General features: G+C 37.3%; 1 protein-coding gene across 1 annotated transcript; it reads right to left on the bottom strand.

Moving 5' to 3' along the window:
* Nucleotides 1–42,189: 42,189 nt before the first annotated feature.
* LOC129950673 (uncharacterized) lies at nt 42,190–47,421 on the bottom strand. The gene has a single exon (XM_056062598.1). The coding sequence runs from the start codon at nt 47,419–47,421 to the stop codon at nt 42,190–42,192; it is 5,232 nt and encodes a 1,743-aa protein (XP_055918573.1).
* Between the last annotated feature and the right edge of the window lie 24,668 nt (nt 47,422–72,089).

Raw genomic sequence — 72,089 nt, 5'->3', positions numbered from 1 at the left:
TGGGTAAGTTAAAATGAAGAATTATTAGTTAAATTGAAGAATTATTATTCACTAAACTTCAAGAAACAATGATGGATATTAGTCAATTTGACAAAGTTTTGTAGATTTTATCATTTCTTCAAAATGACGGAAATTCTTGAATCTAAGAATATATTCGTCAAATTGACGCATAGGAGGTGTTGACCGTATATTGATATAACTACCAAATTTGCTTCAGTGCATCCTCAACAATTTGAGAGCTTGATCTCATGCAATCGAGCGTATGCTCTTCTTTTTGCAGATCAAAAATAGAACTGTTTCACATAGAGCTTTCCTCGAGAGATAGATCTCAACACTTTGAGTTCGAACTCACAGCTTGAGGTCGATCTCGGTCTCTGTATTTGTTTTGCATACCACTCTAAGAAAGTTCTCAGAAAACTGAATTAAGAGCTTGAACTCATCTTTTTGTATATGACCCATTGTCTTTAACATTTAGTTAATTTTTTATAAAAATCCAACAATCATTTTTTTCAATAAACTCTCAACCAAATTAACTACTTAACGATCAATGCCGACACTTCTCCAGTATACAAGATATCCGATCGTTCGTAGGGACCACTACCTCCTTGCAGCTAAGGTGCGGCTACGGATATCCCGATCCAAGCCAAAACAAAGAAGTACTATGAGAAGTTTCTGAAGACTGCCATATCCCTTCCCGATCGAGTCTCTAACAACCTCTTACGAAGTCGAGAGATGACATCTTTGAAGTGCTAGGTTTCACACTGCTAAAACGGCAAAGCCCCTAGTGCCGGCAAGTGAACGCACCTAAGCAACAGGACCAGAGCTGCTTACGAGATCTACGAGCAGAAGAGTAGAGAAGAACACCGACTTCTTTGATGGAAAAAAGGGTGCATGGGAAGTGCGCGATGGAGGAGAAAGAGGGTTGTCACAACAGAATACTCAGAATATTAAAAGACCACTTCAACTACTCAAAATAGGCGATGAAGAACAACAATTCCTCCTACCCGACCTTGAGAAATTTAAGATAGCTATATTGAAAGTCTAACAAAGCTGCTGTAGCTAAAGTAGCAGGCGCTGTTTTGGTTTGGAGCATGCATCAACTCATCTGCAAAACATGGTCGAAAGAAAGCATACATGATGAGTGGAATATAAGCATAGTTTGCCCAATATTCAAGAAAGGAGACCCTCTGAATTGTGCTAACTGCAGAGGCATCAGTCCCCCGAACATAGCATATGAGATCCTTTCTGCCGCATTATGTGAAAGTCTGAAGCCCTTCTCCAACAACCAGATAGGTATTTTTCAGTCTAGTTTCAGACCAGGAAAGTCCACTATCGACCAATTATTCACATTACGGTAGATCTTGGATAAAACCCAGGAGTTTCAAATCGATATCCACCATCTCTTTATCGATTTTTAAGCCTCGTATGACAGCATCTATAGTGAAGAGCTCTACAGAGGAATGTTTAGTTTTGGCATCCCTGTCAAACTTATCCGTTTGTGCAGAATGACGATGGAGAATGCACGCTGCTCTATCAAGGTCTGAAAAGATCTCACCGATCAAAAAAGGTTTTAGACAAGGCGATGCACCATCATGCGACTTCTTCAACATCGTTCTGGAAAGATTTGTGCAAAACTCAACCGTCAACAATAGAGGCACAATCTTCCAAAGGTCCATCCATTTACTCGGATATGCAGATGATATTGACTTAGTTGGAAGATCAAAGCGTGATGTCAGTGGAGCATTTTTGAGCATTGTGACGAAAGTGGAGTGGGTTTATTAATCAATGAGGGCAAGGCCAAGTATATGCTGTCATCAAAAAAGGACATTAAACGACGAAGTCTTAGACAAAATGTCACCATGGACAGCAAAAAGTTTGAGGTAGTTAAGGACTTTTTCTACCTAGGTACCGCTATAAATTCAAACAACGGCAGCAGCACTAAAATCAAACGAAGAACAACTCTTGCAAATTGCTGCTTCTTTGGACTTGAAGGCAATTGGGAGGTAAAGTCCTCTCTCGAGCATCTAAAATCACCATATAGGTATAAGGCACCCATCAGCCTGGTTCTTATTTATGACGCTGAGACCTGGACCCTGCTAAGAAAGATGAGTCAGTCTTAAGACGCTTCGAGAGAAAAATTTTTCGGGTGATTTTTGGTCCCGTAGGCATAGATGGAGAATGGAGGAGAAGATATAACGAACGGGCTGTACAGCGACACTGACCTAGTTAGCAGAATTAAAGTCCAACGGCTTAGATGGCTAAGTCATGTAGACCAAATGAACATTAACGCTCCAGCCCGGAAGTTCTTTGAAACCAATCCCGAGGGACGGCGCAGTAGTGGAAGACCGCGACTCAGTTGGCGCACGCAGCTAGGTGAAGACCTCAACCAACTTGGCGTGCGAAACTGGAGATAGCTCACTAGGGACCGAACTGGCTGAAGACGCATGTTGGTTGAGGCCCAGGTCCGCCCGGACTGTAGCGCCACCTTAAATAAGTACATAAGTACTGTGCACAATAAGAACTGTGTTTTGAATCAGTCAAGTGATGTTTATTGACTGGCTTCGAATAATTCGCACTTTTATTAGTTCATAAAATATTAACAACCCGTTTATTTAATCCAGCCCTGTGCTGGAACACGCAGTGAACTCTAAAAGACATATATTGTGGGCCTGTAAATTGGGTCCTCCGGGCCTTTATATGGGACGAATGGGTGGTGGGCGGTCTATTGACTACAATACAAATATTTGCGTAAGCTCTATCTGAGTCTGAGGGGCGGCATGGGCAGGGCATTGCCAGGCCATCCCAACGGGCAACGGGGAGTTATCAATCCGTTTAAATCGAACAAATTCCGTTATTAATTCACTAGAGATTCAATGACACGAAAATATTCGCATTGAATTTTTTATGCGGATCATTAGACTTGAATTGACAAGTGGTGTTTTCTGATGTGGTATCGGTACGAGTTTGGTGAATGCTTACACAAACAGAGAGAACCAAAAGTCCCGAAAGGCGGCGGCGGCCGCGGCGGCACCATGGAGGATTACATTTTAGAGAAACATAGACGCACAATTTGCTATATTCTCGTAGATACTATGGGTATACATAAACCTACTAATGTGTGTCCTATAAGGACTTACAAAAAAGTAAGGTTGATGTGGCACGGTGGCCATGCGATGCGATGGGGGCTTTTAACTCTTTGAATTACGCTTGCATATTTGATGGAACTAATTGAGGGTAAACTTTTGTGTGTGGATATTGATTTGTAATTTAAAATTTATTTGCGTAAATGCATATTTAAAAACGAATTCAAACTTTATAAACTATATTGTTGTGCAAATATACACAACTCGGTCCAACTTGAAATAGAAACCTTTTTACTTCTCATATAATAACATTTATTATAGTAGTTATACGAGTAGAAGGGTCATTGCTACACTATATCAAGAGGAGTCTATGATACGCAAATAAATCTCATGTAGGTACTCGGTATCGGTCTCGGCCTCGGGCTCGGTATCGGTATCGGGACTTCTTAATGCATTTCAAAGTGCTATTTATTCATTCGAAATATGGTGTTGTCGCCTTTCCAACGTATGCAAATATATATGTATTATAAATTGATATGAAGTTCGCCATTAAGTAAAATTGACTGAAAACAAAGAAGTGTGATACTTAAAGTGCCCTAGAACTTATGGCTGACGACGTTAAATGGTATGGTTACAGAAACCATATAATGGGAGGCATTGGTTCGATATCGATTGCTTATATGCATCAGTTTGCAAAAAGATGGCCATAATGCATCAGATGAAGGACACTATTTGGCACTATATACTGGTAGGAACGATTTTAAGGCAGACACATTAACATGGCCAACGACTTGTGTTTTCTATTGACATTGTGTGAGAATATGGTGCAAGGGGCAAGGCTTTTAGACTTGTGTGCTAATAGTTTGTCATAAATCATTCACAAACAAATATATTATAGGCTGTTTGAGTTATAGCTTGCGGGCTTTTTGGGCCTTGAGCTACTTTATATTAGTAGATAAAGCAGAAGTTTTTGGGTTTAGTAAATTTTAGTTGAAGACTAATTTAAGAGTCTGAATCTCATATGTGTGGATTTTAAATATTTAGATTTTTGTTTATTCATTTTTCAAAAGTTTTGTAATATTAATTGGGTTACCAATGAATCTTTTGCTTACCTGCAGGTGGTTGAAAAATCATAGCATTTGAATTGATTGGATTTCAATATAAAACAGTTAAAATAAAAATTAAGTTTTGAATAGTTTAAGAAAAAAACAGATAAGTTAAAAGTTTTTAATTTACTTTCAATTGTGCATGGTGCTTAAAATTTAATTTAGTATTTTTAGTATTTACGTATTTATTTTATAAATAAATACTAAAATTAAATAAAATCACAGTTAAAGTTTACTGAAGTGCCAATCGATGAACAATATTTTTGGTCAGCCTGTCTTTTGTCAACACAAATAAACTCGATGGTCTCCCTACACGTGAACAGGCCATGCATATTTGCCCATGAGAGAAACATGGATTCTCTAAGTCTAGGCCGCAAATAGACATTGTTTGTCCTTGTGATTTGTTAATAGTCATCGCGAAAGCTAAACGGATAGGAAATTGCAGTCTTTTGAAAGGTATTAGAGAATCTGACGGTATCATTGGAATGCGTGGTAACAGAACGATTTCTCCTTTAAACTTTCCTGCCAAAATAGTTGCTTCGAGAACATTTCCGGTGATTTTTTTGATTACCAAACGTGTACCGTTGCATAGTTTAGGGGGGTTCAAATTACGCAGAAGAATAATCGGTGATCCAATTTTTAACCGAAAAAATAGGAAAATTCACTGCCTAGTCTTCATCGACAGTAGCGTCGATTGACTTAAACGACATCATATCGCTTGGAAATAATTGTTGTATCTCTTAGTTAATTAGATCTACATCAACATTTTTTGCTGCCAAAATAGCACGATTACTGAGACAATTGTAATTTAGATAGTTATTTATTATATCTGGGAAGACACTCTCGATCAGATCATTTTTAGTTTCAACAACAGGACATAAATTGTCTGGCAATCTTATGCACTGGGTATCTTGATTAAATTCCACTTCACCGTTTCCAATATCTAATAGTTGCTGAGAAAATACTCGTGCTGTGGGATCATTTTGGAGTTGTACTAGCATGTTTTTTGTTAACCTTAGTGTTTCGACGTTTCTCCAAAAAAATGATTGTTTTAAACAGACATTGATTTCATCAGCAAAAGTAGAGCTAGAAATCACTGGCAATGTTTGCCGAAAATCACCAGATAATAGTAAAATAGCTCCACCAAAAAGTCTGTATTTAATGCTTCGAGTGAATGTTTATGAGCCATGGTACACTCATCCCAAATTATGATTGAACTCCTTTGTAACACTGTAGCCATTCCACTCCTTTTCTTAATGTTACACAAAGCATTTGGATTTTTATGGACATCTAGTGGTAACTTAAAAGCAGAATGTGCTGTTTGACCACCATCTAACAAAGTAGCAGCTATGCCTGATGATGCAATTGCTAATGTGACCGTACTTTCGCACGGATCAACGATATCAAAAATGTTTTAACGGTTCCACCTGGTGCATCCAAGAAAAAGAAACCACTTTGTTTAGCTTCAGCAGCCAACATATTCCGACTGTATACATTTTTTTGTATGTCAGTTAATAATGGTTCATTATTAGCAACAATTGTAGCTAAATCAAGATTATTAAATTGTTCTTCTCGCTGCAAATCGCTATTCACTAGGTCTATAGCTAGACGATTAGGTGATAGCATACCATAATGACTAAGTGATGAATTTGAGATCATAATACATAAGTTTTCAATTAATATCAATGCTTCATTATACATATCTGGTGAGGAATCTAGATTTGGACATTGGTTTGTTTGTTTAAGTCGGTATAGTATATCTTCAGTCATGTAGTGTGTATATTTTTCCCACAGTATAGATGACTGTGTTGGAAAACATGTCGTCAATATGATGGCATATAGTTGACGAATACAACTTGTCGAGGACGTTAAAGCTGCATCAGCAAGTGTCAGATCCCAATGATTGTCATCGTCTGCAAGTTGCAACTCACGACATGCATCTTGATACGTACTGAACACTTGACCATTAACTTCTCGTAAAAATTGTAAAGAGATTGGTTCAGGAACATTTACCAACAACAAACGCAAAAAGAAGCATTCGCGTTGTTTTGGATGTACTGTATAAAGTCGCCCCAGTGTCTTAGCTTTAAATATACCTGCTATAGAAGGATGTGGTTCTACTTTTTTACGTGGCTCCCATTTTTTTGTTGACATGTTCCATGTAAAATAGCATGGAATATCGGTATACAGTAATGTTCTTCCGAATTGGCCAAAGACATCAGTTTTTTGACAAAGTGAGAAAAATCCAGTTAACGTCGTTTTTGGTGGTTCAAATGCTCTTTGAAAAACATTCTCTTCAGTGAAATATACACGTTGACCATTTTCAACATGCACTGCAAGTTGTTGGATAGATGGTTCTCCGTGGTGTATGGGAGAACTAAGTATACGCCAGATAGCTTCGTTGCTGCTAATGTATCTGCCCATTTGGTATCGTGCTATTTCGTCATTTTCCTTTATGTTTTGTACTCAAAACATGGCTAAATCACTACCCTCATTGACGTACTTGCAAATGTACTTAATGCATTTAATTGAACTACAAAGCTCAACATTAATATGAGCCTTGTACGAGTATGTTTTTGAGAGCAGTGGTGAGTACGGTAAAACCCATTGATTGTCAATTTCTAATTGGTTAGAATTTGACGTTCTTATTTTAAATGTGTGACCAACGTTATCGGCGTTTCTACGGCGATACAACGGATAACCATCGATATCAGTAATAATATCATTCGTGAATTTCTTAGGAATTTTTTTTTTACATTTCCCATTTATTTTAATGTTTGTTTAAACACTCGTGCAGTAATGCTGTGACGATGTATCGACTGTTGACCTGGTAAAAATAACGTTTGTACCTCCTCCCAATTTGGATTGCACGTAAATTTTATAAACAAATCTGGATGTCCGTAATGACGGACATAAGTCATCGCGTCCTGAATGTATTCTTGCATGTTTCGTGGACTATCGATGTAGTTTGAAGGTAATAAAAAATTGTATTTCAAAGTCAAAATATATTTCAGAAAACATAATGATCATATATAATAGTAGATTTTATATATAATAAGTATTTTTCATTTGCAACACATATGTAAACAATTTAGATCATTACTCGAAATATAAACTATCCTATATCTTAAGTTAGACCAAATTACACATAAAATGCCAACTTTCACCGAAATCGGTTGACTTGGTGAAGAGTTCACTGGGAACATACATATGACACTGGATTTTTATATATTAAGATAAATCATGATTGGCTAATATTGTAAGAACATAAATTCTTATTTATAATATAGCTTTAAAGTGTACAGCAGCTACGGCATTTTGTATCACAATAAATATAAGTTAAAATGTTAAAACATCAAATTATAAAAAGAAAGAAAGAGAATAATAATAACAAAAATATTAATAAGAATAGGTACTTATACAATTTTATAAAAAGACTAGCTTTTTACCCGCGGCTTCGCCAGCAGAGTGGAGAAATTAAATAAGTATGAGAGATAAAGGGTAAGGGTATAATAATAGAAATGAGTCAATATAATAACTAAATTTTATTGCTTGGCTGAGATCACCAATTTTTAAAAATTACTACAGACAATGAAGTTTCAACACCTTAATATATGCTTATTGAAATGCAACAACAAATGTTAAAATATATTTCACCGTATTAAAAATAAATAATTCTGAATTCTAACAATTTAAAAAAATAAAATACAAAGTATTAATCTAAGATATTTTTATAGACAATGTTATAAGTTTTCCCGTCGGGTGCAAATATGTGTAAATTCCGGGCATTAGATACACGTGAACAGGCTAAATAAAGTTGACCATGAGAGAAGCATGGGTTTTCTAAATGCACTCCTGCTACCTGTAATGTTTGTCCTTGTGCGTTGTTTATATTAACAGCAAAGCTAAGCTTGACGGGAAACCCTTTTAAATTGGAATGGAAGGTCAGTGAGAATAATTGGTATCCGAGGTATTATAATACTATTTCCCTTACCGACACCTGTTAAAATAGTAGCACCAAGTATGTTCTGTCCCAATTTTGTTATCCGAAGCTTTGTTCCATTACATAGCCGAGGAGCATCTAGATTTCGCATAAGCATTACTGGTACATTTAGTTTCAATTGAAGTTTATGTGACGGTACACCCGATAGTTCAAGTGAATTTAAAAACTCCACAGGATATGAAGTACTTAGTTCCGTATCCATAATTGTATCCATTGACAAATATTCCTTCATTTCTCCTTGAACCTCGTTTAAAATGTCAGTGTTGATCCTATTTACAATTTCATTTTTTGGTGCTAATATTGCTCTTGCACACAACCACTGATCACTTCACAAATTTTGTTGCACTTCCGGAAAAACATTAGCAATGAGATCCACATCACTTTCTACTAAATTACAAAATTCTCTTCACAGTGATATGTAGCCTTCATCGTCAACGTCTAAACAACCATCACCAATTTTTAACAACATTTCTGCGTAAGGTCCTGAATCCACGTCGTTATGAAGATGCACTCTCATATTCGTTTTCAGGCGGAGTTTTTCAACTGTCGGCCATAAGCTTGATGATTTAATGCACGCTTGAATTTCATCTGCTGGTCTCCCCCTTTAAATCACTGGGAGGGTTTGATGGAAATTACCGGCCAATAAAACTACCATGCCTCCCATTATATCTGTACTATCTCGCAAGTCCTGGAGGGTCCGGTTTAAAGCTTCTATAGCCTTCTTGTGAGACATTGTACTTTCATCCCACACTAAAAGCTTGCACGTGTACTATTTTTACTAAAATTACAGATGGGCGAATCTTCCTGTGCCAAATCAATGGTAATTTTAAAACGGAATGTGCCGTACGACCGCCATTTAATAGCGCCAATACCTGACGAAGCTACAGCAACTGCTATTTTTTGGTCTTTTCTGACGGACATCTATACTAATATTATAAATGCGAATGTAAGTTTGTTTGTTAGAGTAAGAATTAACATCAGCAAGGAAGATCTAAAATAATAAAGTAACAGCTAACCACAAAAATTGCGGATAACCTCAAAAATGTGAATAGTATTATACTGCAAGTAACGACAGAAGAAAATAACAATAAATATTGAAAAATTAGAAACAGTTGAAACTATATTTAATTCAATTAGATATTGTCGTCACCGTCGGTAATACAGTGGGTTGGTATTACAGTATTCAGGGTTTAAATTCATTACTATGATGCTAGATGATGCTAGATGGCATTGAAATAATTAAATTTGACGATATTTTGACAAACAATTTTCTTATTTTTCGTAAATTTTTTTTATTTTTTTTAATAAAAAGTATCATGATTATCGGTTAGCGTAACAAACAAACTTACATTCGCATTTATAATATTGGTATAGAGTATAGAAGTATAGATATAGATGAATTTAAAAAAATTATTATTAATTGTTTTAATTGTAATCAATTGCTAAGGTACAGTGTTAATTCATTTTTTTAATTTCTTTGCGAAATTTAAACTTCTTATTTCACGTGGTTACAAATTCCACATTCGTGAGGAGTTTACAAACGTTCGTGTTGGCGTTCAGATGTCGCACAACAAAAACGCAGGACCAAAACTTCAGGGGAACGATTTGAGTTTAGGAATCTTATCTCATTATAAAGGCATTTAGGTTTATTTATTTATTTATTCATCAAGCAGAGACACAGCTCTTAAAGACTACTTAGAACAATAGTAAGTTTATATAAATAATAATAAATAAAACAAAAAACAAAGAATGTACAATTAACATTATCCACCGAAGTTTATTATTAATAACAATTTTTTTTTAGAACAGTACCTACTTAAATAAAAATTAAAACAGAATAAGCCTGTCTTAAACAGCGAGTTAAGGGTTCATTGATTCTATAATTGACCCTATGAAAGGGCACACAAAATAAACGATTATTGCGTAATTCACGACAAGGAACATGAAATCCAATCAACGAAAGCAAATGAGGGCAATTGATTTTATAATTTATTAAATCTGTGACAAGCATTACATCGAAATAAATACGTCGTGGTTCTAGGGATAGAATACCCAACAACAAACACCTGGTGTTATATGAAGGCATATCCGTGTTCCAACGCGTTATCCGAATTGCAATTCTAGTAAAGCGTTTCTGAATTCGTTCAATTTCGCCGAATAAGTTTTATACATAGGATTCCAGGTAGATGAGCAGTATTCTAAGATTGGGCGAACATATGAAAAATATAAGGCTCTAAGAGTATATGGATCAGAGAAGTCTTTAGCGTTCCTGGAAATAAAGCCAAGCATAGAACTGGCCTTAGAAATAATATAGTCAATGTGATTAGCGAATTCGAATTTTAAATCAAAGATTACACCCAAATCTTTTTTCTCAGTGACTTGTGTTAAGGTTGACTGGGAATATCATTGATCAACAAGAGAAAGAGGAGAGGACCCAAATGACTTCCTTGTGGGACACCGGATGTAACAAAAACAGGTTTGGAAGTAACATTATTAATACGAACATATTGAATTCTGCCAGTAAGTTAAGATTTAAACCATGTCAATAAATTGGAATGAAAACCGATGTTATGCAATTTAGAAATTAATATTGAGTGATGAACTCTGTCGAACGCTTTCGCGAAATCAGTATAGGTACACCACGTCACATTGGTTTCCTTGTTTTAGAGCTTTGAGTACATAATTACTAAAAATTATAAGATTATTTGTAGTTGATCTACCACTGATAAAACCATGCTGCAAAGGCGAGATTATTTCTTTCACAAAAAAAGTATTTGTTTTATAAATAATTTTTTTGAATAGCTTAGGGATCACATATATTTGATTGCTTAGAAAATAGATCATTTTTTTAAAACAATAGGAGCAATTCCATCATACCCAGAGTGTTTATCTTCATGTAACTTTAAAAGTTCACAGATAATATCTTCTTTATCAACTGATAATTGGTTTATATTAATCAATTGAGATGAAGACATCAACCGAGGCCTCGTTTGATTATAAGAAGGATTAAAGATGGATTGAAAAAAGTCAGCAAACAAATTGCAGATTGTAGACGGATCACTAGATGTTTGACCATTATAACGTATAGAATTCGGAAATCAGGTGGAACTTTTTTTGTCATTTATAAACTTAAAGAAACATTTCTTTTAACTTTAGATTCAATACTTAAAATATATTGGTTGTATAAGAATTTATTGACAAAAATTGAATTCACGGTTACACCGAAGATAGTTGATGTATAGACTATTATCATCCCTAGAATCACGATAAAGTTTGAAAGCTTTATTTTTTCGATTATTCAAATTAATAAGCTTTTTATTGAACCAGCAGGGCTTAGTTTGAGATTTCTTCAAATATTTAGGAGTATATAAATCGATTGCCTCATCCAGCAGATTCGTTAAAAGAGTAAACAATTCCTCCACGTCAACATTTTCAAACATACAGAACCAATCAACCCTATTCAAAAAATTTGATACATTAAGAAAGTTACATTTATCATAATTAAGAAAATAAGTAGTTTCAGAAGTTTGCTTTATATATTCTAAGAATTCAAATGATATGCAAAGTACAAGATGATTTTCGGAGTTAGGTAAAGGAGGTGAAGTAGGGCTGTCAATACTCACACAGGTTGTCGGGTTTGAAGAATATCAGAGAAAAAAGTTATAGTTCGATATTTGAGAAAATTTTTAAATGTCATTCCGAGAAATTGAATCACGTAATTGGATATTCGATCAAAACGTCTAAGTCCATAAACATAACGAACAGCACAGTTAAAGACGACACTAAGTTTTCTTTTGATTCGAAGGCAAGTTTGCAGAAAATTTCGCAACCGTAAGTTAATAAAGGCAGAAACAACGTTTTTATTAAAAGAACTCTGATTTTTATTGGAATTAAATATTGAGATGACCAAAGCATACGAAGGACACTATAACACTTACCCACAGTTCTATTGATATGGTCCTCTCAAGTCAGGGTCTTATTGAACAAAACACCGAGGTTTATAGCTTTGTCGACATACATGATGGCACTTTCTTTGCGAACAACTTGAGGAAAACATGACACATCAATCTTATTCCTAGCGATGACGATGCCTTTCGATTTTATCGGGTTAAGCAGCAAGCAATTTTCTATTGACCATTGATCGATTCTTCTTAAATATTCATTAATACATGCAACGTAGTGTTCAATCATCCCTAAGGGACAACTTAGGTACAGCTGAGTGTCATCGGCATACATGCGAATGGAACAATTTTTTACATTACTAGGCAACTCGTTCACATACATTGAAAAGAACAAGGGGCCTAGTATTGACCCTTGTGGAACACCATTCGCTACAGGTAAGAAGATCGATTTTTGTTGATTATGTTCAACCGCCTGTTCACGTTCTGTTAAATAAGAAAATAATAGATCGACTGTAGAAGAGGAAAAATTGAAACAATTTCAGAGCTTAAGGCAAAGAATGTTGTGATTTACCATATCGAAGGCCTTAGAGAAATCGAAAAGAATTAGAAAAGTAACGTTGTCCATATCAACTGCTTTTCTGATATCCTCAGAAACAGTTAACAAGGCAGTCAAGCAGCTATTTTTTTTTTTCGAAAGCCGGATTGTCTTGATGTCAATAAGTCAAACCGTGTTAGAAACACGTTTATTTGCTTTTGAAGTATTCTCTCAAAAACTTTCGACAAGAAAGGCAACATAGATATAGGTCTAAACTCATCTCCTTTGGAATTTTTTGGTAAAGGAATAAGAATGAATATGTTTGAGCTTTGGCCTTGCGTATCTCCCGAATAATTTTGTTTCGCAGTTTGGAATAATTTACATAAAAACTGTAAAACTGTCAATGCGAAATAATTTCCATCGTTTGAAGAATAAATCTCTTTTTTTAATGAGAGAGAGAATAGTTCTCGTTATCCATGGTTTACTATTTTGACTGAAAGTTTTAGTTCTTAGGGACACACGACTATAATAAAGTTCATTAATTTTTTCAGTAAAAAATTCTACCTGCATAGCAAGCGAAGATATATCTAACAATGAGTTCCAACTAATAGTATTAAGATTTGTTTCCAAGGCGGCGTAGTTCAAATTACGGAAATCCCTGTATTCGATGGTATGGTTTTGCCTATGTCTTTCAACGTGGAAATCATAAACTAAGAAAATAAGGTCGTGTTTTGAAAAACCTGGAGCAGATAGTTGATCGTAGTGAATAACTTTATTTCGATCGCATACTAAAAATAGATCCAACAATGAAGGATTACCATTGTTAGGGAAATGTGTTTACAGAAAATAGATTTAGCGTCAGAAATTGGTCATACACGTTATTTTCCTCTAAGATATTACAATATTGTATTCAAGAACTGCTGACATCCTGAATACATTTTCCACATTCAAGAACTTCAAATGTAAATGGTTTTTATTTAGGACATTCAGGATTTTGAAAGAAAATATGAATTGACTACTTTTGTTTGTTAGGTGCACAAATATGCCTTATTTTTGTTTTGGTTGCGTTGATGGCAAATCTAAATTCGTCGATTATAGTTTTCACCAATTTTTACTTCTTTATAGATGGGAACGAAGCCTTGTGTCAAACTGCTGTTTACAATTGTTGGGTCAATGGTGCTAGTAGGTTTGCATTTATTTTAATTTCGCATCCCCTTATTCTGTCAGGACCTGAGCTTTTATTAGGATTCACATTTCAAAGTGTCATATTAATTCCCAATAGGAAGTTATTGTAATCGTTCCGCTTTGTCGAATAGTGGGCGTTTTTTTACGTTTGCAACTTGAAAAAAAAGGGACAAATTTTGATCAAGCCAAAATATCTCACGAAGCAATAACGCCCGGACTTTATAAGTAAAAGTAAAACGCTTTTATAATTTTTAAGTATAGACTTTTATTTAACACTTTAAGTATAGAGACACTTATGCATCGAGTGGCGGCTTCCAAAAAAGTAATGGCCGATAGCCCAACCACTAAATACTTTACCAGCAAAAAACACAGCAGAGCAACGATGATACAGTTGATGTAAAAGAGAGAGCATGACCGTACGGTTTGCTTATCAGCTTCTGCGCATAATCAAGCAATTGAATGATAAAATATGCATTTACTGTAACTTCGCTAGTATAGTAATAGCAAATTACAGGTTGTTAAGGTGTTAACTTGCATTAAGCCCGAAATTATTCGCCTTGTTTGTTGATGACGTTTGTGATGTACTTCCGGGTGGAATATTTCTTTGCCGGTATAAAAATCAAAGTTCTGCTCTACGCCTACAATCTAGTTTTACTGGCTGACAATCCATTTACCCTTCAACTGCAAATCAACAAACTTAACATATTTTGTGAATCCTGGAGTCTCTGCTTCAATACTAACAAGACAAAAGTAATGATTTTTGAACCGCGTCAGAGAAGACGATACGCAGAAAAAAACTGGTCCCTAAACAACGCGCCTATTAAGGTTGTTCATTATTTCAAATAACTTGGATTAATGTTTAATGTTTCGAAACACGTACAAGAAAAAAGCAACGAGCCAAAGTAGTAGACTACGTATTGAAAGTTATGAGGAGGAATAAAAGAAACCTTCAAAAATTCATTACGACAAGGCTTATGCAAACAAATGACTACCCGTTTAAGGTATCTAACCAAATAGCTTTTTTAAATGGCAGTAATCTATTATTTTTGGAGTTCAATTTGAATCAATGACACACCATGTTCAATGATTTGATCGCCAGAATTGATGAACATATCTTTAGTGAACATCTTTCAAGAGTTTCAACAACATTATCAATAAATATTTATATAAACCTCAAATACCAAATAACAGCACAGGCTTATTATTTCAGCAACGAGATTCTTCTGAGGCCATTAGTTACATATTTAGAGCCCGAGTCAAAATCCTCAATCTTAACTCTATGTCGCATCGAATTGATCTTCCACAAATCTCTATAACTGGCAATTTCTCTAGAGAATAAACCGTTAAAATAACGGTAAAACAGGTTGAGACAAGCGACTTAAATGATCTAATGATGGTAATATCACTAATCAATCTAAATACCCTATGTTCAATACTGTCAAAAAGGCTTAAGTAAGTTGCAGGACCACCAGCCCAGATATGGAAGTTATACTCAAGCTTTGTATGTATGTAAGTCTTGTTGATAACAGCCAGATCAGAGGGGAAGTTCTTGCATCACCTAGAAAAACCCAAACATCTTTCTACATTTTTGGCAACATCGCGTATGTGATCGTCCCAAAAAAGGTGGTTGTTGATACACATACCGAGAATATCGAGATGTCCAGTCTCCTCGATGCAAGTGCCATTTATGGATAATGGCAAGTGGGTTATATCTAGCGACAACGATACAAGACAGCGTTGGGTTTTCGAAGCATTAAATTCCAAGCGGGTTTTTATTCCCCATTGTACAATTGTGTAGGTAGGCCGATATTTAATATTTTGTCGTTGCACTTCCGCATCCAAAGAAGATGGATATGAATCTGACAATGAATGTGAGAAGCTAAGAGAACTATCGTCAGCGAAACAGTGTATTGGATTAGATGTTGCAGACAGGAGATCATTGATTTACATGAGAAAGAGTGTTGGAGATAGAAAAGAACCCTGGGGCACACCAGCATTTATTTTGTGGTTTTTAGGCTTGAATCCATCCAATACAACTTGTATTGTACGGTTCGAAAGGTAGTTTCTACTCCAATGAAGCAGGGATTTATGCAAAACGAAAGCACGCATTTTCGATAAAAGAGCCTGATGCTAAACCCTATCAAATGTTTTTGAAATATCAAGGGCAATAATCTTACTTTCTCCAAAACGATGTAAAGATTTCCTCCACTGTTTGGTGTGATGAACTATGAGATCACCAGTGGACCTACTGTTACAAAACCCGTAGTGTCGGTAATTAAGAAGCTATCGATCTTTAGGGTGTTACGGATTCTTTGGAGGTAGGAAATGCGTTTGGAGCTGATGTGGGAAGCATATGATTTCAGGTATTTTGTGACTGTAGCAGGAGAAATATTGAATCCTTCATGGAAATGGGTTTATAAGTTCCGAAGACAAAACAATACGATGAAGTTAGTTTAAGTTATGTCTTCGATGCACACCGAATCAGGTTTGTCGTATAAATAGGCGAGGTAAAGAGGAACATTATCAAAGAACTTATTATCTTGCGAACGTGAAAACATATAATGGCCTTCTTAATCACTTGATTTAAGTATAGGGTCAGCAGGCCTTGACGTGCTTTCAACAAAAGGTGGAATCATTGGGTACAAAATAAGGGGATTAACGAAAGAAGAGGGAGAACCAGATGTTTTTTGTTGAATTTAAGGTTGATTAGGAACAGATGGTGTGAAAGATGATGCAGGTAGGGTAAATGAAGTTCGGGTGGTTGGGGAATAAAGTTGGTGGGAAGATGGGTTTTTGGAGAACATTTTAGGTTGAACGATACACGCTTTTTCGGGTTAAAGGTAGGTTCGTTGCGGAATTTGTATTAAAGCCAGTTTTGGGATATTATTAAATATTAGTTTTATAACTCCAATTACTTGGAATATAAAGCGAAGAATTAATATCCACTTTTTTAAAATAAGTTTTTCAATCTTAATAACAGGTGATAAATTCGGGTTGGGTAATGAAGGTATATTTTGACGGAATCTATAGCTTTAGTTTTTTAGGTCTACTTTTATTTAAAACTGTTTTGTTGCTAATTGGGATTTTCATTTTATTGACTAGCTTATATACATTTAGAATGTTAACTTCACTTGTAGATGCAAAGAACAAGACAAAGAAGAACGTTTCGTTCTTAGCATTTAATTTTTCTATTCGTTTGGTCTAATCATTGTGGGTTCAAGTTACACTAAAACGCTGTATTGTGTTGTCGGTTGAAACATTCTCAGTCGTAGCAACTGTCATTAGAGGTGGGACGACTTCTACGTTGGAACGTAAAATGGGAAGTTGGAGAAGCTTATCATGAATAGATATATTTGGCAAAGATGATGGCATATTTATTTATTTATTTATTTATTAATGTAACATCTACAAGCAGTCATACAGCTAACAGATTATGGTAAAAATAGATATAAATATATGTATATAACATTATTTAAAAGTAAAGCAATCGGGGACAAAACTCCATTTTATTTTGAAAAATATGAGTTTTGTGAAACGCCTTTCGACTTTTTCGATGCGGTTAGAAAAGGTCTTAAAGGTCGGATTCCATATAACATCTGTGTATTCAAGTATTGATCTGTCAAGGGATGTATAAAGTGATACTAAAGCGGTGGGAATCACAAAAATCAACGCAATTTCGTTTAATAAAACCAACAAGTGAATTCGCTCTACCAACTATATAGTCAACATGACATTTAAAAGAAAAAGTTGAATAAGAATAATACAAAGATCTTTGATATTTTCTACACGGGAGAGTGTGTTAGACTCGATCAAGTATTTAAAGTCAATATGAGTGTTTGATTTAAACTATTTGAAATCAACCACCCGATTTATATCGGATTGAACACGATAGCAGTCATCAACACTTTTTATCGCAAGAAATAATTTTAGATCATCGGCATATAGGAGACACTGGGAGTGATTTATGGCTAACCTAATGTCATTGATAAAAATATTAAAAAGAAGACGACCCAAGTGACTGCCCTGCGGGACACCAGAAGTACAATCTATATACCTCCATAGGAAGTTATCAATGACAACTTTTTGAGACCTACCTATGAGGTATGACGAAATCCAACTGAGAAACTTAGAGTGGAATCCAAATATCTCAAGTTTACGTAGCAGTGTGTGATGGCTAACAGAATCAAAAGCTTTGCTAAAATCTGTGTATACAGCATCTACCTGACTGAATGCCTCAATAGAATTAATGACATATGTTGAAAACAGAGCCACATTTGTAGTGGTGGATCGCCCAGATATAAATCCGTGTTGCAATTTAGATATGGATTCTTTCGTTTAAAATTCAATTTTATTTTTAACTAAACTCTAGAACAACTTTGCAATGGCTGAAAGCTTTGCAATACCTTTCTACTAAGTTCTTGCAACCATATTTATTAATTGGCATAAGGTAAGATATTTTCCACGTATCAAGAAAAATTCCTTGTGATAGGGACTCATTAAAAATACAAAGCAGAGAATAGCAAAGTGATGAGGCACAATATTTGAGAATTGTATAGCGGGTATATTAGTAATAAAGAATAAACAAACATTATGCGTAGTAAATAAATTAATAGAAACACAGATTTGCTCACCATCCGAGTAAGATAAAGTGATTTCTTTGCAATTAAGAGTTGACCAAACAGCTACCAATATTCCTCCTCCACGCTTATTTACCGTAATACATCTGTTAATTCTAAAGACGTTGAATAGACGAGAGTCAAAGAGCTCAGAAGAAGATATGCCGGGATGTAACCAGGTTTCGACAGTTATAATTACACCGTAGTCCAGATGACTTCAGTTTAAATACCTTTGTACGAATGCCGCTAGTATTATGAAAGTATACGTTAAGCGAAGATTTATTGCATTTGTTTGGTTGAACATCTTGACAAAGTGGCTTTGGAGTACATCTTGAGAGCCTCAGAGAGCCCTCAGTTCTTGTAAACATTACCTACATGGATTGCATCGGTATAATCGTTTTCGCCATGAACTGTTTTAAGGCCCACGGCAATGTCAATCGAATCACTCAGATCAACAACATTAACAGCAGCTATACCAACAGCATTCAAACAACAACAGGATCATCATCAGCATTCTCAACAGCATTAACAGCAGCATTATTTACACTAACAGACACCGCAACAGCTACGTCGCTGTACAGCCCGTACAGCTCGTCGTTCCATCTTCTCCTCCACTCCCCTTCGATGCATACGGGACCATAGATCACACGAAGAACTTTTCTCTCGAAGCGACCCAAAGTGCTTTAATCCACTTTTTTCATAGTCCATGCTTCTGCACCGTATAGCAGGACGGGGATGATAAGGGTCTTATATAGCAACACTTTGGTCCCTCGAGAGAGGACTTTACCACTCAATTGCTTTCTTAGTCCAATGAAAAAGCGGTTAGCAAGAGTTATTCAGCGTTTGATCTCAGCGCTGGTGTTGTTTTCTGCGTTTACAGCGGAGCCTAGGTAGACGAAGTCCTTGACTACCTCAAAGTTACGTCTGTCAATGATGACGTTTTGACCAAGTCGTTGGTTTTGAAGGTCCTTTCTTGACCACAGCATGTACTTTGTTTTGCCCTCATTAACCGTTAAACCCATACTTACAAAAGTTCCATTGACATCACGCTGAGTTTTTTTCGATTATGTCAATGTCATCAGCATATGCTAGTAATTGGGCAGCCTTTTGAAAGATAATGCCTCAATGTTGACGTGTGACCTCTGCACTATTCTTTCAAGTACGATGTTAAAAAAATCGCGTGACAAGGCGTTACCTTGTCTTAAGCCTTTTTTGACATCAAAGGGTTGTTGTTTCCAACTTTTATGGAGAAACGTAAATTCTAAATGGACGTTCTGCACAAACAGTCGAGTTTGGCTTTCTTCGTCGTCTATGTTGAATGGATCAGCCTGCCTGACAGCGGAATTTAGTCGGCGCCGTTATACAGCCTGCAGAAGTGGTCCTTCCATATCCTCAACATTGACTGCGGTTCCACTATGATGTTTCCACTTTCGTCTTTGCAGCCTTTGGTTCTAGGTTTATGTACCTGTGAATTTCGTTTCACCTGTTCATAAAACTTTTGAACTTCGTACCTGCTTTTAAACCTCTCAACATCTTCGACCGCACCCTTCTCATGCCCTCTCTTTTTCCTTCCGAGAAGTCGGCGTTCCTCTCGCCTCTTCTGCTCATGCGTGCCTGTTGTTTGGCTGCAATTGCCTGCCGACATTCCTCATCAAACCAGGGATTCGTTGTTGGTGGCTGTTTGAAACCCAGCACATCAGAGGCGGCTTCTCTGATTGCATCTAGGCAATGTTGCTACTGGTTTTCAATACATTGTGTTGGCAGCAGAGAACTTCGAGAGAGGTTACTTGTAACTCGGTCGGAAAAGGATTTGGCGATCTCTGGCGATTGGTGCCGTTCGACGTTGTACCTTCTCCCAGCATCTCCCTGTTTTGCTTTGGGTCTGGAAATCCGAAGTGCTACCTTGGCTACAACGAGATAGTGGTCCGAGTCGATGTTAGCTCCTCGGAAAGTTCGTACATCCATGATGCTGGAAGCGTGTCTGGCGTCGATCGCAATATGGTCAATCTGGTTGACGGTAGATTGATCTGGAGAAGTCCAAGTTCCTTTGTGGATGTTGAGGTGTGGAAAACGCGTACTGACTACGACGTTTCACCCCGCAGCAAAATCTATGAGCCTGAATCCATTGTCCTTTCTAGATTGGCATTAAAATCGCCCAGGACTATTTTAATATCGTAGCTAGGCTACTGCTCATATGTTTTGTCTAGGAGCTCGAAGAACATATCTTTGGTGTTGTCGTCTTTCTCTTCTGTGGGGGCGTGCGCGCATATCAGGCTAATGTTGCCGAATTTATCCTTGATGCGTATGGTCATGAGGCGCTCAATAATGCTCAAGACTTCTTGCCTAAGACTGGCTCCAATGACGAAGCCGCATCCAAATAAGCGTTGGTTATTGTGGTAGCAGTCACCATAGTAAATATCGCAGTTTTTCATCCTCTTTTTGCCCGGCCCATCCTATCGTATTTTCTGGATGGCGGTGATGTTTGCTTTATAGCGGCCTAGGGCCTCCGCTAATTCTTCAGCTGCACGTGGTCTGTTAAGGGACCTAACATTCTACGTGTATATCCGAAGTTCGTTGTCCTTAATTCGTTTGCGTTGGTTGTCAACAGTAAAACCGTCCGTATCCGATGCTTGTAAGTGCTTCGCAACTATGAAGCTAGTGGGCAGAAAGTCACCCCAAACGGCACAACCCCCAAGCTGGAGGGCCAGATCCTAAGTATAACTCCAAGGATGGGGAGCCGGATAAAACCGCTCCGAAGTCGAAGAAGCCCTATAAGGTGTTCACTAAATAGTTCAACCTTACTGAAACTGTAGACGCCACCGTTGATTCCATCACGGGAATTCCTCCGCCACCGTCTGGATAAGGAGAGGTGCCTTAGTGGAAACACCTCTCCCCACCTCTCTCGTTTGCTGCCCCCAACAACTTTCCACTGGAGTTGGAACCCAATCTCCAGTTGAGGTACTAGGCACCAGATGTTCACCACGGGGAGGTGAGAGTAGGAGTTGATAGACAGAGGTTGGTTTTGAGAAAAACCTGTGGACGCTTGTATCCTCTTGAATGCACATGTTTACCATTTGAACATCCCAATATCGTCATTATCAACATCTTTATCATTAAGAGCACCAATGACAGACTCCACGACACCTGAAGCACCATTTGTATTGCCAGTGTCATTGCCATCATCATCTCTGCCGGTACCAACACCGTTGTCAACAGCAAGTAACAAAACTTCTTCAGCATCGTCAGTATTTTCAACATTGACAGCAGCAAGCACAACATCTACAGTATAAGATTTATCTTCGCCACCTTTTTTGCTGGCAAGAATCTCATTCAACATCAACTTTGTTGACATCTAAAACTCTCTTAGATTTCTGAACAGTTTCAATTTTCTATTTATTATTTGAGTTCATATGATACCCAGGAATAATTTCATGGCGTCGTCAATAGGAGATATATTAGCTTGATTACTCAAGGAATTACTATGTAAGTAACGTATTATGTATTACGAGAACCTTGAAATGTTTTGTTGTAAATTTCTTTAAGAAGCTTCTTATTACCTTCAAGGTTGAAATATAATAATTTGTAAGAACTTGTTGTTGGCCTATTTAACCCACAAATTTAATTATAGACCTCAAAATTTACATTTTCGTACCTCTTGATTACAAAATAAACTCTCCAATGACATGTATTTCTCTATTTCTGCAATGGTCAGTGGTTTCAACTGATACGGTAAAACCATTGTCGTATTTGAAATAAACTCGATTCTTGTAAAAATTTAGATCACTAAAAACAAGCCCGCTTGAGTAACATATCTCTTATCTACTCCACAAGGCATCTTAGGAATCGATGTTAAGATGAAAGACAATTAAAAAAACGTTTTCTTCTCTTTATCGTCAAATTGATTGCACTATTCCCGATTTAAGTGCCACAAGGGTTGCTCTCTTCTTCAACCCTTTAGCAGACCGATTTTGAGATTTGATAAAGACACAATGTAGTTTGTCTACATTCTGTATTAAAAACTTTTCAAATAGAAAATAATTGTGTTCACCCAACACCAGGACATAATTAGGGAAATAAAATTAACCATCTAAACTAAAGGTTCAATAAAAATAAAACATTACGTATACGCCTAAGTGTACCAATGCAATGTTTTGATTGTTTTCCTTGAATTAAATTACCTAATTACGGTATCTTTTATGACATTCTATCTGAAACACATTGCTTCTTTCATTGTTCCCAGTGTTAAACATTTTTGTTGATAGTTTTTATTGTATATTTCAGTATTAACATATAAAATATACACAAATTATAAAACAACCTTTAATACATTTGTTATAGTGTTCCTTAGCTATCTACAATAGACCATAGAAAAGGATAAAATCAGTGGCCTGATAATATAATGAATTGGTATTTATGGACTTATATCCTTTTATACATTAATATGAAATCATCATTTATATATTGTGGGCTCATAACAATATCTAATGAACAACAAAAATGAAACCAACAAATCCTATTTTGCGTTTCGTATGGTATTTTGAAATCATGTTGAGGTTGAGGTTCACATTACTGGCATCATCCAGAGTATTAAAAACATCCAACCACATATATTCACCATTACTTACCTCTATTGTATTTTTATAAAAAAAAATAAAACATAATATACAAGGTTTTTGGTTTATGTTTTCGAAAAAAACAAAAAAGACATAACATTTAATTACGAAAAATAATAATGTGGCAATTGTAATCATTTTCATTATTTTCAAATAATATGCGATACCGGAATAATTTTAGCATGTTAAATAATTAGTTTTAATATGAAAATAAAGCAAATAAAATTTCAAATTAATTTTGGAATTTGTGTGTGTGTTTTTTTTCTACATTTTTGTTTGTTGTTGTTGGTAATTTACATTTAAGGTAATGTGTATGAATACATTTAAATTGATTTTATTTTAAATTTAATTTTTTGGAAAATTTAAATGATGATACATATTAGATAAATGGGTATCCGTTATAGATTGCTTCGAATTTTTCGAATTATTATGTAGCTATAGTTGTTTAAATTAATTCGGAGGTATAAGCTTCTAAATTTATAGATAAAAATAACTTCCGGAAGTAACATTGGCCGAATAACTTTAAATAAAGCCGCTTTTCTCCTTTTTATTTCTCATAAGAAGATATAAAATGCTCATTCGACTTTAGGCCTCTTTTTTCAAATATATACAAAATAATAAATAACGTGCTTGATGCACCATCGACATAAATAAGCTGATGCATTTGAAGAAGCTGAGATCATCCCAAAGAAGACCCTTTAGGGCAAAGCGAATGTAGTTACGTTGCATTGATTCAATAGGTTTTCTATGAATTTCGTAATAGGGAGTCGATACTTGGGAAGCGTATTCAAGATGAGGCCGAACATATGGAAAAGTGTGCAAAGAGAGAGTAACACACGTAAACGCTGACTTTTTAAGAGCTTGAGAACTTTAAAAAAAAAAAACGCATAAAATTTGCAAAATCTCATCGATTCTTTATTTGAAACGTTAGATTGGTCCATGACATTTACTTTTTGAAGATAATTTCATTTTAATGTTGACCGCGGCTGCGTCTTAGGTGGTCCATTCGGAAAGTCCAATTTTGGGTAACTTTTTCGAGCATTTCGGCCGGAATAGCCCGAATTTCTTCGGAAATATTGTCTTCCAAAGCTGGAATAGTTGCTGGCTTATTTGTGTAGACCTTAGACTTGACGTAGCCCCACAAAAAATAGTCTAAAGGCGTCAAATCGCATGATCTTGGTGGCCAACTTACCGGTCCATTCCTTGAGAGAATTGTTCTCCGAAGTTTTCCCTCAAAATGGCCATAGAATCGCGAGCTGTGTGGCATGTAGCGCCATCTTGTTGAAACCACATGTCAACCAAGTTCAGTTCTTCCATTTTTGGCAACAAAAAGTATATTAGCATTGAACGATAGCGATCGACATTCACCGTAACGTTGCGTCCAACAGCATCTTTGAAAAAATACGGTCCAATGATTCCACCAGCGTACAAACCACACCAAACAGTGCATTTTTCGGGATGCATGTGCAGTTCTTGAACGGCTTCTGGTTGCTCTTCACTCCAAATGCGGCAAGAAATGAGCCTCATCGCTGAACAAAATTTGTCGATAAAAAAGCGGATTTTCTGCCAACTTTTCTAGGGCCCATTCACTGAAAATTCGACGTTGTGGCAGATCGTTCGGCTTCAGTTCTTGCACGAGCTGTATTTTATACGGTTTTACACCAAGATCTTTGCGTAAAATCTTCCATGTGGTCGAATAACACAAACCCAATTGCTGCGAATGGCGACGAATCGACATTTCACGATCTTCAGCAACACTCTCAGAAACAGACGCAATATTCTTTTCTGTACGCACTGTACGCATTCGTGTGGTTGGTTTAATGTCCAATAAAGTAAACTGAGTGCGAAACTTGGTCACAATCGCATTAATTGTTTGCTCACTTGGTCGATTATGTAGACCATAAATCGGACGTAAAGCGCGAAACACATTTCGAACCGAACACTGATTTTGGCGTTGCTCGTTATAGTAAGTCTATTCATGATGAAATGTCAAAGCATACTGAGCATCTTTCTCTTTGACACCATGTCTGAAATCCCGCGTGATCTGTCAAATACTAATGCATGAAAATCCTAACCTCAAAAAAATCACCCTTTATTATTGAACTCCTTTGTTCAGGGTTTTTTAAAACCAAGCATAGCTTATAAAAGACTTGCAAAAATTAACGTACCGAATATATGAAGGTCTTTAAGCTATTTAGAATACTACGATGGCAGAGTGATTGTCCGCAAGGTCAATTATAAAACAAGGTAATCAAAATCGGAGATGTTCAAATCGTAAACATGTGCATTCAAGAGGACACAAGCGTCCATAGGTTTTTCTCAAAGCCCACCTCTGTCTATCAACTCCTACTCCCACCAATCCGCGGTGAACATCGGTTGCCTAATACGTCAACTGGAGATTGGGTTCCAGCTCCAATGGAAAGTTGTTGGGGGACGCAAGCGAGAGAGGAGGGGGGAGAGGTGTTTCCACTAAGGCACCTCTCCTTATCCAGACGCATGAATTCTCGAGATGGAATCAACGGGTGGCGTCTAAAGTTCCAGTAAGCTTGAACTACTTAGTGAACACCTTATATGGCTTCTTCGACATATTCGGAGCCCAGGCCTGTAAGGAGCTGTTTATACGGCTCCCCATCCTTGGAGTTATACTTAGGATCTGGCCCTCCAGGTTGGGGGTTGTGCGTCGGGGTGACTTCCTGGCCACGTAAAAAATACCTTTAGTTACGAAGCACCAACAAGCCTCGGATACGAACGGATTTACTGTTGACAACCCACGCAAACGAAATAAGGACAACGAACTTCAGATCTGTACATGGAATGTTAGGTCCCTTAACAGACCACGTGCAGCCGAACAATTAGCGGAAGCCCTAAACTGCTGCAAGGCAGATGTTACCACCATCCAAGAAGTGCGATGGGATGGACCGCGACTGCTAACAAAGGCAGCGTCTATTTGGTTTTGGATTTGTTGTTGGAGCTTGAAAACGTTCAAGGTGCTTGCTGTCAGCAGATCGCATATAAGCGCGATAATAGGTGTCATAACCAGACACTGTCTCAAAGGAAAGCAAGCCACGAGACTAGGCGTATTTTTGAAAGACTTTTGCAGAAGCTGTATAGACGAGGAAGAGGAAGAAACGGTTCTTCATCTTCTCTGCACATGCCCTGCTCTAGCTCGAAAACGCAAGAATTACATAGAAGAATTCTTCTTTAACGATCTAAACGATCTAAATCATATCGGTATAATCAGCCTCTCACGTTTCGTAAGGGACTCAAGCTGGTTCCATTGAGCTTAGGAAGCCTTAAGATTCATGTGGTATCACAATGGGCCATTAAACTGGCCTAAGTGTGTCCGTTTCCATCTTGGACAGCCACTATAACCTAACCTAACCTTACCTAGACTCAGGCAAAAAGTCTTGAGTTTCAACAGTGTGAGGGAGCGCTTCACGACAATCCACATAGAGGCTTAATTCGCCAAAGTAAGCCTAATATGAGCGCATGCCCCAACAGAGGACAAAGATGAAGACACCAAAGATATATTCTTCGAGATCTGGGCAAGACATATGAGCAGTGCCCTGGCTATGACATTGAAATTGTTTTAGGAAATTTTAACGCCAAGCTAAATAGAGAAGAAGTCTTTGGTGGCACATTTCGGAGACACAGCATCACAGCCTCCTCCGATAACGGATTCAGGCTGATCGATTTCACTGCGGCGAGACGTTCTGGTACCTAGTACGCAGTTCACACATCTCAATATCCACAAGGAACATGGGAATCTCCTCATCAATCAACTTGCAACCAGATTGACCACATCGACGCATGACACTTCTCCAGTATACAGGATATACGAACTTTCCGAGGGGCCAACATTGGCTCGGACCACTACCTCGTTGTAGCCAAGGTACGGCTACGAATGTCCCATGACCAAGCCAAAACAAGGAAGTACTGTGAGAAGTTTTGACGTAAGACAATCGCAAGAGACTGCCATGTCCTTTTCCGATCGAGTCTCTAGTAACCTCTTAAGGAGTCCTATGCTACCAGAATCAAGCATTGAAAACCAGTGGTAACATTGTCTTGCAGCCTTCAGAGATGCCGCATCTAAAGTGCTAGGTTTCACACAGCCACAACAGCGTAACCCCTGGTTTCACGAAGAATGCCGGCAAGCGCACGCAGCGAAACAAGAGGCATACAAAACGGTGCTGCACAGAAGGACCATTCCTGAATGAGGTTCGGTCCAAGGGTACCAGCCACGAATCGAAGCCTGTAAGACGACCAGGGAAACATCGTAGAAGTACTGCAGCTATGTTAAGAATAAAAATGAATTCCGCTGTAAGGGAGATAGAACCACTCAACCTCTGCGACGCAGATCAACAATTCCGCCTACCCGACCTTGACGAAGTGAAGATAGCTATATCTAAACTTAAGCCAAACAAAGCTGCTGGAGCTGACGGCATCGCTGGCGAACAATTCAAAGCACCAAGCGATGACTTGGTACGGAGCATGCACCAACTCATCTGCAAAATATGGTCGGACGAAAGCATGCCCGATGAGTGGAATCTCAGCATAGTGTGCCCGATACATAAGAAAGGAGACCCTCTAAACTGCGCCAACTACAGAGGCATCAGTCTCCTTAACATTGCTTATTAGATCCTCTCTGCCGTATTATGTGAACGTCTGAAGCCATTCGTCAACAACCTGATTGGTCCTTATCAGTGTGGCTTCAGACCAGGAAAGTCCACTATCTAACAAATATTCACACTACGGCAGATCTTGGAAAAAACCCAGGAGCTTCAAATCGATACCCACCATCTCTTTATCGATTTTAAAGCCGCGTATGACAGCATCTATAGGGAAGAGCTCTATGAAGGAATGTTTAGTTTTGGCATCCCTGTCAAACTTATCCGTTTATGCAGAATGACGATGGAGAATGTACGCTGTTCTATCAAGGTCGGAAAAGATCTTACCGATTCATTTGATGTCAAAAAAGGTTTTAGACAAGGCGATGCACTGTCATGCGACTTCTTCAACATCGTTCTGGAAAGAATTGTGCAAATCTCAACCGTTAACACTAGATTCACAATCTTCCAAAGGTCCATCCAATTACTCGGATACGCAGATGATATTGACATAATTGGAAGATCAAAGCGTGATGTCATTGGAGCGTTTTTGAGCATTGCAACGGAGCGAAGAAGATGGGTTTAGTGGTCAATGAGGGCAAGACCAAGTATATGCTGTCATCAAAAAAGGACACTGAACTACGACGTCTTGGACAAAACGTCACAATGGACAGCTATAACTTTGAGGTGGTTAAGGACTTTGTCTACCTAGGCACCGCTTTAAACACAGACAACGACACCAACGCTGAAATCAAAGAAGAATAACTCTTGGAACTCTGCTTCATTGGACTAAGAAGGCAATTGAGTAAAGTCCTCTCTCGAGCATCTAAAATCACCATATATATAAGACACTCATTATCCCGATTCTCATTTATGGAGCTGAGGCCTGGACACTGTCAAAGAAAGATGAGAGTGTCTTAGGATTCTTCGGGTGATTTTAGGTCCCGTACGCATAGATGGAGAATGGAGGAGAAGATATAACGACGAACAGTACGGGCTGTACAGCGACACTGACCTAGTTAGCAGAATTAAATTCCAACGGCTTAGATGGCTAGGTCATGTAGAGCCGATGGACATCAACGCTCCAGCCCGGAAGGTCTTCGAATCCAATCCCGAGGGACGGCGCAGTAGAGGAAGACCGCGACTCAGATGGCGCACCCAGGTGGGAGAGGACCTCAACCAACTTTGCGTGCGAAACTGGAGACAGCTAGCTAGGGACCGAGCTGGCTGGAGACGCATGTTTGTTGAGGCCCAGGTCCGCCCCGGACTATAGCTCCACCTTAATGAATGAAAAGAAAATTTAACAAAAGTTGGTAAAAATTGATTTTCAACTCAAATATCTTTTTTACAAATTTGAGGCTATGGCTTCCAAGTAATTTTACCTTATAAGAAATATTGTTTTCAACATTCTGAAAAATTTTGAGAACAAATCGAGTTGACAGCTTACAAAAAATAAAAACCTCAACAAAAAAACTATACTGAAACTTTGAAAGAATTTACTTTCGATTCAGATAGATTTTTGAAAATTAGAAATATTGTCTTCAAACTTTTTATCTCACTGAAAATATTGTTTTCGATATTCAGTAGGTTTTTTTTTTTGTAAAAATCCAACAGTCCGTTTTTTCATAAAAAAATAAAATCTACAAAAAATAGTACGCCAATTTGATAAAAATTAATGTTCGGTTCCTGATATCTCTGAAATTGATTTCCTTTAGCCAATTTGTTAAAAATTGTTTTCGACTAAAAATCTATTTAACAAAACTAGATTTTCAAACTTAACTATTTCTTTATATGAAAAATATTGTTGTTAATTTTAAATTTTTTAAGAATAATTCAACTAAAAAATGTTTTAACCCAACCCTACAAACTTTTAACCAAGACAAATCAACAGACGGGATGGGAAGTTTTCAGTGTGGGTCGCATCCCAGCCTCTTTTTTTGTATTCAAAGTCTATCTGGCTTTTGTTAAATTAGAAACAAGTTTCTATTATGGATTTCATTACGACTTCATTTAAATTCAATCTCGCAGTCTTTTTTCGATCTAACGTAGCCATATATATATATAATATGAATATAAATGGGAATAGAAATCTAAATTTGGATTCGTTTCGATTTCTCAATACACTCTTGTAATCGGGGTTTTAGTTCACCATAATTCCAATAGTTAGGAATCCATGCATCTGCACCCAATGAACACGACCATTACTTCTCTTCGCTGCCATCATCGGCAGCCATGACACATTTTAGTTCCCTCTCAACATTTTTCGTTGATCTTTGATATTTGGCAGTACCTTACTCTTTGTGAAATTCTTGTGTTCGCGTTTGTCTCGAATTCGAACCCAAAAAATTAATTAAAAATATTTATTTTCAATGTGCGGTAAAAAAAGTTTAAACAAAATGTGGAGTTAGTTGTTAAGTTTAAGTTAATGCAATAAAAATATCGATTAATTGGGAGGTTAAGTGTTTTTTCTTGTAAAATGTGAGTTACGGTTAAATTATTTTCTTTTTCATTCATTCCGTAGCTCGGTCATCCTCGTGTCGCGTCGGTCGTCGTCGTCGGTTGGTTGGATTGTTCTGTAGTGTTCGTAATGTTAATTGGCGGTTTAATTTGAAAATTTGAATTCGGTTTCTTTAGTGTTGAGTTCGTTAGAGCAACATAAGAAAATTAATTTTGATTGTGCAATAAAAAAGTGAATTAAAATAAAAGTTCGATTATTAAAAAAAGGCCTGAATCATGTGGTGTCTCGTATGGCGATCGGTCCCGGTTGTGTTGACAAAGAAGTGAATTTTTGATGTCACTTTTTTGAAAATATAATTTGAATGAAATTTTGGGTAAGCAATTAAGCTAAGAACTTCAAGAATAAATTGTAGGTTAAGTTTTTTTCTATTGTGATATTTGACTAGTTAAATCATTTTTGAAAGATTTTTGTAGTCTCTAATTTTGTGCTTAAAATCTGTCAATTAAAATGGCGGAGTGATAATATTTTATTTATGTGATGATATTTTTCACACCATAAAAGTGTCACATTGATTTTGAAAAGTTTGTTAAAATGTATAATTACTCCTTTCATTAGAACCAAAATCAAAAGTATTTAAAGGCATCTTTAAAATATATGCAATATACAAATTTTAAGATATTTGGCTTTCCGTTTTCTTGGTACTAACCTCTTAGTAAGTAATGTTGGTAATGAACCAACCTTCATAACTAAAACTCGACAAGAAGTCTTAGACATAATTCTTGTCTCAGATAGTATACACCATATGACTGGAAAGTATCCAAAGAACACTCGTTCTCTGATCATAGATATATCCAGTTCAATATAAATGTGGATGATAACCCGAGTCCATTGACTTTTCGAAACTATCGGAAAACTCACTGGGCTTTATACAGGAAGTCATTACAGAGTTTACTAGAACCTGGACTATCTAGTCCTCAATTTAACGCTAACGAACTTGACAACAAAGTCAATGACCTTACCTCAGCTATGAACAGATCGCTAGAAATTGCTTGTCCACTTATACACATAAGAGGAAAGAGGAAACCACAATGGTGGGCCTCAGACTCGCTCAGGAAGGAATGCAGGAAACTTTTCAACCGGGCCAAAGCTACAAGACTAGCCTCTGATTGGGACTCCTACAAAGAATCCCTAAGAATCTACAAGAAGGCACTAAGGAAATCCAAGCGATCTTCTTGGCGATCCTTCTTTGGTATAATAGAAGAAACTTCTGAAGCCTCTAGGTTACGGAAAATTCTTTCAACTAATCCGGCTATGCCAAGCTGCTTGAAAAATACAGACGGCTCCTGGAAAAATTCAAGTAATGAATCGCTGAACTTACTATTGGACACTCACTTTCCTGGTGGTTCTCTTACCGAAACTTGCAACTGTTTTATACGTTCAAGTTCAAATTCAACATATCCACAAGGTCTAATCACAAAGGATAAGCTACAATGGGCTATCAACAGCTTCAAACCATTTAAAGTTGCAGGACCAGATGGTATAATACCAATCGAATTACAAAAGGCTTCTGATATAATTGCACCAATCCTTGAGGCAATTTTTACCAGCTGTCTTTACCTGGTCCATGTTCCCTCGGCATGGAGAGAAGTTAAAGTTGTTTTTATACCTAAAGCAGGTAAATGCTCCCAAGTCAATCCTAAAGATCTACTACCTATAAGTCTATCATCATTCCTTCTTAAGACCCTGGAAGTATTGATTGATATCCATTTAAGGGCACGTATCGATACAAGACTTCTGTCTTCGTCTCAACATGCCTACTGTAAGGGTAAATCGGTGGAAACAGCGTTACACACTTTAGTTCGCACCATCGAATATTCCCTCCATCACAAAGAGTTCACTTTGGTTGCTTTCCTTGACATCGAAGGTGCCTTTAACAACGTGGACACATCTGCAATCACATCTGCACTGACATCTCTAAATTTAGAGAGTTCGGGAGTTAATTCAATTAATGCTTACTAGCAGAATAATTAACTCAAAACTGGGCAACTCTTCTTGCAGACGATTCGTTAGTAGAGGGACACCGCAAGGTGGTGTTCTATCCCCTCTCCTCTGGAACCTAGTGGTGAATGAAATCCTAACTAGTCTGGATGCGGAGGGTTTCAGAGTGATAGCTTATGCGGACGACGTTGCTATAGCAGTTTCAGGAAAGCATCTTAATATCCTAAAAGAACTCTTACAAAATGCCTTAGACAGACTAATACTTTGGGCTGATCGGTGTGGACTGGGTGTTAACGCACACAAAACCGATCTGGTCTTATTTTCGAGGAGATACAAAATTCCATTTGTCAACCCTCCTTATATAAAAGGAATCCAATTAAAATTCTCAGACGATGCTAAATACCTAGGTCTTGTCTTAGACAAAAAACTAAATTGGAAACGCAACGTACAGGAAAGAGTCAAAAAAGCTACTGTAGCTCTCTTTTCTTGCAAAAAAGATATTGGTAATAAATGGGGCTTACAACCCAGAATCACGCATTGTCTTTACACATCGGTAATTAGACCGATTTTAATGTACAGTGTAGTAGTATGGTGGACTGCTTTAGAGAAAGGTATAAACAGGGATAAGTCAAATAAAGTCCAACGTTCAGCCTGCCTATGTATAAGCGGATCGCTTCGCACGACCCCATCTGGGGCACTGGACACCTCACTCTATACCTAACACCTCTTGACATATTTAGCAAACAAATAGCTGCAAGCTCTGCAATTCGCCTCAATGCTTCGTCGCAGTGAACTAATATCAACATTGGCCACTCCGTAATTCTAAGGTACTTAGAATCAATTCCAAAGCACACAGACTACACCATCCCCCAACTACAATTCGACAGAAATTTCCAGATTTCTATACCTACCAGATCTTTTTGGGAGGATAGGACATTCTTGGAGGATGAGTCAATCCATTTTTACACAGATGGGTCAAAAACCAAAGAAGGGGTTGGTGGAGGTGTGTACCCTGAACGACTGAAATTAAGTCTTTCATTCCGCCTTCCCAATCATTGTAGCGTGTTCCAGGCCGAAGTAATGGCAATTAAAGAAGCACTATCCTGGCTCAAATAAAACGTTATATCTTGTTAGGATATACGAATCTTCTCAGACAGCCAAGCCGCTCTTAAATTTCTCGCGTCTGTCTCCACAAACTCTCAAACAGTCCAAGATTGTCAATCATCTCTTAATGAGATGACGGAACAGTTTAACATTCACCTCATTTAGGTGCCGAGCCACATGAGACATACCGTAAAATTGAAAAGCCGATGAGCTCGCCAAAAACGGAACACTTTTGCCTAATGTTAGACAAAAACATAACATAGGAACACCACTTGCTACATGCAAATATCTTCTCAAGCAATATGCTCTAGAAACAACAAATGCTAGATGGTCACAGAGTACCACCTGCCTAGCAACCAAGCAAATATGGCCAAGAATAGACTTAAAACGGTCAAAAGGCTTGTTATCACTTAGCAGACAAAGTATAAGCTCTACAATTGGAGTAATAACAGGACACTGCCTCATAGGAAGACATGCTCTGAGGCTAGGGGTCTACACAAATGACTTCTGTAGAAGCTGCATGGACGAGGAGGAAGAGGAAACAGTCCAACACCTTCTGTGTACATGTTCAGCACTCTCCATTAGAAGGAATAACTTTCTCGGTAATCCCTTCTTCGATAACACCAGTGAACTGGCAACGATTGACACAAAACGTCTCTCTAACTTTATTAAAAGTCTGAAATGGTTTGTTTGAATTCATTACTCTCCCATGAGTAACCTCATTAGCATTATCACAATGGACCCTTGAGTTCTACGTGCGTCAATGACATCCGGACAGCCACTCCAACCTAACCTAACCTAACCTAACCTATGGGCAAAAATCCATGTTCAAACTTTAAATGTGAATATCTCGATTAATACGCGTCTAAAAGGCATTAAAGTCGGCACCTAGAGGACAATTTTTGAACTCCAATATTTCTTGATCTAGACCACCTAGATGGCTGAAATTTAAGGATTGTGATCTAGGAATCATTCCCTTTTCATTGGTGTGCCTATCTTTGAATAAGACCAACTTACCGTTTCTTTGTAGCATCTGTAAGACTTCGTAGTGCAAGATAATTTTTAAGTCTTTAAAGTCTTTAAACCCATTTTTGCCACCTATGCCTTAATACAAAAGCTCCATTGACATCACGCTGAGTTCTTCCGATTAGGTCAATGTCATCAGCATATGCTAGTTATTGGAGAGACTTTTGAAAGATAGTGCCTCTATTGTTGACGTGTGAGCTCTGCACTATTTTTTCAAGCACGATGTAAAACAAATCGCATGACAGCGTATCACCTGATCTGGAACTTTTGTTGACATCTAAAGGTTCTGTTAAGTTGTTTCCAACCTCTATGGAGCAGCATGAGTTCTCCATGGTCATCCTTTACAAACGGACCAGTTGGGCAGGATTGCCAAAACTAGACCTGACTCTATACAGATCCATGTAGATACTGTCATATGCGGGCTTGAAATCGATGAAAAGATGGTGGGTGTCGATTTGGTGTTCTTGGGTTTTTTCCAGGATCAGTGTGTATATTTGATCGACTGTGGACTTTCTTGATAAGGAACTATCAGGTGAATGACGATGGGCTTTAGACTTTCACAAATTACAGCAGAGAAGATTTTATAGGCGATGTTTAGTAGACTGATTCCTCTATAGTAGGTGCAGGAGGTTCCATTCATTGGGCATGCTTTCTTCCGACCATATCTAACAGATAAGTTGGTGCATGCTCCTTACCAACTTATCTCCAGCTGCTTTAAAGAGCTCGGAATTCAAGCCATCCACTCCAGCGGCTTTATTAGACTTCAGCTTAGATATGGCAATCTTTACTTCGTCTAAGTCGGGAGGACGGGATTGTGCCTGACAGCGGAATTCAGTTCGTCGTCGCCGCTATAAAGCCTGCAGAAGTGGTCCTTCCATATCCTCAGCATTGACTGCGGTTCCACTATGATGTTTTCACTTTCGTCTTTGCAGCTTTCGGTTCTAGGTTTATGTACCTGTGAATTTCGTTTCACCTGTTCATAAGACTTTCGAACTTTATTCTTGCTTTGAAACCTCTCAACATCTTCGACCGCACGCTTCTCATGCCCTTTCTTTTTCCTTCTGTGAAGTCAGCGTTCCTCTCGCCTCTTCTGCTCATATAGCTCATAAGTAGCTCTCGTCCTTTTATGCAGCGCCGCTTTGTGTGCCTGTTGTTTGGCTGCATTTGCCTGCCGACATTCCTCATCAAACCCGTAGTTCCTTGTTGGTGGTTGCTTGAAACCCAACACGTCAGAGGCGGCTTTTCTGATTGCATCTTAGCAATGTTGCCACTGGTTATCGATATATTGTGTTGGCGGCAGCGAACTTTCCGAAAAAGGTTACTTCTAACTCGGCGGAGAAGGATTTGGCGATTTCTTGAGATTGTAGCCGTTCGAAGTTTTACCTTCTCCCAGCACCTCCCTGTTTTGCCTTGGATCTGGAAACCCGAAGTGCTACCTTGGCTTTAACGAGGTAGTGGTCCGAGTCGATTTTAGCTTCTCGAAAAGTTCGGACACCCATGATGCTGATGTTGCCGAATTAAGACTTGATAGCTCAAGACTTCTTGCCTAAGTCTGGCGCCAATGACGAAGCCGTATCCAAATAAGCACTGTTGGTTTTCGTGGTAGCTGTCACTATAGTAAATATCGCAGTTTTTCATCATCTTTTTGCCCGGCCCATCCCATAGTATTTCCTGGATGGTGGTGATGTCTGCTTTATAGCGGTCTAGGTCTGTTAAGGGACCTAGTATTCCACGTGCATATCCGAAGTTCGTTGTTCTTAATTCGTTTTCGTTGGTTGTCAACAGTAAATCCGTCCGTATCCGAGGCTTGTTGGTGCTGCGCAACTATGAAGCTTTAACGTGGCCAGGAAGTCACAAGGACGGCACAACCCCCAACCTGGAGGGCCAGATCCTAAGTATAACTCCAAGGATGGGGAGCCGGATAAAACCGCTCCTTACAGGCCTGGGCTCCGAATAAGTCGAAGAAGTCCTATGAGGTGTTCACTTAGAAGTTCAACCTTACTGGAACTGTAGACGCCACCGTTGATTAAATCTCAAGAATTCGTCCGCTGCCGTCTGGATTAAAAGAGCGGTGCCATAGTGGAAACACCTCTCCCCTCTCTCTCGTTTGCTGCCCCCAACAACTTTCCACCTGGGTTTTAACCAGATTTCAGAACAGAATTTATCTTAAATCGATAGCTCTATCGGTTCTTGAGATAAGGAATAATACATACACCCACATACATACAGCACTACACAAATCTTTTATTCACATTCTAATGACCTTGAAACGTCGAGAAATGCCAAAATTTTCAATTCGAAAAATCGGACCGATTACACTAACTTTCAATAGGAAGTTAAAAATTATATATACACGTTTTTATAAATATGTTTATATCTACAAAAATTTAATTTGAACTAAAGCAAACAATTTTAAGAGCTTTCATGAAGAGAAATTCAAAATATTGTGCAATATCAAAATATCTTATCCAACTCCAACCAATTTATCATTATTGTCCTTGTATTTCTGAGAATGTTTCAAATGTTTTCCCGTACATATCAACATTCTCATAACATATATTATAGATTATATTGTCACTTTGATAAATTAATATCTATTCCTCAGAGATGCTTTGTCCATTTTAACTTTCTTCAAAATTTTCTTCTTCCACTTCAATTAAAAGAAAACAAAATACCATCGGACACAAGCTTAGGTACTGCAGATACTCAAGCTTTAATTTTAAATGAATATCCTGAGATATCTTCCTTAATGTATCCTTTCTATTTTGGAATTACTTTGTGGAAATAATTGCGCTGGGCTAGTGTGCATCGATAATTTAGTAAAATTGTCCTTTCTATAGCCATATATGCTATAGACGAGATCCAAGTCTCCACTCACATAAACGTTGAAAACCGCAACCTTCAAAGTAAGAATATCTATACGAAAACAAGCTCTGAAAACTATCACATACAACATGCATTCATAAACTCTATTCTCTATTGCATAATTTACAATTTGATTGTTCTTCTTACTTATTTCCCCCAACTTCAATTTGAACTTAAACCTTAACCCAAAAAGTCCAAAAGAAGTATAGACCCAGCATCCCAATTTAACACCATAAAATCCGAAATTTTATTCAGCAAAAACTCTAATTGCACTTTTGGTAAACATATATTTGTTCGAAATACCGGATCAACAGAAATATTTAGCCAAAAGGCACTTTTGCTTCTTCTGTACTTCGAATCTTATTCTACAAGAGTATATGGATGGAGTTGGATATGTACGTACTGTAGGTACAGTTAATCTACCGTAGGTAAGGAAAAGGGCTGAAGTTTTTGATATGTTTTTTAAAGTGATAAAATAGGAAGTTTTGAGATATTTTCACTCATTTTTGAATAAACACCAAAAAACTTTGAAAAAATATTAACCCTTAACTGCGTTTGTTTTGTTTGTTATTAGACACACAAAGAATGAAGTTTGAGGTTATGGTTTCCAATTTTTCTTTACTCTTTGAAGTCAGCTTCAAAAAAAAAAACGGAGACCTCAATTTGGGTCCAGAGACTTAATTTAAATATATAAATTGAAATAGTCCACCTTTAAAGGAAGTTCTTAAAGCTGTGGACTTTTAGTCTAATGACACTGGTTAGGTTAGGTTAGGTTAGGTTGAGGGGCTTTACCGTCACACTTAGATCAATACAGACCCATTGTGATACCCTTGAGTATTGCTTATCAAGCTAATAAGAAAAATCTGTGTGTTCAGTTAGTCAAGCCATTTAGAGCCTTTGACGAAGTTCAGAATGTTTGTACCTGGAGTACTAGAGACTTCTTCTACATCCCCTAAGAAATAGTTGCCAAGCAGTTTCTTCCTTTTATGGGAGAGTGCGGGACAGTGACACACAAAGTGCGCAATGTCTTTGACACTGGTTAACAAGGTAATGTAAGTGGCTAAAGTTTGAATTCGAGTGTAAAATCAATCTATCACGTCAGGTTTTTGAGATACAATCTTTTATAATTCCAGGAAAACCTTATATTAGACTTTTTGAAGCTATGTTATTTCTTATGCCCAGTTAAAAAGAAAACCCTTACGAGGACCTTATGGCAATATGAGAAAGCCAGCTGGTTAGGTTTCTTCAGGAACTTTAAGTGGTCACAATTCTTCTATGTTACTATGATTGTGTTTTTGATTATATTCTAACAAGTAATCTGGTAGTAAGTAATGTAGGTAGTGAACCAACCTTCGTCACAAAAAATCGACAAGAAGTTTTAGATCTGACTCTCGTCTCGTTAAATCTCTCAAATAAAATATTTAATTGGAGAGTATCAAAGGAGAACTCGTTCTCCGATCATAGATACATCCAATTCTCACTTATTGAAGGGACCCCAAAACCGATCCAATTCCGGAACTATAGGAAAACAGATTGGCCAAAATATAGGGCGACTCTGAAAAATCTGATTAAACCAGAACTTTCGGATCCGCCCTTGTGCACTCTTGAACTCGATCAAAAGGTCGTTGAACTTACAGCAGCCCTCAATAAAGCCATGGAAACTGCCTGCCCCCTCACAACAGTGCGAGGAAAGAAGAAACCATATTGGTGGGCTGCTGAACTAGATATACTCAGGAGAGGTTGTAGAAGGCTTTTCAATCAAGCGAAAAAGACTAGACATCCCCAAGATTGGGATTCCTATAAAGAATCTCTCAAAAAGTATAAACTAGAATTGAGAATAGCCAAAAGATCCTCATGGAGATCCTTCTGTAACTCAATAGAAGAATCCGCGGAGGCATCAAGGATAAGAAAGATTCTCTCCACAAGTCCAACCATGCCCAGTTGTCTTAAAAAATCAGATGGTACATGGACTAACTCTTGAGAAGAAACGCTAAACCTGCTATTAGACACCCACTTCCCAGATAGCTCCCAATCCGTTAATACAACATACAGTCCTGGGTCGGGTATTAACTTAATTTTTCCTCAAGGTCTGGTTACAAAAGAAAAATTGACATGGGCTCTGAATAGTTTCAAACCTTACAAATCTCCAGGTCCAGATCAAATCATACCAGCTGAGCTACAATATACCATTGATATAACTTCGCCCATCATTGAGATGATCTTTAAAAGTTGTATAAATCTGGTCTATATACCTCGGCGCTGGAGAGATGTAAAGGTAGTTTTCATTCCCAAGGCGGGCAAATGCTCGCATGTCAACCCTAAGGACCTAAGACCTATTAGCCTATCATCTTTCATTCTCAAAACTCTGGAACGATTGATCGATATCCATATACGTAACAACATTGAGAAGAGACTATCAATGTCTCAGCATGCTTACTGCAAAGGGAAATTGGTAGAAACAGCCTTGCACACTCTGGTAGAACTATCGAATACTCCCTAGATAAAAAGGAATACACTATGGTGGCCTCCTTGGATATTGAGGGCGCTTTCAACAACGTTGACACATCCGCTATCACGTCTGCTATGACGACCTTAAACGTCGAATACTCAATCTGTGAGTTGATTAATCAATGCTAAAAAGCAGGATCATCAACTCCAGTTTGGGAGATTTTTGCACAAAAAGGTCTGTCAGTAGAGGCACTCCGCAAGGTGGTGTTCTGTCCCCTCTCCTGTGGAACATAGTGGTTAACCAACTACTAATATCCCTTGAGAGGGATGGCTACAGAGTGGTTACGTATGCCGATGATGTTGCTATCGCTGTCACAGGGGAACATCCTAATACACTGAGAGTCCTCCTCCAAAATACACTCAATATGCTCACTAGATGGGCTGATAACTGCGGACTTAGTATTAATCCTCAAAAAACAGACCTCGTCCTTTTCACACTGTTTCTTATCGCCAGTTAAAATTTCTATTTTTATTTCCAATTAATACAAAATAAAAATCAATTTCTTTTAACCTTCGTTATAATTACTTTTAATTCTCAAAAATATATATTTTATAAAATGGTGTCGGGTTGAATCGAATATAATCAGAATAATAATTGACCTTCCTTTTACTCAAGAAGGTTAAAAAGCTAACTTTTATAATTATAACATTAATGATTAGTTTGACAAGAAATGTCATATTGGGCTAATATCATATTATGTAATTCACAATAGTAGTTAAATCTTATTTAAAATGTTATGCATATTTGATTTATTTTGTTTTAAATGTTTCTTTAAAATAATATAAATATACATCTTTAACATATGTCAAACATTCTCCGCCCCGGTGAACGATGTTCGCAAATTGGCGCCTTGATGTAAGTGTCCAATCCGGCCCTGGCATATTTTTATTCGATGCGTAAGTACCCCCAAATTGTTTCTAACTTTCTTTGATAAGAACATGCAAAGAGAAAAAATTATTAGAGTAACATAAAACAAGACAAACAAGTTCAAGGTTAACAACAAAAAATAACAGTTTATGTTAGTGCATAACACCTGCACTCATAGTTTTCCTTATTGATTTCATTCAATGAGCTTTTACAACCGTTGCCCATTCAAGGTTACTGTACGATGTTCTTGTTGTTGTTTTCTCTTTACCAATGCACATTATTGAATTCGCCGTGGTCTATTGACGATCGTCTTTAAACGTAAATCGATTTTCATTGATGTCGGGTCGCGGTCGATCGTTATGTTTATTGTGCTCAGTGTTTTAAATTATATTTTTTGTATTAATTTATTAGTATTTCTCGTGCCGGGCGTGTGTAAGTGAAAAATGTTTTTTTTTTTTTTATTATTAAATTATATTATATTATTATCAAATTTATTATTATTACAAATTGGTAGTGCGGTTGCCAATGATTATTATTTTTATATTGATAATAATAAATTATGAAAAACATCAAAGTGATTGAGTGTTGCGTAAAGTGTTTGCTGCTGCTGTCGCTGCTGCTGCTGTCGCTGCTGCTGCTGTCGCTGCTGCTGCTGTCGTTGCTGCTGCTGTCGCTGCTGCTGCTGTTGCTGTTGAATCCGCATAAAGCGCGGGTTGGATGTGGTTTGGTGTTTTTTATTATGTTTTTCATTTTTATTTAATTTATATTTATATTTATATTTATTATAATTTAATTTTATTTATAAATTTTATAAATTTTATTTATTTGGGCTCTTTTTTTTTTTTTGTTTTTAATTATTAAAATTTTGTGTGTGCGTGTGTGCGTGTGCTTACGTGTTTCGGTAGCGTATTTTTTTTTTTTTTACGATTTCGATTTCGGGTGATGAATGTGTGTCATTTTACAATGCAAATAATTGCAAATGGCTGCCGATGTTATCCAACGTTGATGACGTCATATCGGATTTTGGTCTGAATTCGTTTTGAATTCAATTTGATTTAAAAATATAAAATAATTAATTAATTTTTAGTGTTGTGTGATAATTTTTAGCGGTAAAAAAAAATGTTTTAAATAATTTTCCATTGTGTTGTGTTGTTGATTTAAAATTTTGTGAAAATTAGTATAAAATTGTAATCTTGTTGTGTTGTGTAAATATTTATATAAAATATGAAAAAACTGAAAAGCCGACGGCGATTGGATTGTGTTTTTGCCGACGGGGTTTGATGGATTTGCCGAAGGGATTTCATCGATGGATTTGCTGGTGGTGTGGTGTAGTTAAATTTAATTATTTTTTTTTTTTAATTTATTTATTTGAATTTATTGTGTTGTGTATTAAAATTATTATATTTAATAAATTAAAAAAAAAATATTATAATGAGTTTTTCTTTTTTTTTTTTATTTTTTTTTTTAATTTTTTTTTTGAGATTTTGATTTTGTTACATTTTATTTCAAATAATTCTATTTCGAATTCTAATTTTATGGATTCTGAACTGGTTGAATGTTTTCTTTTTGAGATTTATTGAGTGGACTGTAAATGATTTAAATGTGGTGTTGTGTTGTGTGGAGTATTTGATCATTTTGATGATTTTAATATATTTAAAATCAACTATTTTTCGTAAGAATTTTTTTTTTTTTTTTTTATTATTATTATTGATTTAAATTAGGGTGTTTTCATCGGTCGAGGTGTTACACGGTAGGTAACAGATTTTCGTGATAGGCCGTTTCATAATTCCAGATTTTGTTTTTAGCGTTACCACTCGGACTAGTCCGTCAGCTCCCGGATGTGTGTCGGTTATTCTTGCTAATGCCCATTGGGATGGCGGAAGTCTTTCATCCTTGACCAAAACAAGACTTCCAACTTTAGGTTCGGCTTCCCTTTTCGTCCATTTTGGTCGTTGTTGCAATCGTGAAAGGTATTCTCCGTTCCATTTTTGCCAGAATACGTTGACGAGAGCTTGAGTCTTTTTCCATCTGTCTAGATAGCTCATGTTTTCTACGTTTTTGTCCTTTTGAGGAATTGTGAGCAAGGGTTCGCCAATTAGGAAGTGTCCTGGTGTTAAATAGTCTAGATCATCGATATTATCCGATAGAGGGCATAGAGGTCGGGAATTCAAACAGGCTTCGATCTGCGTGAGAAGTGTGTAGAGTTCCTCGAAAGTTAACCTCTCATCTCTTGTGGTTCGTTTTAGATGGTGTTTAACTGATTTCACACCAGCTTCCCAAAGACCACCAAAGTGAGGGGAAGCTGGAGGAATAAAATTCCAGTTTGTTCCTGAATTAGCTAGAGTCCCTGCGATTTCTTTCCAATCGTGTTTAGCTTCTTCTAGCATACGGGCTAATTCGCGATTAGCTCCCACAAAGTTCGTGCCGCAGTCGCTATAAATTTGGGCACAAATGCCTCGGCGTGAGGTGAAGCGACGAAGAGCTGCTAGGAATGCCTGTGTTGTCAAGTCTGACACTGTTTCGAGGTGGATTGCCTTGGTAGACAGGCAAATAAAAATGGCAAAGTATCCTTTGAAAGTTTTAGCTCCTCTTCCTTTCCATGTTTTAATTTCTATAGGACCGGCGTAATCAACTCCTGTATGGGTGAACGGTCTGGATATTCGTACTCGTGGTGCTGGCAGGCTTCCCATGAGTTGTTGTAGACTCCTTTTTTTGTATCTGAAACATATTGGGCAATTATGTATATGTTTTTTTACGTGTTGTTTAAGTCTTGTTATCCAGTAAGTCATACGGATGAAGGCCGCAGTTTGCTGATTTCCTCCGTGTAGGGTCTTATTGTGTGCATCTCGCATCACTAGTTCAGAGAAGTGGTAATTGGGTTTTAGAATGATCGGATGTTGCTGGTTATATGAAAGTAGTGTGTTCTCGAGTCGGCCACCCACACGAAGTAACCCATTACCATCGATGAACGCATTAAGTGATAACAAGGATTTGGGAATTGTATTTTTATTCTCTAATTCACTCAGTTCTGCAGTGAACATGAGCCTTTGTACTGCTTTATGCACCAAGAAGGCTGCAACTTGTAGCTCATCTGGATTCAATTCTCCGGAAATCCTTAATGTTTTTCGTCTTTTTGCAAGGCAATTCCATTTAAAGCGGTAACAGAATGCAATTGCTCTGATGATCTTTGATAGTCGCGAACACCTTAGTATACATCTGTTAATGTCATCATCTGCTTCATCAGAGTTGGCTATTAAGCATTGTTTCTTTTCCGTTCTCCTTTCAATTTCGGTTTCGAGAGTAGATGGTTGTACGGGTATTTCAAATTGCCACTTTTCTCGCAAAAATGAGGGCCCTATCCACCAAAGGTCTTGTGTTCCCAACGCTGAAGGTGAAACGCCCCTAGATGCTAAATCAGCTGGGTTATGGTCTGTTGGAATGTGTTTCCAAATATCGCAGTTTGTTAATCGTTGGATTTCAGCAACCCTGTTACTGACAAACGTTGTCCATTTGGAAGGTTGTGCTTTAATCCAAGCCAACGTAATCATTGAGTCTGACCATGCGTATACCTTTGCGTTCGAGACATGCAGAACTTCTTTTGTGTAATTTAATAGTGATGCCAAGAGAACAGCTCCACAAAGTTCTAGTCGTGGTAGACTGACTGTTTTCAATGGAGCCACCTTTGTTTTCGATATTAGTATATGCATGTGAATATTCTCGGCATTATCAAGGACACGTATGAAGACAACTGCTCCATAAGCCTTCTCCGACGCGTCACTAAAACCGTGAAATTCCACCGATTTCTGTGTATTGTGTGTATTTATCCACCGTGGGATTTTAACGTGTTGTATTAAAGGCAATTCCTTCTGAAAAACTTGCCATTCTTCTTTAAGATCTGATGAAATGGGTTCATCCCAATCGGTTCCTCTGCACCATAATTTTTGCATTATGATCTTGGCTTTGATCACACATGGCGCAATCCAGCCAAGCGGATCAAAAAGTTTTGCAATTGCTGATAGCATTGTCCTTTTTGTCACTTCATCGGTTTCCTGTTGAAAGTTTTTGAACGAAAATGAGTCTTCTTGTGGATTCCATCTTATGCCTAATGTTTTGACATGATCTTTTGATTGAAAAGGCACTTCAAAAGTTATCTCACAATCTTCTTTGGGTAAGTCTTGCAGAAGATCTTTGCAGTTGGACGTCCACTTCCGAAGTTTGAGGCCTGCAGACGCCAAAAGATTTCGTGTTTCTTCGCGTTTTATACGAGTTTCGTCTATAGAATCTCCTCCACTGATGAAATCGTCTACGTACATCTCACTTTTAACCGCAAGAGCTCCCTTTGGATACCTTTCAGACTCATCATCAGCGGCTTTGTGTAGGACACGAATGGCCAAATAAGGCGCACAAGCCGTGCCAAAAGTGACCGTCTTCAGTTTAAAGACCTTGATGGGTTGCTTTGGATTTTCACGCCAAATAATGAGTTGATAGTATCTATCCAGTTCTTGCACAAAAATTTGGCGATACATCTTCTCTATATCAGCTGTTATTGTAAATTTGAATGCTCGCCATTTTAAAATTATGTCAACAATGTTCTTTTGAAGTTTAGGACCTGTCATCAGGTGTTGATTTAAGGATGTACCATCATAGGTTTTTGAGGCTGCATCAAAAACGACTCTTAATTTTGTGGTAGAACTCGATTCTTTAAATACAGCATGATGAGGAAGAAAATAGTGAAAAGGGGTTTTCAAAATTGGGTCGTTTACGTCTACTTCTTCCATGTGTTTCAAACTGAGGTATTCCATGATACATTGGCTGTAACTTTCTTGCAATTTTGGGTCCCTTTCAAATCGTCGTTCCAAAGATAAAAAACGTCGAGTTGCCATTTCTTTGCTGGATCCTAGTTCAGGATGAAATCCTACTTTAAATGGAAGATTCACTTCGTACCGCCCATCACATAATCGCTTGGTTGTTTCATTAAAATACTTTTCGCAGGCAATATCCTCTTCTGAAGCTCGAATCACGAAAGGAATTTCTTCAATCTCCCAAAATTTTCGGATTTGTGTATCGAGATCAATGTGTTGGAAGAAACTTCGGATCGACTTTGGAGTAACTTCAGGATTCTTACCCAATATAATCCACCCCAATTGGGTGTTTTGTGCAATGGGAGCGACTACGTGCTCGCTGCGAATAATTTCCGGTAATATAATGTCCGGATAAACATCTGAGCCGAAAAGTATGTCGATTGGAGCGGGAACATAAAATTCAGGATCTGCTAACTGCAAATTAGCCAGATGATCATAATTGTGTGGTATCATTTTGTGGGTCGGAAGAAGGCCAGTCAACGATTTAAAAATGTACGCTTTGGTTGCGCCTTCAAACGTCGAATGTTTAGATTTAAACATTATGTTAACGTAACTGTGACTGATGCCGCTGCTGACCTTCCCTAGCCCTGATACATTAACATTTGTTTGGTGTTGGGTGAGATTTAAAAGCCTTGCTGCTGACTCAGAGATAAAAGTGGCATCTGAGCCTGGGTCAATAAGTGCTCTGAGATCTGAAAATCTTCCATATTCACATTTAACTCTAACGATCGCAGTGGCTAATAAAATTTGAGTCCCGTGGACTTGAGACGCATAAAAATTGTGTCGGGTATTGCAACCAGGAACACTTTCGCCTGTTGGTTGGAAAGCAGGAGCATTTGGATTCACGGCTACCTGTTGGTTCTGAAGTTGTGAACTTCGTTGTTGAAAATGTGTTGAGTTGTTCGCATTAGAACTTGAATTTTGTGAAATTGAGTTACTAGGATTAGAAATCGTGTTTTGTGTGTGTAAATTGTTGTGCAAAAAAGAGTGATGTTTTTGGTTACAAAAATAACAGGACCGGTTACTTAAACAAAAACGAGTTTTGTGGCTGTAAGCAAGACAGTTTTCACACACTCCAGCTTGCTGTACAGCCTGTTGCTTTTGTACCGCATCCATGTTTAAAAACCGATAACATTTCATCAACGAGTGTTGTCCTTTTTTGCAAATTTGACATTGATATTGCGTTTTAAATTGTTGTTTTTGGGTTTTAGCATGAAATGTTTTAGCTGTGACAGGCGATTTCGTGACTGGCTTTGGCTGTGTAGTGCAACTGGCTTGCTGCACAATAGCTTCCAAAGTCCGAAAACGTGATTTAAGAAAATCAGTAAAATCGGCGAAGGTTGGGAGTTCTTTGTTATTGCCGAGCTTTTCTTCCCATAGCTGTTGGGTTTTGGCGGATAGTTTTTGAAAGAGAATATAAATTAATATTGTGTCCCAGTCCTTCACTGGTAATCCTAAATTTTCCAGTGCGTGAACAACTTCGATTGTTGTGTCAAGTAAGCTTTTAAGGGTTTCGGCAGATTCCTTACTTTGTACAGGTTGGCCAAAAAAGACCTTGAGATAAGAATTGACCAAAACTCTTTTATGATCATACCTTTCTTTCAATAAATCCCATGCCTTTGCATAATTCCCAGAACTAAGATCTAAATGATGCAGAAGACGTTCGGCATCGCCTGTCAAACTTTCTTTCAAAAAATGCATTTTTTGGATCTCGTTCAAGCCAGGATTGTTATGAACAAGTGACGTAAAAATATCGTGATAGGAACGCCACGATGTATAAGACCCCGAGAACGTGGGAGGTTTGATTGGAGGAAGCTTGAGGACATTTGGCTGTGACTGGTGTATTGCTGATGGAAGGCCTGTTGATGGAGGTGCTCCCACTGTAGGCGTAAGTGGAGCGGACGGACTTAATTTGTCTAAACCATCCATCATTTCAGTCCTATATTCGAGATAAATGGCGCGAATTTGATCGAACACCGCTATCATGTCTTCCTTTTTAAAATTCTCTTCGAGCTTCCCCCCGCTAACGATTTCCTCGTGATATCGTTTGGCATTTTCTAAATTTTGTTCAAGTAGCTCCATGCGAGTTTTTCAAATAGTTACTCGTTCGACGAGCCTGGCCTGTCTTCTTAAAATTAGAAAAGTCGCGCTCTAATTGCGCCAAAACTTCTTTTTGAAGCTCCCCAAACGACATAATGGACTTTTGTTATTTAAAAAATGTAATAAAAAAAAGAGCAAAAAAAAATACTTTAAAAATGAGGACTTACTTTGTGTGCCTTCGATGGATGTTGTAGAGTTGAGTTTGGAATTAATTACGCGTCGCGGGAGCCCCGATTTGCACAGCACAATTATGTTCTTTTTAAATAATTTAAATTTATAGTCAATTGTAATTTATTGTTTTTTGTTTTACGCAATATTCTTGCACAACTTATTAATTTTAAAAATTAAAGTTTAAAAATGTCTATATATATATGTATATATATATGTATATTTCACTTTATATAAAAGACAAATTTACACACTTTTCTTTTTGTTTTAATTAATTTAATCTAATTTAAGGCTCGAAGGACCAATGTTTCTTATCGCCAGTTAAAATTTCTATTTTTATTTCCAATTAATACAAAATAAAAATCAATTTCTTTTAACCTTCGTTATAATTACTTTTAATTCTCAAAAATATATATTTTATAAAATGGTGTCGGGTTGAATCGAATATAATCAGAATAATAATTGACCTTCCTTTTACTCAAGAAGGTTAAAAAGCTAACTTTTATAATTATAACATTAATGATTAGTTTGACAAGAAATGTCATATTGGGCTAATATCATATTATGTAATTCACAATAGTAGTTAAATCTTATTTAAAATGTTATGCATATTTGATTTATTTTGTTTTAAATGTTTCTTTAAAATAATATAAATATACATCTTTAACATATGTCAAACACACACGGAAATACAAGATCCCAGTAATTGTACCTCCTTCAATAAAAGGTATACCACTAATTTTTACCAATGAAGCCAAATACCTTGGTCTGATATTGGACAAAAAATTAAGTTGGAAATCCAATATACAGGAAAGAGTTAAAAAAGCTACAGTAGCTCTTTTCCTTTGCAAGAAAGCTATAGGAAGCAAATGGGGTTTTCAACCTCGCATAACCTACTGGCTATACACATCGGTCATCCGACCAATACTTATGTACGGGATTGCAGTATAGTGGACTGCACTGGAGAAAGTCACATACTGCGACATACTCAGCAGAGTTCAGCGCACTGCATGTCTCTGCATAAGCGGGGCATTGAGAACCACACCCTCAGCAGCGTTAGACACTCTCCTCCATCTGACACCCCTCGACATCTTCAGTAAACAAGTGGCAGCTAGTACAGCGATAAGACTCGACGCCTCATCTCAATGGACCAACAACAATGTGGGACACTCCATTATTTTGAACCTCTTTGGTTCTATACCAAAGTACATAGACTACACTATACCTAAACCCCTATTTGGAAAAAACTTCCAGGTATCCATTCCATCCAGAGATGAATGGGAAGACAAAAAACTCCTGGATAACAAAAGTATTCATTTTTATACAGATGGATCTAAGACAAATGAGGGAGTTGGTAGTGGTGTGTACTCAGAAAAGCTTAATCTAAGCATCTCATTCCGCCTCCCTAATCATTGTAGCGTTTTTCAAGCGGAAATTTTGGCGATCAAAGAGGTTCTCTCCTGGCTAAGAGAAAACGTGATATCAACTTCTGATATCCGCATCTTCTCTGACAGTCAAGCTGCTATCAAATCCCTTGACGGTGTCTCGACACAATCTTTGACGGCTCTCGATTGTCGATCGTCTCTTATGGAGATGGCGCAGCAATTTAACATTCACCTCTGTTGGGTGCCGGGCCACAGAGACATCACAGGTAATTGTAGAGCCGATGAACTCGATAAAAATGGAACCGTCAAACCTATTTCACCTGAAAGGGAGAAGATAGGTATACCGATAGCTACATGTAAACTTATGCTAAAAGAAACAGCTTTTGCGATAGCAAATTCTAGGTGGCACAGCTTACCAACATGCGCAGCCACAAAACTCATATGGCCTTCACTGGACCTAAAGCGCTCTAAAGACTTGTTTTCTCAAAGCAGACTTCATATTAGCTCCCTAATAGGTGTCCTTACAGGACACTGTCTTATAGGCAGACACGCAATACGACTTGGCGTAGCCTCAAATGACTTCTGTAGGAGCTGCATGGACGAAGAAGAAGAGGAAACAATCTCTCATCTCTTATGCACCTGCCCTGCTCTTTCACTCAAACGAAAACTTTATCTGGGGGACTACTCTTTTGATAATCCCAGCGAACTAGCTAAAAAGGATATTAAATATCTTCTTCGCTTTATAAAAAGCTCAAAATGGTTCTACTAGTTAGAAGTAATTCTCTAGATTCATGTGGTATCACAATGGGCCTTTCTCTTGGCCTAAGTGTGTGGATTCTAAATCCGCAGCCACGTTAACCTAACCTAACCTAACATGATTGTGACGTGGATTCAGGAGGAGATATAGTTACAAACCTAATTCTCTGTTGAGTGAGAAACTTTAACCCCAAATAGGGTAAGATCTATCAAACCCAAAGACAACTCAAGGTTTCATTCGAGCTGTAAAAAGGTTTTTATGATCAAAGATGTAAGTTTCCGGATTTATAAATCCAACCCCACTGAGAAAAACCAGAATTAGTTTAAACAAGCTAGAAAGACTTGTAACGGCTGGCACAAAGTTTTTTGTTAATTCGAAGCTGCCAATGAGTTACATGACTCTTCCTGTACTTTAAAGTTGGATTTTATGGGACCAACTTTCTTTCCCAATCGTACAGTTGTAAGAGGAGTTAAAGATCTTGACCTATAAAGATCCACTGGCCGGATTATATCCCCGGCATATTATTCTGAAGAGGTGTTGTTCAACGCTGACAAAACCACTCCGTAAGTTTTCCATTTGTCCTACTTTGCAGGCCTCTTTCCAAATGGATGGAATACTGCAATTGTTGAGCCTGTCCCGAAAAAAGCTGAATCCTCCTCACCCTCTAACTATCGTCCAATCGCACTTACATCCCTTCTTTCAAAGGTCATGAAAACGATGATTTATTTTCAGCTAAAGAAATATCTCGAAGAATGAAAGCTTCTTAATGATTGGCATTATGATTTTTTCTGAAACTTTTAGCAAAATAAATTGTTTCGCTGATGCCAGTACCTTCAACTTTTTATATTCGTTTTTAGCTTATCGTCCTCGGTCTTCGGATGTGGACTAAAAACGATAGTGTATGGTTAGTTCATTGTCCAATGGGTATTCAAAAACAGTGTAGAATTTAATGCTTTGGAAACGGAATATTGTCTTCTATCGCAAAAGCGTAACCCTTTCAAAATGACACTATCCATGGGTGGTCCTTTCATGGGTTAGACTGAACAGTTTTTAGTTCTAAGTATGTGCATCACAAATCACTTGTTGTGGAGTTATCTCATATTCCTCATAGCCAAAACTGCTGCCAAGTGTTAAGGTTTTCTGTGAGGATGCAAGAAGTTTCTTACTCCTTCTAATCTAGCTATAATTAACAAAGCTTTTATTCGTACTATAAAACAAGTATGTAAGCCGGCCAAGGCTTGAAACCTCATCCCGACTACCGACTATCAAGTACCGATTGAAGCCAACAAAACTGGTTCTCCTGCTACACCCTATCAGTTCGGTCCCGTTCGGTCACAGCCGATTGTACAGGAGTCACCTATCCTCTGGTGGAATGAAGCCCTTCAAGCGTGCACTCTCAAAATACTCGTCGTTCGCATAGAACGCCCCGAAAATTAAATTGTTGGTCGAAGACATAGCTCTTGCAATGTGACCTCGAACGAGTTTTATCACGAAATTGTCAATTCTGTTGATTCGAGCCCCGTTGTCTTAGACCCCGTTGGAATAGTAATGCACGTAAGAAGATTCGGCTGTTCGATATTAGCCGGTACAGCGTCTTAAACACAGCCGCTTGAAAACCCCAAACTTCTCCATCTGGGAAGGGGTAACGTTGGACCACACAGGACAACTAAAACGATCATCGGCCTTATGATGGCTATGTAGCAAATTACCTTCACTCTGGGGTCAAGACGACTGCTGTAAAACAGCCGTTTCGTCGGAGCGAAAGCTCCTCTGGCCCTGGTCAGAACTGCATTTATATGTCTGTCGAAATATAGATATTGATCTAACCAGATACCGACGTACTTCACTACACTTTTTCTCGTTAATCACTGCCAGTGAAGATCAACGATGACCATCTTGCGCCAATTCTTACACGTATCCCTCGTGGCCCTAGCCAACGGAGTCCGGAACAGAATTGTCTCTGACTTCTGGACATTTATTTTCAGTTTCCAGTCGTCGCAATATCGCTGAATCTTGTCGAAATCACGCTGCAAGAGAATTCTAATAACCTCAACCTTTTGGGCCGCAATTAGATCGTCGGCGTACGCATTGCCATTGTTAGACTATCTATCAGATCGCTGGTGGCTGAAGAATTCACTGCTCCCTGTTGAAGACCATTTTTAATTAAGAATGTTGTGGTCTAAGTTACATTACATTAAGCATATCATAACGTATATACAACAATAGTTTGCTTATGCCAAGCGTGCTTAGTTTTAGGTAAAAACCCTTTAACCATACGCTGTCAAAGGCCTTTCCGAAATCAACCAGAACAGCACCTGTGCATTGTTGTTTTGCTTCATTCCATTGGATATCGGAAACGACTTTAGACGCAGCATAAAGTGTGTCATGACCCGCCTTGAACCCGCACTGTTTATCCGGAATTATTTTGTTGCCCGCAGCCCACTTAGTCAGAGCCCTATTGATGATCTTCTCGAAAACTTTGCTGATGCTCGGAAAAAGACTTATCGGAAAAAGGGGACAGATTTCAACTTTATAGAGTAAAAATGTAACTTGTTGTTGACTTACGTTGATCGACTTTATTTGCCCAGTCGGCAATGCAAAATCTTTGAATCTTTGCAGGTTCCTGAAAATAGATAAACTTCTTTGAATAAGAGGGAACTAATTGCTTTCATAGCACTTTGGACTTTTTTTTGCCTCTTCTGCTGTCGAAAACATTTTTAGGGAAATATTCTGATTCAAATCTAAGGGTGTCGATACAGGAATTTAGTACAAAATTCCAACTCGCTTCAGAATCGAGTTGTCGAGGTCGTATTTGGATGCAATCGTATTTGAAAAGACGAATCTACGAGTCCACCAATTTGCATTTGATTCGATCCCGTTTGCCTTTTGGCAGGTCTACTAAATTCCATGTATGATTTGAATGGTAAGAATAAAATTCGGTTTCAATTGCTTTTTGCCACATAGGTGTTTCAGGGCGTGACAATGAATCAATCTTCAACACTTTCGGGGTCAATATCTTCAAACTTGACATTAAAAACTACCTGATATTTTATATTTGGCTTAGGAATGCGATCGGACCAACGAACAGTAACAACATCTTCTTCAATCAAATAAAGTGCAGCTTCAACATCATCATCGAAACGTATTCTGCCTTGAGTATTACTTTCGCTTTTAATGGAACTCATATCGCCTTCGTCAATTTCATAAGCGCTGACGTTGTTTTCGTCACAATGAATCTAATAAATTTTAACAGCAATTTTTTGTATAACCATTTTGACAAGACGGTAAGCCTTCGATTTTTACACTTTTACACAGATGGTTCAAAAACAAATGAAGGGGTTAGTGGAGGTGTGTATTCTGAACGACTAAAATTAAGTCTCTCATTCCGCCTTCTCAATCATTGTGGTGCGTTCCAAGCGGATCTTTAGGTAATGAAAGAAGTCTAGTCCTGGCTTAAAGAAAAAGTGATATCAACATGTGATATCCGTTTTTTCTCTGATAGTCAAGCTTCTCTGGACTCTGTCTCTACAAATTCTATAACAGTCCATAACTGTCTCTATTGGAGAGGGCTCAACAGTTAAATATTCACCTTTGTTGTGTGGCGCGGCGGGCCATAGATTAGATACATTTCAGGAAATTGTAAGGCAGATAAACTCGTCAGTTTATCGTTCTGTCACCACATGTCAGGTCACGAAAAATTTCATGGTCTACACTAGATTTAAAACGTACAATATGCTTGCTATCTCTAAGCAGAAGCGGGCACTGTCTAATAGGAAAGCACGCTGTGGCTAGGCATTTTCTCAAACGACTTTTACAGAAGCTGTATAGATGAAACTGTTCTTCACCTAGTCTGCTCCAGCTTATGGACCTACCCAGGAGAATTCTTTTCAGGGTTTTTGACTTTTTACATAATACTTAAGCCTCAATGAACTTAATTACATTGCAGGTTTGTTTACTACTTACTTACTTACTTAAGGTGGCGCTACAGACCTGTGCGAACTAGGGACTCACCCAACAAACTTCTCCGTCACTGAACAGCCCTTACAGCTCCTCGTTCCATCTACTCCTCCACTCCCCTTCGATGCATACGGGACCGTAAATCACACGAAGAACTTTTCTATCGAAAGGACCCAAGATGCTTTTATCCGTTTTTATCATATCCCATGCTTCTGCACAGTATATAGCAGGACGAGGATGATGAGGGTCTTATAAAGCGACACATTGGTCCCTCGAGAGAGAACTTTATAACTCAATTGTTTTCTTAGTAAAAAGAAACAGAGGTTAGCAAGAGTTGTTCTGCGATTTATCTCAGCGCTGTTGTTGTTTTCTGCGTTTACAGCGGGGCCTAGGTAGACGACTACCTTGACTACCTCAAAGTTACGTCTGTCGATGGTGACGTTTTGACCAAGACATCGGTGTTGTAGGTCCTTTTCTGACGGCAGCATGTACCTTGTTTTGCCCTCATTAACCTCTGCCTCCATACTCACAAAAGCCCAATTGACATCACTCTGAGTTCTTCCGATTATGTCAATGTCACCAGCATATGGCAGTAATTGGACAGACTTTTGAAAGATAGTACCTATAGTGTTGACATGCGAGGTCTGCACTACTCTTTCAAGCACAATGTTAAGAAAATCGCATGACAGCGCATCACCTCGAAAGGTTCTGTTAAGTTGTTTTCAATCTTTATAGAGCAGCGTGAATTCTCCATGGTCAGGCCATCCGATACAAATGGACGAGTTTACTAGACATGGCTCTATAAGCTCGCCCCTGTAGATGTTGTCATATGCGGCCTTGAAAGCGATGTAAGGATGGTGGGTGTCGATTTGGTGTTCTTGGGTTTTTTCCAGGATCTGCCGTAATGTGAATATTTGATCGACTGTGGACTTTCCTGGTCTAAAACAACACTGATAAGGACATATCAGGTTGCTGCCGATGTGCCTAAGACGTTCACACATTACAGCAGAGAAGATTTTATAGGCGATATTAAGTAGACTGATTACCCTATAGTTGATGCAGTTTAGAGGGTCTTATATCTTCAGGATCGGGCAAACAATACTGAGGTTCCATTCATCGGGCATGCTTTCTTCCGACCATATCTTACATATAAGTTTTTGCATGCTCCTTACCAACTTATCTCCAGCTGCTTTAAGGAGTTCGGCATTCAAACCATCCACTCCAGCGGCTTTATTAGACTTCAGCTTAGATATGGCAATCTTTACTTCTGTCTAAGTCGGGAGGACGGGATTGTTGGCTTTCGTAGTTTATGTCGAATAGATCATCCTGCCTAAAAGCGGAATTCGGTTCGTCATCGCCGTTGTACAGTCTGCAGAAGAAGTCTTTACATATTCAAAAAATAGACTGCTATTCCACTGTGATGTTTCCTTTGAGTGACAGTTGTTTGGTTGCATTTGCCTGCCCAAATTCCTCATCAAACCAGGGGTTCATTGTTGGTGGCTGTTTGAAACCCAGCACATCAGATGCGGCTTCTCTGATTGCATCTTGGCAATGTTGCCACTGGTTTTAGATACATTGTGTTGGCGGCAGAGAACTTTCGAGAGAGGTTACTTGTAACTCGGTCGGAAAAGGATTTGGCGATCTCTGGCGATTGTAGCCGTTCGACGTTGTAGCTTCTCCCATCACCTCCCTGTTTTGACTTGGGTATGGAAACCCGAAGTGCTACCTTGACTACAGCGAGGTAGTGGTCCGAGTCGATGTTAGCTCCTCGGAAAGTTCAGACATCCATGATGCTGGCGTCAATCGCAATACGGTCAATCTGTTTGGCGGTAGATTGATCTGGAGAACTCCAAGTTCCTTTGTGGATGTTAGGTGTGAAAAACCCGTACTGGCTGCAATGAGGTTTCGCCCGCAGCAAAATCTATGAGCCTGAATCCGTTGTCGGAAGTGTTGTCGTGCAGGCTGTTTTTCCCGATTATTCCACCAAAGTGTTCTCCCCTTCCTAGCTTGCCATTAAAATCGCCCAGGACTATTTTAATATCGTAGCTAGGACACTGCTCATATGTTTTGTCTAAAAGCTCGAAGAACAGATCCTTGGTGTTGTCGTCTTTCTCTTCTGTGGGGGTGCGCGCATATCAGGCGATAGTTGTCGAATTTAGCTTTGATGCGTATGGTCATGAAGCGCTCATTAATGAACCTAAAGCTCGAGACTGTTGACTAAGTCTGACTCCAACGACAAAGCCGCATCGAAATAAGGTTTTCGTGGTAGCAATCACCATAGTAAATATCGCAGTTTTTCATCCTCTTTTTGCCCGGCCCATCAAATCGTATTTCCTGGCTGGCGGTGATGTCTGCTTTAGGGCCTCCTGTCTAGGGCCTCCGCTAATTCTTCGGCCGCACGTGGTCTGTTCAGGGACTTAACATTCCACGTGCATATCCGAAATTCGTTGTCCTTAATTCGTTTGCGTAGGTTGTCAAAAGTATATCCGTTCGTATTCGAGGATTATTGGGGCTTCGAAACTATGTTTATTACAACCCTTTAAATTTTTGTACAATTTAGAAACTGAACAAACGTTAAGAAATCAAGGAAGGATTTGTGATGAGTGTAATTTTTGAATATTAAGAAAACACTATATTCCAAAGTACGACAACTCTTTGTGTCTAGAATATTACATGTCCACCGTAATTTCCTTGTGTCAAAAGACTGACTGACTGTACTCGAATTCCAGCTTGAAATTTTCCCAATTTCCATGCTTCATCCCCACCAATTAAATACAATAGTTTCTATCATTTCGGTCTTCGGCGTCTTCCGCAGTAATTAAAAAACAAAAGATCGTTCTAGCGAAGGGAAAGAGATTACAGAAAAGGAAACCCCAGAAAAGAATTGAACAATATTTAAAAAGAAAAAGAAAAAAAAACCTAAACAATCAAGGATATTTTTGCTAAGGACCGTCTTCTTCATCTATTGGCGCATTCTGCCGGCTTCCAGCTTTACCATCAGAAGCAGAAGCAGTAGCAGTGGTGTCAGTCCAATTGCACACTGCAATACACATTACATTCAGCAAAAGCAAGCAATATAGCGCAACAATGATGATACAACTTAATTGAATTGTTTACTTGAACCCTGGTAGTTCATGGTTTCGCTTGATGTCTCTATGTCTAGTCCTTGTGTGATAAGGATATTTCTGTGCATTTAAGATTCTTGATGGACATAACAAGTGCAATTTAGAGTGTTCAGAAAGAGTGGACACGGACAGACAGCAGCCAGAAGGAATACAGAAAGTTAAAAGAGTGTAGGTAAATGTTGAAGTGTAATTAACTTGAATGGAGACACTTAGTGCACATCAGAGGACATCCGCTTCGTCCTTATGATATTTGTTCTGTGTTATGAGAATCTTTGTACAATTTTCACAATCATGCAAAATATCCTTGAAATTTGTTTACCAACTATAAGTAGAAGTACAAATGCATTTGTTGATCCTGAAAAACATGGCAAACAATTTGCGCAAAACTACTGTCTCAAGTGCATGACTTGGGTAAACTACAACTACAACTAAAACTACTATTAAGAATATGTCGTCGCTCGTCGTCATCGTCATCGTCCTTGTTCACGTCCTTGGTCGTATGGATAACAACTTTTCAAGACAATGAAATCATAATTATCCTTGAACATGAATTGAACATACTCTGTTCCTCAGTCTGTTCGAAAAGTAGGTATACTCGTACATAATCAAGTAAGTTTGACTTCCTCCGGGGGTCTCCTCTCAATATCCCAACTGCATGAAGGAAGCTCATCTTTCGACTTCTTGGCTTCTTTCGTTTTATAGCTCTAAGGCCAAAGGAGATTCTTACATAGTTTGTGGTGTTGGAGCGGTACGTGATTGAATTTTTAAAACCGACTCAACTCCTCGGTTTCATTGAATCAAAATGAACTGTGTTGTCTAATGGAAAGAAGGATCACGAGGAAGTTAATTGAATTTTTTCGTCCTTTTTTTTTATATCTAAAGTTGAATAGCAAGATGGTTTTTATTTATATTGTTTTTGTGTTTTGTAACTTTTTTCTTTTTTTTTTCAGAGTGCGGTGCGCGGTAGCGAACGCGAAAATAAAGTACTGCCAACAAATAATTTTATTTTGAAGTTGAGCAGCGGCGGCGGCGTTGGTTTGAATAGAAGTTGCAAATAATACGCAAGTATAAGAGTTGAGCCACAGAGTGGGAATACAAATAAAAATTGTATAAAAGTTTCGGTTTTAATTAGAAAAGGCAAATTCCAAGGAGAACGGAAATATGTACTCGAAATGGCATAATTACTTGGAATTCAACTGACCTAATTTTAATTTGAATGAATTCCTACGAGAGCTAATAAATTATGTAGAATATTGTGTTTTTATTTTTGTTTGATAATTTTAAATCCTTGCAGCAGTAATATTTGGTATAAACTTAAGTTAGAATATATTTAGGACTTTTTTATATTTTGTATCAGTGTCCAGAGAGAGTAATAAACATTTATTTCATATACAATATTGGAAATTGTTTTTAAAAATATGAGGCTTCTATATGTGACAATATCTTAAAGAGTCCTGATAGAATACCATAATTTTAGTTTGAAAAAAATTGTGTCTTATGTTTCCTATCCATTGTTTCTTCTTTTCAGAGAGTTTTTGAAGTTTTCTAAGTTCCTTGACCTTAAAAAATATACATACCTAACGCCACCTGTCCATGAAAAAGGTATAGCGAAATTTTCTGCTATTTCTAAATTGTTTGAATGAAAAAAAATGTATCTTTGCAGGCTTTATCAAGGAATTACACAAAATAGTCATGAAATTCAGACTATTTCGGTATGTGTATTCCGTCATATTTTAATAAATATTATAGCGTCATGTTTAGGAGTAACCATTCTGTTATGTCTATATATATATTATTGTGCTATATGCATAACCCCTAGATCCGTACTATAAGTAAAATCACAAGAATACATGTAATAGGTTAAGTATGTAATTATGTTAAGGTCAGTCTTATAAGTCATCTTATAAAATAAACATCATCTTAGCTCTTAATACAACTTCTTTTGTTAAGCAAGTACTGTGAAGGTACATGACATTTTTGGCGACGAGGATTATGCGGTTATAAGAAAAAAAAATAGAAGAACCCGTATCAAAGATCATGTGATATGATCACGCCGTGTGTGAAACGGTTTGCAAGTCAGCATATAATTGTATTAATTGTGAAAAAATTAAGAAAACGATAAAATGACAACAGACAATAAAACTTTATCTACCATTGCTAGTAAAATGAGTGTTGGAAATTTCCGTGGAAATATTGATCCATTTATAATCGATAAAGACGATTTTGAACAATATGCAGATCGATTAAAGCATATTTTTGTGTTAAATGCTATTGGCGAATCTGTGGCAGAGGAGAAGCAAAAAGTGTCAATTTTTGTGTCTTTTGTGGGAGCTGATTTATACAAAATCCTCCGGACATTGATTGCCCCAAAATCAGAATGGGATTTCTCCTATGACGAGCTAATTAAAATAATGAAGCAGTACTTTAAACCAAAACTGAACGTGAGAGCCGAGCGTTTCAAATTCATGTCTCGGAGACTAAAAGATGGTGAAACTTTACAAGACTTTGTAGTGGAGCTGAAGTCTATTGCCGAAAACTGCGAATATGGTGCCTTTTTGGATCAGGCACTGTCGTCTGACAAGTTCATTTGGTCTCAAAGAAGTTCCGATATCCAGCGAAAACTTCTCAATGAACCATTAAATAAAACGTTTAATGAAATATTTGAGTCTGCACAAACAATGAAATCAACTCAGAAGGATGTGAAAGATATTCAGTCGACTCTTCCGTCTATGAATATACATGGTGACTAGAATTGGATTGGGAGAAGCAAATTTAGAATGGGAAATTCTAACCATCGGCGCATCGCCTGGAGAAGCAAAGCAAGAAACCACGATCAAGATGGTAATCGTGCATCATCACGACCAAGAAGGTCCAACGAGAAAGTCACGTGCTTTGGATGTCAAAAAGAAGGGCATTACGCATATGACTGTGGTAACAATAGAGTAAGGCATTCAAATACTAACAATAGATATAGAAATAAAAATTGAAAAAAAGTCAATCACGTTGATGGTGAACAACAAATGTTATCGAATTTAACTTTAGGTAATGTTACAATAAATTCCTTAAGTTCCGAATATTTAGAACCACTTATTATTTCATTAAAAGTAAACAATATTAATATAAATATGGAGGTTGATTCTGGTGCCTGTCTTTCTATACTCTCTGAACGCATGTACTTGAAGTTGTTTAAAAATTGCAGATTAAAGCCATTTGAGAAAACTCTTAATGTCATTACAGGTGAAAATGTTGTTGTTGTTGGAGCTGTTGAGGTTGCTGTAAATGGTTTGTTTGATGATAAAATATACTGCCTGGATTTGGTTGTGGTTAGAACCGAGAAGGATTTTACTCCTCTTTTGGGTAGAAATTGGCTAAACACCCTTTTTACAGGATGGAGGAATCATTATAAGGTAAATAGCATTAGTCCATCTCGTGATGAGGTCAAAAACGAAATTTTGACAGCTTTTCCACTAGTTTTCGATAACAATTATTATGGAATAATTAGGGATCACGTTGCAGAGATTGTGCTTGATGTTAATGCATCACCTATTTTTCATAAACCATATACGGTTCCATATGGATTACGTGAAAAGGTTGAGAAAGAGCTGGGAAGGCTTGTGGAAGTAGGCATCTTGAAACCAGTTAGGTTCAGCGAGTGGGCCACACCAATTGTGGTTGTGGAAAAAAAAGATGGAACCATACGAATCTGTATGGATTGTAAGTCTACCATAAACAGGTATGTTAGGGCTGATCATTACCCGATTCCGCGAATCGACGACATTTTGTCCAGTTTTGGAGGTTGTTCCTTCTTTTGCATACTTGATTTAGCTGGAGCGTTCCAGCAAGTTGCACTTTCAGAGCAGTCGCAAAAGTATGTTACAATCAACACTAATAAGGGTTTGTTTCAATACACTAGGCTTCCATTTGGAGTTATAAGTGCACCCTCCATTTTTCAGTGTGTGATAGATGCCATTTTAAAAGGTCTGAAATATGTGAGAGGGTATATTGATGACATCATCATAGGTGGTAGCACGCTTGATGATTGTAAGTCAAATCTGATTGAGGTTTTACGAAGGTTCAATCAGTTAAACGTTAAAGTGCGTATCGACAAGTGTCAATTTTTTAAATCATCGGTCGAGTATCTGGGCCATGAGATTAATGGCGATGGAATTTATCCAAAGGCTAATATGATGAAGGCAATAGTAAACGCTCCTGCTCCCGTTGATGTTTCTTCGTTAAAAGCATACTTGGGTTTGTTAAATTTTTATAATAAATTCATTCCGAATCTTTTATAGTGACCATAAGCCCCTAGAGAACATTTTTGGTGACAAAAAGAATAATGCCATAGCTGCCGCAAGATTGCAACGATGGGCTCTGATACTATCACAGTACGATTATAAGATAGTTTATAGAAAAGGAAGCGCTATGAATAACGCTGATGCTTTATCACGTTTGCCAGTGAGCGAGCCAACTGATGTGTCTAGTTGCATGATAAATTTTTTTAATATAGCGGGTAATTTACCCTTGAATGCAAATGACATTGCAAAAGAAACATCGAAAGACGATACTTTGAGCAAAGTTATTTCTTTTATGAGTTCAGAAGGGCCAGCTTATTTTGAAAACAAGTTGTTGCAAAAACTAAGTAGTAGAAAATTAGAATTTTCTATTTCGGATGAGGGATGTTTATTGTTAGGTTGTCGAGTAGTTATTTCAAATTCATTGAAAGGAAAAATGCTAGAACTCTTACATGAAGGACACTTGGGTGTTGTCCGCATGAAAGAGCTCTCCCGAGGTACAATGTGGTGGTTAAATTTAGATCGTGACATTGAGCACAATGTCCGAACGTGTGATGCGTGTCAGCAGGAAAGTAAAAGACCTGGATTTGTTCCGTTGTCATCTTGGCCAGTTACTTCATTTCCTTTTGAGAGAATACATATTGATTTTCTATATTTTAAAAACAAAACATTTTTACTAATGGTAGACACTTTTTCGCGATGGATTGATGTCCATATTATGAACAAAACAACAGCAGTTAATGTGATATCAGTGTTTAGAAAAGTTTTTTGTATTTTTGGCTTACCAAAGGAAATCGTATCTGACAATGGTCCACCATTTTCGTCAGTATAACTTCAAAATTTTTGTAAGGCAAACAACATTATTTTGACTAAGACTCCACCATATAACCCTCAATCAAACGGCAGTGCTGAGAGAGCAGTTCAAACTTTGAAATCGAGTTTAAAAAAATATTTTCATGATCATAAGATCAAAAATTTACCTATAGAGAACCATGTTGAAAATTTTTTATTTAAATACCGAAATGTTCCTTCAACTACAACAAATAATACACCAGCTAATTTAATTTTTAAATATAATCCACGAACTATTTTAGATGCTATCAAACCAATAAGTAGCCAAGTAAGCAAACAAAGGTTAATTCAAAAAAATAGAGCCGAGTCTAACGAAAACCAAAACCAAAAATTAATTAAATATATAAGTAAGAAGCAACAAAAACAACAACAACAGAAACACAAAATAACTCAGATCAAAAATAATGAATTCAGTAAAAATCAAACCGTTTGGTATCGATGTAGTTATAACAACTTTGTGCGATGGACACCAGCAATTATATATGAAAAAATTTCAAAAGTTCTATATCTCGTAAGATTAAATGGTACTATTCGAAAAGCTCATGGTCACCAGTTGAGACCAAGAGTTTTAAGAAAGGTAACATTTGATTCTAGTAGAAATCAGAGTTATAATAATTCAGAAACTGATTTCCTAAATCCACAATTAAAAAGGGAGGAAAGCTCGGTATATGAATATAATGCAGAGGATAATAGAAAGGACAGTAAACCGAATACACCTATAGCTTTGAGTAAAAGTGTAAGAACCAGAAAAAAACCCATAAGGTATCCTAACATTTAAGCATTTAAGTTTGAATACTGCTGAATATTTTGAAGTTATGAAGTTGATTAAATTATATACAAATTAATGGAATGAGAATAATGTATTTGAAGTAAATTTAAAATTATAGTGGAGATATGTTAAAGTAAGATATAATAAACAAAATAAGAATTTATTTGAAATAAAATGAAATATTTAAATTATTTTTAAAATAATTATTATTTTAAGAGAATTTAAAATTATTTATAAAATAATAAAGATCCTTTTAAATATTCTAATCTTATAACAACTGAATTTAATTATTATACAAACGTTGTAACTAAGTAAATAAGAAACTTAAGGAGAAAGGAGTGTTATGTCTATATATATATTATTGTGCTATATGCATAACCCCTAGATCCGTACTATAAGTAAAATCACAAGAATACATGTAATAAGTTAAGTATGTAATTATGTTAAGGTCAGTCTTATAAGTCATCTTATAAAATAAACATCATCTTAGCTCTTAATACAACTTCTTTTGTTAAGCAAGTACTGTGAAGGTACATGACACATTCATATCAAAGTTCAAAGTTAAAGGTGTAGGTACCTCAAGGGAGTCACCTAAGTCCACTTCTGTTTAATTTCTTCATTAATGATTCTGTTTTAAAACCTAAAGCAACACCGACTGAAAACCTATAGCAACACACACTTAGGCCAGTTTAATGGCCCATTGTGATACCACATGAATCTTGAGGCTTCCTCCTAAGCTCAATGAAACCACCTTGAGTCCCTTACAAAACGTGAGAGGCTGATTATACCGATATGATTTAGATCGTTTAGATCGTTAAAGAAGAATTTTCCTAGGTAATTCTTACGTTTTCGAGCTGGAGCAGGGCATGTGCAGAGAAGATAAAGAACCGTTTCTTCCTCTTCCTCGTCCATACAGCTTCTGCAAAAGTCATTTCATACGCCTAGTCTTGTGGCGTGCTTTCCTATTAGACAGTGTCCGGTTATGACATCTATTATCGAACTTATATGCGATCTGCTTAGAGAGAGCAAGCAACTTGAACGTTTTAAATCCAGTGTTGGCCAGATGTTTTTTGTGGCTTGCCACGTGGTGATGTTGGTCCACCTGGTGCCTGCCCTCCTCGCAGCGTCTTGCATTAGGAGCAGTTTACAAGTAGCGATTGGTATGCCAGTACTTGCCAAACGTGGTAGGATGGGCTGTACTGTACCGTTCCTGGCGAGTTCATCTGCCTTACAGTTACCTGGAATGTCTCTATGGCCCCGCACCTAGCAAAGGTGAATATTAAACTGTTGCGCCATCTCCATTAGAGATGATCGACAGTTATGGACTGTTATAGAGTTTGTAGAGACTGAGTCCAGAGATTTGATAGCGGCCTGGCTGTCGGAGAAAATACGGATATCAGATGTTGATATCACGTTTTCTTTGAGCCAAGACAAGACTTGCTTAATCGCCAAAAGTTCCGCCTGGAACATTCTACAATGATTGGGAAGGCGGAATGAGAGACTTAATTTCAGTCGTTCAGAGTACACACCACCACCAACCCCTTCTTTGGTTTTTGAGCCATCTGTGTAAAAATGGATTGACTCATCCTCTAAGAATGTCCTATCTTCCCAAAAAGATCTGGTAGGTATAGAAATCTGGATATTCTTGTCGAATTGTAGTTGGGGGATGGTGTAGTCTGTGTGCTTTGGAATTGATTCTAAGTACCTTAGAACTACGGTGTGGCCAATGTTGTTGTTAGTCCACTGCGAAGAAGCATTGAGGCGAATAGCCGAGCTTGCAGCTATTTGTTTGCTAAATATGTCAAGAGGTGTTAGGTATAGAGTGAGGTGTCCAGTGCCGCAGATGGTGTCGTGCGAAGCGATCCGCTTATACATAGGCAGGCTGAACGTTGGACTTTATTTGACTTACACCTGTTCATACCTTTCTCTAAAACAGTCCACCATACTGCCACACCGTACGTTAAAATCGGTCTGATTACTGATGTGTATAGCCAATGCGAGATTCTGGGTTGTAAACCCCATTTATTACCAATAGTTTCTTTGCAAGAAAAGAGAGCTACGTAGCTTTTTTGACTCTTTCCTGTACATTGCGTTTCCAATTTAGTTTTTTGTCTAAGACAAGATCTAGGTATTTAGCCTCGTCTGAGAATTTTAATTGGATTCCTTTAATATAAGGAGGGTTGACAAATGGAATTTTGTATCTCCTCGAAAATAAGACCAGATCGGTTTTGTGTGGGTTAACACCCAGTCCACACCGATCAGCCCAAAGTATTAGTCTGTCTAAGGCATTTTGTAAGAGTTCTTTTAGGATATTAAGATGCTTTCCTGAAACTGCTATAGCAACGTCGTCCGCATAGGCTATCATCTTTCAAACTAAGAATGCCCGACTCTATCTTTGAACTTCTCAACTCCGTTTTTATGTTTCTATTATCAAAATGTCAACGGACTTCAGACAAAGATCAATAAGGTCTACACAAATATAACCATTCTACCACACGATATAATCATTTTGACTGAAACTTGGCTAAACAATACATTCTTGGATACGGAACTCTTCGATTTGAATTATCAAGTGTACAGACGTGATAGATCCTGCTTAAATGACATCAGCACTGTAGGAGGTGGACTTTGTTGCCGTAAAAAATGGCTTGGTTGACGACTTTCATTAATCTGATGTAGAAATGATTTGCATAAAGGTTAAAACTGTGACAGGACTGCTATGCATTATCGCCACATATATGCCTCCAAGGTCTCCTTACAACGTTTAGGAAAACTTAAATAATTGCATAGACAAAATAAACGATCAAATTGAGCCACAAGACGAGTTACTAGACTTATAGGAGATTTCAATCTTCTAAACTTGATCTGGACTAAGCAGACGCATGACAACTATCTATCTCTTATAAATATGTCCTCCATCAACGAATTCTTGACAATTGACGGTCTCTATTCATGTGGGCTAAGCCAATTTAATGGGATTGCCAACGACTTTAACAAAATATTATACCTTACAGCTGATATTGCTGTAAATTCACCCAATACCCTACTTGTCGAAGAAGACCGACATCACCCAGCTTTAGACCTATCATTTAATTTAATTGCATGTAATGTTCCTAATTGCTCCAAAGAAAATCTTGAATTTGACTTTAAAAAATGCAGACTTAATGAACTTTTCAACCTGTTATGTGATGTTAACTGGAATCATTTTTTTGAGAACTGTGACATTAATGCTATATGCTCTATTTTCTACTGTGTTCTCTTGTAACTTTTTTTACGAGACCACACCATTGAGAAAACTGCATAATATTTCTAAATCTGATCCATGGTTTGACTCTTGCCTAAAAAACTTGAAAATTAAAAAAACAAGGCCTGGATATACAATGAGCTAAGAAATATGTTTATTGAATAATCAGATATTCTTTATAATGACTTTATTTTAAATACTGAAACCGATATAAAAAAACAACCCAAAAAACTGTGTATGAACTTAAAAATGATAAAAAAACAACACCAACTATATATAGATGTATTCTATTTAGTGTTTCTTGAAAGTGGTTCTATCCGACTTGCTGACCTCAAGAAAAACTTTAAAACTTTATTCAAAACGCAGGTTAAATGGGAATTTGCTAGAAAACAAAAACATAAATTCACTCAATGTATCAATTGCCAAATGTTTGGCCACGGAGAAAAGAATTGTCATATAAAAACCCATTGTGCTATCTGCTCCGAAAATCATGAGACAAGCAAATGTGATTCAAACAAGATTAAGTGTGCTAATTGCAACGAAACTCATAAGGCCACTGACCCCGATTGCATAGGCCGAAAGAACTTTCTACAAATGAGGCAGCGATTATCTATGAGACATTCAAAACGTAATATACCACCCATTTCAAGTGCGTATCAAGCTCATCGTGAATTCATTCCTAACACTTCTGATTTCCCCCCACTAAAACCTCATCGTCAAAATATTATGGCTGACACAACGCAATCAACTGGAGTTGATGCTCCAATGCAATCAAATGCTTGGGTAGCAACAACAAAAAACACATCAAGTACAGACACTAGCGAGCTTTTCTCTTTAGAAGAGATTAACAAGCTTACAGCAGAGATGATCACTTTTTATAGTAAATGTATTACTAAGGCAGATCAATTTAATGTAATTGCACAATTAGCAGTTAAGTATTTATACAATTCAAAATGAACAATGTAACACTCAAAATAATATGTTGGAACGCTAGAAGTGTTCGAAACAAATATATTGAATTTTTTGCTTTTATGAGCAAATATAATATAGATGTTGGCCTAGTTTCAGAAACTTGGCTTAGTTTTAGTGATAAATTATCTAATAGGAATTATTTTTGTTATCGTTTTGACAAGAATGAGAGTAGAGGTGGTGGCGTTGCCGTCGTTGTTAAAAAAAAATATTTGTCATAAAGTTTTGCCTAGAATTAATACTAAGTCAATTGAAAATATTGGAATTGAAATTCCTTTTAATAATGGGTCATCTATAAAAATGTATTCAACTTACTTTCCGGGAGGAGCTGCATCACCGCAAAAGCGCTTTGATTTTAGTAATGATATTAGGAAACTCATTAGTTTAAATTGTACATATTTAATTGGTGGTGATTTTAATAGCAGAAATAGACATTGGAATTGTCTCAGAGCCAATACGTGGGGTAATCTACTTTTTGATTTAAATACAAGGCATTCATTTGATATTTTATATCCACCTGAACCAACTTACTACCCTACAAATAATCGTGGCAATCCTTCAACATTGGATATTTATCTAACTAACATGCCCAGACTATTTAGTCAACCCATAGTTCTAAAAGAACTTTGCTCAGATCACTTACCAGTTGAATTAGGGGTTTTTGGGTCACCGTTTTGTCATTTAAATACAATTTTTGATTTCAAAAACGTCAATTGGAATCTTTATAAACGCAATTTAAACAACAAAATTCAATCTATGCCAAACTTTCTTTCTGAGGAAGTGAGTGAGAATGGCATTGACGAAAGTATTACTTATTTCACAAACTCTATTCATGAAAGTGTCAATGAAGTTGTACCAAAAATAACTTTACGTTGTGAAAGCTCAAATAAGTTGCCTTTAGAAATAGTTCGATTGATTAAGATACGAAATAGTTTACGAACAAGATGGATGAGAGTAAGAGATTGTGGCTTGCTCTCTGAGGTTCAAGAACTTAATTCACTAATAAAAAAGTTGATTAACACTCACAGAAATAATTCTTGGAACCAAAAACTTCAAAGTCTGCAATATGCAAGTAAACCGTTCTGGAATGTAACAAAAATCATTAAAAAAAAGCAAACTAATATTCCTGCTCTCAGAAGTGACAACACTATTAAAGTATCGAACTTAGAAAAAGCGAATGCTTTAGCCATGCTTTTTACTCGAGTCACTCGAACCTAAATAACTCGATAAGTAATCATTAGTAAGAAACTATGGTTGATGTATCTCTTCTGTATATTGAAAATAACATTATTGAACAAAGGAATGATTTTATTTCCAAAAAAGATATTCGTGATGTTTTGATAAATTTAAATGCAAGAAAATCTGTGGGATTTGATGCTATAAAAAATCTTTATTTAAAAAATCTCCCAAAGAGTGGAGTTAGGTTTTTGAAGAAATTATTTAATAGTTGTTTAAAAATTAGTTATTTTCCTTCGACATGGAAAAAAGCAAAAATTATTCCTTTATTAAAACCCGGCAAAAGTGCTTGCGAGCCCACTCACTATAGACCAATAAGTTTATTAAGTTCACTCAGCAAATGCTTTGAATTATTGATTAAATCTAAAATGTTAATCCATATAAATCAAAATAATCTACTGCTTCCAGAACAGTTTGGCTTTAGGGCTTTTCACAGTACTGTTCAACAAATTAACAGAACAACTCAATATGTTAAGAATAACTTAAGCTCTGGAAAAAGTACCGGTTTGGTACTTTAAGATATTGAAAAGGCATTTGACTCCGTCTGGCATAAAGGGCTCATACATAAATTAAAAACTTTAAATTTTCCTTTATACCTAACAAAAATTGTAAAGTCCTTCCTTTTTGAGAGGCAGTTTCAAGTTAATGTGAACAATGAACTTTCCGATTTATTTCACATAAATGCAGGAGTACCTCAAGGGTCTGTTCTTGGGCCAATTTTATACATACTGTATTCATCCGATTTCCCGAATTTAAGATACTGTGAAAAGGGTATTTTTGCTGATGACACGTGCATTTACGTATCAGATTCACTAGGTTCCGTTATTGAAACCAAGCTGCAATACGATCTAAATGTAATTAATTCATATTTCAATGATTGGAAAATAAAAATCAATGGTGATAAGACTCAGGCTATCTTTTTCACAAGGAAAAGAAAGTCTTGCCTCTTACCCAATAACAACATCCATATCGACGGTAAAACAATTGAATGGGGTAATTCCGCTAAGTACCTCGGGGTATTCCTTAACTCTAAACTTACTTTTGGATTCCATGTACGTCAAGTTGTAAATAAAATCAACGTTACAATAAAAACGCTTTACCCTTTCATAAATCGAAGATCCAAATTAAGTAATGAAAATAAAATACTTATATTTAAATCCATATTTCAAGCAATTATGTTTTATGGTTCTCCAGTATGGAGTAAATGTGCAAAAACACATATAAAAAAATTGCAAATAGCTCAAAACAAAATTTTAAAAATGATGCTCAACTTGCCTTGGCACTTCTCAACGCATGATCTTCATTCTGTCACTAATATTGAGCTAGTCCAAGATAGAATTTCAAAGTTAAATGTAAAATATATTCTTTCATGCCAAACATCAGAAAATTTCTTAATTTCTAATCTCGATTTTGGTTAAATTCTTAAAATAAAAAAGAAATAAAAATATAAAAATAAAAAACAAGTGATTTTATAGATGCGTTTATTAAATTAATAAAAACAGTTATTTACATTTCGTTTTATATTTATGTATATAATACATTTGTTCTAGTTACTTTAATTATTTATTATTTATTAGTCCATCTATTGTTTATATAGTACATAGTTGTTAACTTATTAATTTAGTTGTTTACGTATTCATTTATTTATTTATTTGTTTGTTCATATATAAAATAAATAATAAAAATAAAAAATAAAATCCAGAATTTGTATTACTTATAATAATGAGCTTTAATTCAAAGTATATTTTAATATAAAAGAATATGTTAAGTAATTTTAGATAATAAGAACAAAAAATAAAAGTGATGTTAAATTAAGAAGGTGACGACAGCGACTGACTCAATCGACTTCAGTTAGTCAGAAGCAAAGTTTTTGTTGTTAAGAAGCAATGTTAAGTCATACGATGCGGATTAAGAAAGGGATTAACTGGCTATCAGCTTCTTCATCTACTGTCAGGGTTGACCGACCCATGTGTCGCGCCCAACATTCGGCCATCCTCTTTCAACCGTCTCGGCTTGATGATAAGTTCCAAGGCTTTATGAATTCAGCTACAGTTGTTGTATGTTTTGGTCCTTCACCATCTCCTATGCGCTCCACAGAATAACGGTCTCTGCCATCAGAGCTAATGATTTTGTATGGACCTATTTGAGCTTTGGCTGCAGCTCTTACTTCCTGCCTGCTTTTCTCGAACTCCGTAACTAGCTCCTGGTGAAGAGTCTCTAGTAAAGTTATATCTTCTTTTTGTCGCATTTTAACTCCAACCAGTACTTCAAACGGGGACATGTTTATGGATCTTTGAATAGTTGAATTCAGAACTCGTTGCAACTTCTCTATGTGCTTATACCAGTGGTCAGCCTTCTTCTCGGAAAGTTTCTTCAACATTGGGATGACAATTTGATGAATTCTTTCCACCTGTCCATTCGAACGTGGTACGCCAGTGGTTATTAGGTGGTGTTTAATGCCTTCAGAATCACAAAATTCTTTAAAAGCTTGTGAGGTGAACGCTGCTCCTCGATCCGTCACAATTGTAGCAGGATTCCCGAAAACCATCTGCTGAGTTTTTAATTTGCTTAGCACTTCCGCTGCGTTTGTTGTTTTTGTAGGATACAGCCAAACAAATTTCGAAAACCCATCGATTACTGCAAATATGTATTTGTATTGTTTACTTGTTGCTGTCATTGGCCCCAAATGGTCAACATGGTAAACTGACAGAGGTGCATCTCCTTTCTCGACTGGGTTCAATAACCCCTCTTTTTTACCTCGCTTGCGCTCTGAAAGAATACAAGGCACACAAGAATTAACGCAACGTAAAATTTTGTCATGTACATTTTTTATATAAAATTCTCTATTGAGAATATCTTCTACTTTTTTTGAGCCGATGTGTCCATTCTCATGAACGTTTCGAATAATTTCCGATTGTAAACTTTCAGGGATGACCAACAAAACCTCTCCTCTGACCTGCTTATACAAAACTTGATTTTTTAGAACATACCCATCGTAATCTGGCTGCGACTGAAGAACAGTTTTTATCGCCTTTATTGTTTCATCTGAATTCTGGGACTCTTGAATAACTTTTGTCAATGTCGCCTCAGCATACATTACCGGATTTCTAGAAAGTGCATCGACATGCTTCATTCTAACTCCGCTCCGATGCTCCACAGTGTAGTCAAAATCCTCGAGAAACATTGCCCACCTAGCAATTTTTGGGGACAGTTCTTTTTTCTGCAAAGTTTTAGTGAACGCCTCACAGTCTGTCACCAACTTAAACTTTGTGCCCAGCAGATAAACTCTGAATTTTGTCACCGCATATATAACAGCCAAAATCTCAAGCTCGAAACTGCAATAGTTTCTCTCGGTAGGTGATGTTTTCTTACTTATGAAGTGAACAGGATGCAAAGATTCCTCATGTGGCTTTCTCTGCAACAAAATAGCTCCAAAACCGTCAATACATGCGTCTGTGTGGAGCTCAGTCAATGAATTGTGATCAAAGATTCGTAGTATGGGATTGGAAGAGAGAAGTCCTTTTAGTTGGTTCATTGCTTGCCGTTGTTCATTCCCAAAATAGAAAGGCGACTTTTTCCGGAGCATATCTGTAAGTGGTTTAGCAATTAATGAATATTTTTGTATAAATTTTCTAAAGAATCCACTAAGTCCCAAAAAGCTTTGAATCTGCTTGAGATTAGTTGGTTCTGGGAAATTTTGAACAGCTACAACCTTAGTGGGGGATGGTTGGATCTTACCATCCTCTATAACATGGCCCAGAAATTCAATGCGGCTTTCCAAAAAACTACACTTTTTCCAGTTTATTTGTAGGCCGTTTTCTTCTGCCGTCTGCAAAACCACTTTCAAATTCCGCATACCCTCTGCTCTATCCTTACCTTTAATCACAAAATCATCG

Source organism: Eupeodes corollae, chromosome 3 (genome assembly GCF_945859685.1).
Source record: "Eupeodes corollae chromosome 3, idEupCoro1.1, whole genome shotgun sequence".
In the NCBI taxonomy this organism is placed as follows: domain Eukaryota; kingdom Metazoa; phylum Arthropoda; class Insecta; order Diptera; family Syrphidae; genus Eupeodes; species Eupeodes corollae.
The sequence above is the reverse complement of the archived record's forward strand: the minus strand, read 5'-3'. Positions and strand labels throughout refer to the sequence as shown.

Excerpts from the sequence above, each read along its gene's own strand:
- LOC129950673 (XM_056062598.1), bottom strand. The coding sequence starts at position 47,421 with ATGGAGCTACTTGAACAAAATTTAGAAAATGCCAAACGATATCACGAG.